At 35.6% G+C, this 72,089-nt stretch overlaps 1 long non-coding RNA gene across 1 annotated transcript; it reads left to right on the top strand.

The window, feature by feature from the left end:
* Positions 1-47,363: 47,363 nt before the first annotated feature.
* On the top strand, positions 47,364-49,819 carry LOC107852949. Its single transcript, XR_007055631.1, has 4 exons — positions 47,364-48,878; positions 48,982-49,137; positions 49,215-49,584; positions 49,665-49,819. It is a non-coding gene; the product is annotated as an uncharacterized LOC107852949 (long non-coding RNA).
* Positions 49,820-72,089: the final 22,270 nt, after the last annotated feature.

Raw genomic sequence — 72,089 nt, 5'->3', positions numbered from 1 at the left:
AAAAAGGTGATGGTGTTTGAGTTTAGTGGTGATGGTACTTTATGGTGTTTGAGAGCAGTGGTGATGGTCCTTTGTGGTACCAAGGAAGGCTGTGTGTCCCTGATGTTGATGGGTTGTGACAAAGAGTTTTGGCTGAGGTGCATGATTCGTGTTATGTTGTATATCCTGGCTCAACAAAGATGTATCATGATCTCAAGGAGATCTATTAGTGGAATGGCATAAAGAGGAAAGTGGTTGCTTTTGTGGCCATATGTATGGTGTGTTAATATGTTATAGTTGAGCACATGAGACCTGGTGGGTTATATCAGGAAATAGATTTTCAAATGGATTTTGATACCAATCTTCCTCGATCTCGAAACCAATTTGATTCGATTTGGGTCATCGTGGATAGGATGATGAAGTCCGCTTACTTTTTTCTATTGAGGACTATTATTTCATTGGAGATTATGTGAAGTTGTATCTTTAGGAGATTGTGAAGCCGCATGAGGTACCTATTTTGTTTGTTTCTGATCGTGGTACGCAGTTTACATCTCACTTTTGGAGATCTTTCCAGAAACGGTTAGGGACTAAGGTTAGTCTGAGTACTGCTTTTCATTCATAGACGAATGGGTAATGAGAGAGGACCATTCAGACTTTAGAAGATATACTTCGAGCATGCGTGATTGATTATGGTGGCAATTGGGTTGAGCATCTACCTCTGGTAGATTTTGCTTATAGCACTAGCTATCATTCTCGTATTAGAATGGACCCTTTGAGGCATTGTATGGTAGGAGGTTTAGATATCCTACTAGGTGGTTTAAGCTTGGTAAGGCAGATATGTTTGGTTCATATTTGGTTTATCAGGATATAGAGAAAGCAAAGGTGATTTGAAATAGGATTAAGGATTCCTAAAGTCGCCAAAAGTCCTATATAGATGAAACGCGCAGGGACTTGGAGTTTGAGGTTAAAGATAAGGTCTTTCTAAAGGTATCTCCTATGAAGGGAGAAATGTGATTTGGAAAAAAGGGGAAGCTCAGTCCTCGGTTCATTAGTCCTTATGAGGTCTTGAAGAAGGTTGGTAATGTTTTTAATGAATTGGAGTTGTCTATTAGTTTGGTCTTGGTTCATCCAGTCTTTCATTTTTTCATGTTGAGAAAGTGCATTGGAGATCTTTCTTTGATTGATCCTTTAGAGGGATTGCGTATCTTAGATTCTCTATCTTATGAAGAGGTCATGGTTGAGTTATTGGATAGGTAGGTTCATCGGTTTTAGACCAAAGATATGGCTTCAGTTAAGGTTCTATGGCGGAACCACAAGGTGAAAGAGGCTACATGGGAAGTGGAGGAGGACATGAAGTCCAAGTATCCACTCTTGTTTTCTACTATTGGGATTCGTCTAGAAGGTATGTGTTCTTGAACACACATTATTTTTTGAGTTTGTTAAAGGAAAGGTTGAATCTCTAATATCTTTGTTTTTCTCTTAAAGGTAGGAGCAGAAACATCAAAAGGTTGGATTAAAGTTTGATAATGCAAATGACTCGTGTTTGCATCTAATTTATCTTGTCCATCATTCAGGGACAAATGTTCCAAGTGGGGGAGACTATAACACACTGGGTTACTCGATTGACAGTACCCAAGCGCACACTCAAGTGTACGTTGTCTTTTTCAAGTAGTAAAGTGGCCTTCAAGAAGCCAAGTGTCGATCCCACGGAGACTTGATTTAGCAATAGTTCTATTTCAGTTCATAATTTAGATTCAATTAATGCGATAGTAACAAAAAGAGAGAATTGAATGTGTAAATTTCAAGTAAAGTAAATAATGTGTAAAGTAAGGATCTTGTAACAATCAATAGGAGAAAACCCAGGGTTAAACCACTTTGATAATTATACTATGTCTTGAATTTCATTCATTAACTCGCTTATCTTGGTTGTAGATTCGTAGGGTTAATTGCATGATTATGGTTTCCCAAGCTCTAATCATTTACCTAAGTTGAGCCTTACAACTACATCATTGATTGGGGATGTAGTGATCCAATTAGGTTATTTAAGCTATCTTCCTACGTTTGAATCAAGTACGTCTCCTAAGCACACCCCTGTCCTAGGTGCTAAGTTCAATTCTTTATTTTATAAAAGAATAAAACCCATACTTTGTTCATCTCCATGTTCTATCCCCTATTCCCTCTCCCAAGATTAAAAGATAGACAATGGATATATTCTAAGGGTAGCGAATCCTCAAAATAGTTAAATCAAATATGAACACGCAACCAATAATGATAAGCAAAATTAATGAACTTAATTCAAAACAAAAGTAATCATGTCTTTGGCTTTAACCCCAAAAAAGGACGTTTAGCCACGCATAGTCATAATTGTAATCACAAAATAGTAATTAATGACTAAAAAAATGAATGAACTAAATAAAAATAATAAAAACCTAATGAAGAAGTTGTAGTAGCCCTTTGCTCTCCAAAATATGCTAAAAGATGTGTAAAACGTGATAAAACATGTATTTATAGTAAAGGAGTAAGCCCTTTCCATGTTGGACCAGAAAAGCTTCAGATGTTGAGCCTGTAAATGGGTGGGGAGTCGCCCTGAATTCATCCCAGCTACATATGGGGTGGCGCCCTGGCTAAAGCCCCGGTCTAGGTGGGGCAGTGCCTCAATATCGCCCAGAGCTACTGGAATTTGCTCTCCGAAATTTGGTTTAAGTGTTGAGTCTCCCCTCTTAATTCTTTGTCTTGAGGCATCTTTCCCATGAATTCCAAGCTTCTTTAACATCAAATTATCATCATATTCATCTCCAAGGTCCCCCTACATCATCACACCAAACTAATTAAGAGAGAAACCCAACACAACACCCATAACAACGAATCAAAACAAGAGCTAAACATAGCTAGTTAGCATTGATCTTTCACTTATTTTTCAGTTGTAGACTCATTAAAATGTAAATTTTCTAATTACCAAAAAGTTATTCCACTCATAATAACACATAAAAATCATTAGGAACACTTTAAACACAATATAACCCATCGGAATCAACTAGACAAGCACCTAGCTCAAGCTAGTAATGCTATTTTTTCGGGTTGAACTCTAAATGAATCTTTTAGGTACAAACATGTTTTGAACTCACTCTTAATACCATAAACTCATGGTTTAACTCTGTGATACACATTTATCTCATTATCAACCTATATAGCACACAAATCATCCTCAAAATAAGGCTAAAAAGGTTCGAATAGTGATGTTAGAATGCATAAATACACCTAACATCACCACCCCGCTTAAAGCCTTGTTCATCCTCGAACAACTCTTTACTATGAATCTCATGAGATGAAGACTCTATAGTTCTACTCCATGTAAGACACTCAAGTTAGTACTTTAATGACTACACAGAATACAAGTTACTATACTAAGCATGTTACAAATACAATTGAAAGTTTATTACCACTACTCCAAAACATCCTAGACTCAAGAATTAACTCACTAAGTTGAAAAACTCATGCACATCATTCACTCAAAGACATCATACAAATCACCCATATTCTTCAAACATCTGCCCTCACAATAAGAGAGTTACCCATAATCTCTCACAATTAAGCAATTCATAACATGATGGGTACAAGAATCAAATTACGCTCACTGTCACAAGGAATTGGCAAGTTACACGCAATGAACCATAGGATTTCACTTAGTGTAATGCTCCACTAATAGTCGAATGTAAAGTTTAGAATTAATTATGTTTTTTCAGGTTGTAATGTAGGGTAAGGGACGGGTAGAAACTATTTTGGAATAGTTACTAACCTCTCTAAATGCTTTAATACACTACATTAAACATGTAGAACCAATCTCTAACCACCAAAGTACAATTTTTTCATCCACCCATATCTTTTATTTTACCCCATTTCTTTTAAGCATTTTCACAAACACATGGTGGGCGTATTGTTTATTCCTTCAAGATTCAATTTTTTCATTCTCCACAACTATGGGAATATTTCTAACACCATCTATATCATTCCCAACCACCACACATAAATTATACACACCAATAACTATTACCTTGGGGCATCAATTTCACCTTTCTCTTCTTCAATTTCCCAAACTCCCTTTTTTCATATTAATGTTCCATTAAAGCACATCGGAGCTTTTTGGATTAAATTATGGTCTATCAATGAAGAGGATTGGGCTACATATAAGGCTACCAAAGGATAAAGTCTCTATAGGGGTTAACTAGAATAATGCACAAAGGGTAGGCCAAATAGAAGGTATAAAACAAGGCTATCAAAGAAATGCCTAAATCATCTCCTAAACCTACACTCTTTATTTTTCTTCACACACACACCGGGCAAGTTCTAGACATCACATGTAACAAGGAATATATAAAAAACTCTCACACACACATGGCATATGCTCAACTCATATGAGATCATTATAAACTCCCAACCAAACAATAGCATAAATTCAATTTTAAGCCAACAAGTACAAGAGTCATAAACATAAGTCTAGGATTTTCAAAAAACAGTAATTCATTCAATCAACATGCTTTTACAAACAAATCCACTTGTATCATGTAATCAAAAAATAGCACCAACTAGAATATCTCACTTATTCCGAACCTAAAATGTTTTAAATTAAGCCAAAATTTGAGAATTTTCCCACCCTACACTTAAAAATCTACTTTGTCCTCAAAGTGAACTTAAAACTAAAAAGACAGAAATACTCATTGAGGCCTCTAGGCCTAGCTAGCAGCATCTTTCATATTCATGGGATCCATGGGAACCCACACTTCATCTTTTTTATGTTTCAAGCTCATATTTATTGTACTTAAACTTCCCATTAACCTGTGACTCAACCAAAAACAAAAACTACGTGAAATAAAAACTAAAAACTGAAAAGAAAACATACCTAATTAACTTGGGTTGCCTCCCAAGCAGTGCCTAATTTAGTTTCGCGGCACGACCCAACTCAACTCAACCATATTTCTTCACCCACTTACTCTCTTTTGGGAGCCATTTTTTCATTCGTTTCTAACCTCTTGAGTTTTCACTCTCAAGGTCAACATCTTTCTTCACTTCAACCTTCATCATATTGGACAATAGTTATTTTGGCTTAGATCGCTCAATCAGATATTGCAAAGGGGTCTTTGGTGGATTAGCCACCCCACACTTTTCCCCTTCAATAACATTTATCAAGCATAAATCTTTATATTGGGAACTTTCAATGGGTACTTTGTAAATATCAAATACCAACTCTTCTTTATTTACCTTTATTTTGAGTGTGCCTTCTCTAACATTAATTAAGGCCCCTTCGGTTGCTAAGAATGGATTTCCCAATATGATTGGTACCTGTTCATCTGTGTCAAAATCAGTAACAATAAAGTCAGTAGGTATAATAAATTTACCAACCTTTATGAGGACATGCTCAATTATTTCATTTGGATATGTAAATGTCCTATTTGCCAGCTCTAATACAACAGTGTAAGGTTTTGATTCTCCCTAGCCTAATGTTTTAAACGGCAATAGGGTTATCAAATTTATGCTTTCCTCTAAGTCACTCAGTGCATGGGCTTATTTTCTCCCAATATGAATACAGATAGCAAACCTCTCCTGATCTCTCAATTTTTTAGGCATTTTCTATGTCATCACACCGCTACACTCTTCAATGAGTGTTATAGCTCCCACATCCTACAATTTTACCATATTCATAACCACATCCCTTAAGTACTTTGCATACTTGGGCATACTCTACAAAATATCTAAAAGAGAAAACTTAATATGAAGCTCTTTGAATATATCAATGAACTTTTTGAACATGGCATCCTCCTTTGCTTTTATGTGCCTTTAAGGGAAGGGTAGTAGCAGTGTCTTTTTCACTTTTGATTCAACAAATTTTTCTTTCAAGTACTTAGACTTCCTTGAATTTTCAACAACTCTATCACTTACCTGTTGGGTCACCATATCAGCATCTACCTCCTTTTTTGCCTTGGGAGGTTCTCCTTAAAGCTTTTTACCACTTCTTAAGGTGATTACCATAACCTTCTTCGGATTTTATGTATCTGCTGGCAACCCACCTTGTGGTCTTGTATTTAATATATGTGATAATTGGACCACTTGTAACTCTAAACTTCTTGTGGACGCTTGCTAATTCTGTAAATCTGCCTTTTGACTTTTCATATCTGCAAACAATAGTGCTTGACTAACTAAGAGTTGTTTCAACATCTCTTCCATGTTTCTCGTTGACTGATTTGATTGGTTCTGTGGTTGTGGAGCATTCCATGGCTAATTTTGGTGGTTGAGTTTGCCACTTCATGTTATAGGCATTTCCATAATTCGACCTTTAAGCATTACCTACATACGTCATAGATTCCTAATTTGAAGCACACATGGTCATTACATGACCACTATTTCTACATACCTCACATCAACCTACAGCTTGTTGGATGGCATTGACTGTGGCTGTAGGTTGTGCTGCTCCCAACTTTATTCTGCTGAAATGAGTGTTGATTAAATTTCGTAAGGCAGATACCTGTGCTGATAAGGCTGTGAAACAGTCCACCTCTATTACACCCGTAATTCTTTTTGTGTCACTTCTAGAATCTGAATGCCACTCTAGATTTCCTTATGCTATATAGTTCAATAATATGTATAGCTCATTATAAGTCAACTCCATCGCTTGATGACCTGCAGCTGAATCTAGTAGAATCTTTGTATTATGATCAAGAGATTCTATAAAAGTATGAGCAAGTATCTCATTAGACTGTTGGTGGTGTGGAAATTCCCAGAGAAGAGCCTTGAAATATTCCCAAGAATGATAGAGATTTTCATCAGGCTTTTGTTTGAAGCTCACTATCTCACTGCAATGTATCGCATTCTTGCCTAATGGAAAGAATCTAATGATGAACTTTTTGGCTAAGTCATCCCATGATGTTATTAAGTTGGTCGGCTCCGCATTCAACCATCCTTTAGCTTTTCTCCAAAAGTGAATGGGGAAACAGTGTCAGCCTCACATAATATGGAGTTACCCAAGTTAGAGTGAATGTATCCGTAAGCTCAATGAAGATCTGCAAGTGGACTTGTGGATCCTCGTATGAAAGCCCTGCAAACTATCCACTTCTAATAAGAAGCTACAATATATTATGTTTCAACTCAAAATCCCCCCCAGCTGCCATCTTTGAATTGGGGAAGTCAAGTTCATTGGAAGTGGGACTGCCACTTCCCTAACTGTCCTTCGGGATGATTGTTCTTCAGTCATTGGAGCAGTAGTTTCTTGGTCTTCTTGGATTTAAGGAATTCTAGGAGAAGGATTGCTTCTCTCCTGCGTTGGTGAAGGCTTGCTCGGGTTCGGAGCTTGGTCTACTAACTCCCTTTCCCTTGCTAGATTAACAACCTAAGAACTTGTTTCCTACAATAACAAAACCAAGACCAAACATAACAACACCAAATAAATTTAAAAACAAAACAAAAATAAGCAAATTGCCAAAATATAAGTCCCCGGCAACGACGTCAAAAACTTGACAGTGCCCAAGCACACACGTAAGTGTACGTCGTCTTATCAGGTAGTAAAGTGGACTTCAATAAGCCAAGTATCTATCCCACAGAGACTTTATTAACTAATAATTCTATTTCAGTTCACAATTTAGATTCAATTGATGCGAGAGTAACTAAAAGAGAGAATTAAGTTTGTAAATTGCAAGTAATGTAAATAATGCGTAAAGTAAGGATCTTGTAACAATCAATAGGATAAAACCCAGGGTTATAGCACTTCGAAACTCTTACTATGTCTTGAATTTCATTCATTAACTCACTTATCTTGGTTGTAGATTTGTAGGGTTAATTGTATGATTACGGTTTCCCAACCTCTAATCCTTTACCTAAGTTGAAGCTTACAACTACATCATTGATCGGGGATGTAATGATCCAATTAGGTTATTTAAGTAATCACCCTATGTTTGAATTAAGTATATCCCCTAAGTACATCCCTGTCCTAGGTGCTACATTCAATTCCTTATTTTATAAAAGAATAAAACCCATACTTTGTTCATCTCTATGTTATATCCCCTATTCCCTCTCCTGAGAACAAAAGGTAGACAATTGATATATTCTAAGGGTCATGAATCCTCAAAATAGTTGAATCAAAGATGAACACACAACCAATAATGATAAGCAAAATTATTAAACTTAATTCAAAACAAAAACAATCATGTCTTTTGCTTTAACCTCGGAAAAGGCGCTTAGCCACGCATTGTCATAATCGTAATCACAAAATAGTAATTAATGACTAAAAATATAAATGAACAAAATAAAAATAATAAAAACCTAATGAAGAAGTTTTAGCAGCCCTTTTCTGTCCAAAATATGCTAAAACATGTATTTATAGTATAGGAGTAAGCACTTTATGTGTTGGACAAGAAAAGCTTCAGATATTTATCCTGGAAGTGGGTGAGGTGGCACCCTGGGTTCATCCCAGATGCAGGTGGGTTAGATCCCTGGCTATAGCCCCGGTCCAGGTAGGGTGGCGCCTCAATATCACCTAGAGATACTGGAATTTGCTCTCCGAAATTTGGTTAAGTGTTGAGTCTCCCCTCTTGATCCCTTGTCTTGTGGAATCTTTACCATGAATTCCAAGCTTATTTAACATCAAAATATCCGCATATTAAGCTCCAAAATCCCCGCACATCATCACACCAAACGAATTAAGAGAGAAACACAACACAACACCCATAATGATGAATCAAAACAAGAGCTAAACATAGCTAGTTAGCATTGATCTTTAACTTATTGTTAAGCTGTAGACTCATTCAAATTGAATTTTTCTCATTAAAAATAAGTTATTCCACTCATAATAACACATAAAAATCATTAGGAAAAATTTAAACATGATAGAATCCATCGGAATCAACTAGACAAGCACCTAGCTCAAGCTAGTAATGCTAGTTTTTTGGGTTGAACTCTAAATGAATCTTTTGGGTAAAAACTTGTTTGGAACACACTCTTAATACCATAAACACATTATTTAACTCTTTTATACACATTTATCTCATTATCAACCTATATAGCACACGAATCATCCTCAAAACAAGGTTAAAAAGGTTAGAATAGTGATGCTAGAATGCATAAATACAACCAAAATCATGGACCTTAGGAAATTTCTGAGAATTTTGTTCTCTTGACCCAGTATGAATTATGAATATGAGTCATATGTTGGAGTATGTACAAAGTGGTCCTATTATATGCTGACCAATGTTGGCTGGTAAAATGGATTTTAGTTACTAGAATAGGAATAACTTGGTGGTATGAGTCGTATAGTTTGATACGGATCATTTGGGTTGGGTTTTTCCTTCTATTAATCTTAGACTTGGTAACTTAAGTTGGGTTTGAGTACAAGTCGATCACTATGAGTCGTAAGTCAGGTACAAATCTTACTAGGTACTCGTATGGTGGACAGTATCTAAATCTTCCTTTAGGTCTATTCAGTTAGGGGTATGAGTTGAAGGTACAGATCGTATGATATGGATATGAATTGTGTTTAGGTGTGTCGTACCATGGACAGTGTTGGGTCCAAGGGGGATTCAAAAGGTATGAGAGGTAGGTACCATTCATATAGGTTAGGTATAACTCATAAGGGCCAATCGTACCCTATGACAGGATTTTTGTACAATTAAGTGAGGGTAATCTGCATATTTCCCCACTTACCTAATAAGGCCTCATGACCTTTAACTCTCTTAAAAGTTTATTTGCCCTATTATTTTATTTATTAATACTTAGAAACCCTTTCAAAATACTCTATAATTCTCTTAAGAGCTTTTGGGGCAAGAAAGCTAGGGTTTCAACTAGAGGACTAATTTAGGGATCTTGTTGGTGATTTCTCTCCATATACTTTGTCAACTAAGGCATGTTCTCTTCCCTCATTGTTACTTCTAACTAAATGTGTGGCTTTATATAATGTTTTCATGGTTTCATTATTATATGATTTTGGTTTGAAAATATGATTTGGGGGTTTTGGTCATAAATAATTAGTTATGGTTTTCTCATGTTTTAATATTCTTTTATATTCATTAATGGTGGTTTTGGATACTTGTATGCATGGGAAAGGTTTAATGGTAATTGGAATTGGTTTTTGTTATGTTATGCCCTCAAGGTGTTTGACGAAATGCTTATGAGAATGTCTTCATTGCATTAATGCATTTTAATGGAACTCTTGCTTGTTTTAACTTGGTAAGGGAGCTCAAATAGTTTAAAGTCTTTGAAAGGTTAAAGGATAAATGGTAATTCATATGTGGTACACACGAGTCCCCCAACTGGTTTAATATGGTAAATGGAAGGGTACACGGGAATCCCTTAATCTATACATGGTTAGCTATGGACAATACTTGCAAGTTTATCCTATATGACAATAACACTATTAAAGTCCTTCTTTAATAAATGGATAATATTTTGATTGGTTGGAATTAGTTTTAATTGAGCTTAAAGGGGAGGTTTAGCAAATCATAGAAGGTTGAGGTCCCGGCTGGATTAAAACTGGAAACTCATATTTGCCGATGTGAGGTTTGGTCTTAATGATCGTGTGCATGATGACACACTCTATATTGGGGGATGTACTAGTCATCCCAGGTTATTTTATCTGATCATGCGACTTCACGCACTAGGCCCTTTCACAAAGGGGAGCTGAACCCACATAGCTCGTGGGTGGTTTAGGACAGCAAAGCTACACAACCCAGGTAAAGGTTTTCAAAGTGCTTGCTAAACCTGGTTCCCTTTCTCAACAAGGTTATATACATATATATGTATGGTTGTATGCATTATGGATGGCTTTACTTGGTTTTATAAATGGGGTTATTTTATCCTTATCCTGATTTCATGTAAGCAATCATTTGTGAACCCGTCTTCAGATAGCTATATACCCACGCTATGCAGGAACCAGCCATTCCACTCCTCCTGTTTAGCATTTGGACTTTGATATCAGTATTTGGATTGAAGTTTTGAGATTTCGACCTTCTGGAAGGCTCCATTTCTTTTTATGGATACCTTTACAAACTTTGATTTTATTTTGAATATTGGTTTTGGCTATGGTTGGGGCATGTCCCAATAGGATATTCTTACTCTTTTGGTTAGAGGGTTAGTGGTACTACTATGGGTTGGTATGGGAAGGATCGGTATGGGTGTCAACCTTAGCATTGGCATTAGTGTAGTGGCTTACACCCTTTTACGATATTGTTGGTTGTACTATCATATTTTATTTTGGGATTGATTATATTACATTTTGATACTCATTTGATTATAGCATGATTTAAGGCCCTTGGTTTTGGTTTGGGTTGGTATGGTTGGACAGTTGGTATGGGATGGTTGGACTTGGTCAGTTTGGAGAAGTTCGTGATCCTATCCCAGATTCTTTACATGATCTATTACGCTATCTTGTTAAATATTCAAAATTTAGCCGACTCAAGATATGCGTAGGTTGGTCAGGTAGGGTAACAGGGGGTGGTGTCCGGTCCTGGTTGGACTTAGGATGCCCATTATGACTAGGCCCTAGTTCAGGTCTTGTCGCAACAATTAAACTAAGGAGTCTTTATTTTGTCAATTACTAATTTGATATCTTCATACCAATTATGCTTAAAAGCTAATTTTGTTATGCCATAACTAGTTTTTTTAACCATTAGACTCCCAAGTTCCATTTTAATCCAAAAGCATGGCCACCAAGGCCTTTCAAACCATGCAATAATCCATGTTCAAAACCAACTATGCAAGTGGGTATAGGTTAATGCCATTACCAACCGAAAATTCCATCAATTTGGGAGAACTCATGTCCCCCTTTCCAAACCATACCAAAATTCTCCAATTCATGCCCAAAAATACATTAATTAAGCAAGAATAATTCATTTAAAACATAGGAAAACAATTCAACCAATAACCATCAAAATTCCTTACCCCAATTTCAAACCCAAAAATTAAAATCACATGGACAATGATTAAATATATTCCATAACATAAAATTCAAATTAGGGATGAGAGACATGCCTGAAATACCAAGGAATATTGAAGGAATTCTGAAGTTGGGATCTTGGGGAATGATTTCCTTATGAAACCCTAGTTTTCTCTTGCTTTGGGGAGTTAAAGATGAAGAGAGCATGTTTGATTTTGATAACTGGTGTTAAAAAGGGTATTGGAGTGTTTTTATGTCATGGGGGGAATAAGTGTAAAGAGAGGAAAGACCAAAAAGTTCCTAATTAAAACGTGTGGGAAAATAGCATCCAGTCGTCACAGGTTAGGTAAAAACTTGTAAGGTCTAAACACGAGTTATTTTCTGGACTCGTGACCTGAGTGTTAAGGACCTGGTACCACACTGTTATGACAACTAGTCCCCCATGATGACTCGTTACTTATCATGACGAGTCATCGTGAGGAGTCGTAGTCTGTGGAGACTCCTTGCAAAACTTCATTGATATAATTATAAATCATTCATCACAACTCGTGACCTGACCTAACAACTCGTGATGAGGAGTCGTGACCAAAGCAGACTCCTGAGTAAATCTTACTATTCTGAAAACGAGTGATACCTAACACCTCATTGTGTAACATCATGACTCGTACCATGGACTCATTATCAATGGACCACAACCTGAGCCACTCACTAGTAAGACCACGAGTCCCACCCCATGACTCTTGATAAGTGATACTGACTCATAACCTGAGTCATTTTCAGGGTAGTATTATTAATACTCAAGAAATTTCAAAGTCTAAAACCTGTAGTCTTACATTACCCCCCCCCCCCTTCTTCCCCGAGGATCATTCGTCCCCGAATAAGAAGTTAGGAGTACCCTTAGCACGATACAAGATTGAATGCAAACAGAAACCAAGGACAAATTCAAAAAGCAATAAGAACAAAAAAGAACTCATGCCTCTAACATTTTCATCCAACAGGGGGAACAAAAATATGTATCTGTCCTTCATATCTTCCTCAGCTTCCCATGTAGCTTTTTCTACCTTTTGATTTCTCCAAATCATCTTTATCAAAGCCACATACTTAGTCCTCAATCTATGGACTTGCCTATCCAATATCTTAACTGAAATCTCCTCATAAGATAATGAATTAGTAATATTAACATCCTCTACAGGCACGATCAAAGAAGGATCACCACTCAATTTTTCAATATGGACACGTGGAAAACGAGATGAATCTAAGCCTAACTCGCGGGCAAAACTAACTCATAAACAACCTTACCAATCCTGCTTGAAACTTGATACAGACCAATGAAATAGGTACTGAGCTTCCCCTTCTTCCCAAACCTCATGACTCCTTTCATAGGAGAAAACTTCAATAACGCCCAATCACCAACTCCCATCGCCTCACATCCGCATAAGACTTTTGGCGACTTTGGGTAGTATTAAGCCGTTATATAATTATCTTTACCATCTTCATGGCTTAGTGAACTAAGTTAGGTCCAAAAAACCTAGTCTCACTACCTCAAACCACCCCATAGGAGACCTGCACCTCCTACCATAAAGAGCCTCGAAATATGCCATTTGGATGCTAGAATGATAAGTAATATTTTAAGATAACTCAATAAGAGGAAAGTAATCAACCCAAATTCACTTAAAATCAATCACACAGGCCCTTAACATATCTTCCAAAGTCTGACTAGTCTGCTTTATTTGTCCATCCATTTGAGGGTGGAAAGAGGTGTTAAGGTTCACTTGAGTACCTAAATCATTTTGAAAAGAATGCCAGAAGTGAAAAGAGGACTATGTACCTTCATCTTAAATGATGGACACAGATGCACCATGCAACAAGAAAATCTCCTGAATAAACAATTTGGCGTAATCCTCTCCCGAGTAGTTAGTCCTCACAGGCATGAAATAGAAACTTGATCATTTGATCCATGACGACCCAAATAGATTCTATCTGATTGTGAAACCGTGGAAGACCCATACAAATCCATATTGATTATCTCCCACTTCCACATGGGCAATTCTATCACTTAAGATATGCCACCAGGCCTTAGGTGTTCTACCTTGACTTGCTGACAAACCATACACTTACACACAAATATTGCTACATCCCTCCTCATGTTATTCCACTAACAGATTTCCTTCAAGTCATGATACATTTTAGTTGAACCCAGATAAACCGTATACCTAGACTCATGAGCCTCAGTCAAGATACTTTCTCATAGCCCATCAATATTAGGAACACATAATCTCTATTGATACCTTAATATGCCATCTCTCCCAAACTCGAAAGCCATAATCTTTTGCTGACCCACATCATCCTATATCTACATAAATATAGGATCCAAAACTTGTTTCTCCTTTATCTCAGCACTAAGAGATGATTTAACCACTTCCTGAAAAATTACTCCTCCATCCGTAGAGTCCAAAGGACGAACTCCTAAGTAAGCCAACCTATAAATATCCTTCACCAACCCTCTTCTCTCCACCTCCACATGAGATAAGCTTCCCCAGGACAACCTGCTAAGAGCATCAGCAATAATATTAGCTTTACCAAGATGGTAGTGAAGGATCATGTCGTAATCCTTAAGTAGTGCAAGCTACCTCCTCTGCCTGAGGTTCAATTTCTTCTAAGTAAACACTTACTGTAAGTTATTATGGTCAGAGTAAATGTCTACATGCACCCCATAAAAATAATAACGCCAAATCATCAAAGCAAAAACCATACCCACTAACTCTAGATCATGAATCGAATAATTATTCTAATGGACCTTAAGATCTTTAGAAGCATAGGATACAACATTACCATGATACATCAACATACAACCCAATACCATATGAAACACATCACAATACATAACAAACCCCTCAGTTCTCTCGGGCAGGGTCAAAACTGGTGCAGAAGTCAACTTATCCTTCAACTTCTCAAAACTACCCTCACAAGCATCGAACCATAAGAACTTAATTTTAATCTGAGTCAACTTCATCAGCAGAGCAGAAATAGATGAAAAACTCTCTGCAAACCTCCTATAATACCAAGCCAAGCCTATGAAGTTCCTAATGTCAGTTTGAGTTAAGGATCTAGGACACTTCTTAACCGCATCCACTTTTTGTGGATCTACCTTAGTATCCTTACTAGAAACAACATGCCTAAGAAAACTCACAACATTCAGCCAAAACTCCCACTTAGAAAATTTTATATACAACTGCTGATCTTTAAGAGTCTGCAACATAATTCGAAGGTGATTGGCATGATCCTCCTTACTCTTAGAGTACACTAAGATGTCATTTATAAAGACAACAAAGAAAAAATCTAGAAACTACCTGAAAACCCAATTCATAAGACCCATGAAAGCAGTCGGCGCATTAGTCAACCCAAAGGACATAACCAAGAACTCATAATGGTCATACTGGGTTTGAAAAGCAATCTGAGGAATATCAACCTCCCTAATGTTCAATTGATGGTAACCCTAATGAAGAATAATCTTAGAGAAATACCTATCAACCTAAACCTAATCTAATAGGTCATCAATCCTAGGAAGAGGATACTTATTTTTCACTATAACCTTATTCAGCTAATGCTAATGTAAACAAATCCAAGGAGATCCATCTTTTTTCACATGAAAAGTACAGGTGCACTCCACGGAGAAACACTAATATAAATAAAGCTCTTATCAAGAAGATCATTTAACTATTTCTTTAACTCTTTAAGTTCAACTAAAGCCATGCTATCAGAATGAGTGAAATAAGATGGGTATCCAGTAGAAGATCGATCCTAAAGTCTATTTAGTTGTTGGGAGGAATTCAAGCAAGATCATCGAGAAATACTTCAGAAAATTCATTGACCGCATAGACAAATTGTAATGAGGGACTCTCAGATACAGAATCCTTAACTTAAGCTAGATGATACAGACATCTATTGGAAATTAACTTTCAATCTCTAAGATAGGAAATAAATCTCCCTTTGGGTACTTAGGAACTTCTCTCCCATTCAATCACTGATTCATTACAAAAATGGAAATTAACCTTTTTGGTCCTATAATCCAAAGCCAATCCATCCCCAAGATAACATCAAAATCTACCATATTCAGCTCTATCAGATCCATCAATATTTCTCCATGAAAGATAGACACCACATAACTCCGATAGATTTTTCTAGGGACTATAGAATCATCTACCGAAGTAGACACGGAGAAGGGATTGAAAATGTTTTTAGAAAAAAAAAACAAAATGTATATCCATATAAGAGGTCACATAAGAGAGGGTAGAACTTGGGTCAAGCAAGCAATCAACACCATGAGAAAAGAGTTGTAACATACCAATAACAACATCTAGGGACGCCTCAGATTCCTAACAAGTAGAAAATGCATAGAGATTATTTTGGCCAGTGCCCATACCTAAAGTAGCACTCTTAGGTACAAGAGCTAAGGAAGTAGAAATATGAATCTTATTAGCTCCAGTGGCAACTTTAGCTACCAGACAATGTCATTGCATATGACCAGAATGAGCACAATCAAAACACATGTTCCTTCTCTCCTCATAATAAGCACGATAAAGTAGCCTACAAAAATGACAAAGAGAGTAAGGTAGGGTTGACTGAGCTCCACTATCCTGAGACTGGGCACCTGGTGCCTTAGGAACACTACTATTTTAAAAATGATGATCACCCAAAGTCTTAGTATAACGAGCACTAGCCGACAAATAAAAATTAGAACTTCCCCAATTCTTTTTTCTTAGTATACTATTTACTATCTCTCCCACTATTCTGCTAATTTGCACAGTGCTCCAAATACTTTAATTTCTTACTCTGGTTCTCTCCCATCTCTATCTTCTTCTTGGTTTATCCTCAACCTACTTCATATAAACCAAATCCTTGACATATCTATATCATTATTCAACATCGTAGCCTTACACTCCAATACCAAGTCATGAGACAAACTAGAAGCAAACTTTCTCATTCTCACCCTTATACTACTTTCTCATTCTCACCCTTATACTAGACACCAATTTTGGAGCCTAATGAGATAACTGATGGAACTTTAGGGTCTGTATTCTACGAACAAAGCAAACCCCTCTATATTTTCCTCCGATTAGAGTAAGGTTCTGACAGAGTCTCTATAACCATCAAATCTTTTAGGAGGCATGATCTGAAACGTGCGTAAGTGAGGAGTTAGAGAAAATTCAAGAAAGTAGACTCTACAACCCAAAATAGAACACAAGAAAAGAAAATATTCCTAAATGTCTTGTAGCCTCTTCTTATAAGTGTGGAATGCTACACAACCATAAAAATGAGTCTACTTGATACGTCCTTGTGAAAATCTAAAGACCCTGAACCGTGCTCTGATACCAAGTTGTAATGACCCAAACAAGGGCCTAGTCATGAAGGGTATCTTAAGCCTACCATGAATTGGAGACCACCTTCTTAACCTAATGTTCAAAGCATAATTAAAGAATACAGTGGAAGCCAACCAAACATAACAATAGAGATGATGATAAGCCAAATATAAGTTCCAAGAATCAAAAACAACTAACCAACCCACACTTGTCCACAGAAGCCTCTAAAACTATAACACAAAATAAAGACAAGACATGCCCCTGACTGTAGCTAAAGGAATCCAAAATGAGACACTAAGATATAAATTAAACCAAGATAATAAAATGTCGGCCTTCCGAGAGATTGTGGCTCACCACTTCAAAGCTAACTAGCGAACGATCCAATCCACCTAATGTTACATAGAAGTAACAGAAAACCCTTCAAACCCTACATGATGAAAAAATATAGCATCCAGGGATGGCTAGTAGGGCGAGCAGTGGCATGTAACACTAAAAATAGGATAAAATAATCTCGATAATCCCATGCACAACCATGATATATATTAACCTGATATCATGGTTAATATTAACCTGATATTGAGATAGGGATAAGGGCCAATTTACATGATAGTTTAAAATATTAACCTGAACTGTGTAGATCACTCCATCCAAAATTCACCTATGGGCTATATAGGTTTGGCTTTCCCAATCGTAAGGGCCCTAATATTTGTAGCCACACGAACCGAGGAAATTTGGGGAAGGGATAAAGCCACCAAGGTGTTAACTATTCCAAAATATATATAAAATGTATACTATGCACACGATCATATTAACCCCTACACCGGCAAACGTGGTTTCCAGTGGTTGTCACCCAAGACCTTCCACCTTTATGTTGAGTTACACAATTCCCTTTAATCCCATATTAAAATGATTTGTGCGTAATCCCCACCATTAAACCAAGAATTCTTTATTAAGACAATTACCAATATGGTATGTTCATACCAATTATACTTGCAATTTAATTCCATTATGCCATAACCAATCCATTTAACCATTACACTCCTAAGTTACATTTTAATCAAAAAACATGGCCACTAAGGCCTTTCAAAATCATTTTTATCCATTTAACCTTTAATTCAATGCAATAGTTTAGAAAGGAGAGTTAAAACCATACAATAATCTATGTTTAAAACTAATTATGCAAGTGGGTTGAGGTTAATGTCATTACCAAGCCAAAATTCCATCAATTTTGGGGAACCCATGTTTTCCTTTCCAAACCACACCAAAATTCCCTAATTCATCACCAAAAATCCATTTTAAAGATTGAGTAATTCATATAAACCATGGGAAATCAATTCAAGCAATTACCATCAAAATCCCTTAAACCAATTTCAAATCTAACAATTAAAATCACATAGACAATGATTAAATATATGCTATAGCATAAAATTTATGTTAAGGATGAGAGACATACATTAAATACCAAGGAGTATTATAGGAAATCTATAGTTGGGAGCCCGGGAAATGAATTCCTTATAAAACCCTAGTTTCCTCTTGCTTTAGGGAGTTAAAAATGAAGAGAGCACATTTGATCTAGATAACTAGTGTTAAAGAGTCTATTGGAGTGTTTTTATGTCATAAATAATAATTGTAAAGGGAGGAAAGACCAAAAAGTCCCCAATTAAAACATGTAGGAAAATATGTCTCCAACCGTCACGGGTTAGGCAACAGCTTATGAGATCTGACCCTGATTTGTTACCTAGACTCGTGACCTGAGTTTCAAAAACCTAGTACCACAATGTTATGACCATGAGTGCCCCATGATGACTCATTACCTATCATGACAAGTCATCACGAGAAATTATAGACTGAACAGACTCCTTGGGCAACATCACTGATATGACTATGAGACACTCATAATTACTCATGACCTTACATAACGACTCATAATGAGGTGTCTTGACCAAAGAAAACTCTTGGGTAAATCTTACTATTGAGACAACAGTGACACCTAATGACTAGTTATGTGACATCACGACTCGTACCATGGACTCATTATCAAGGAACCGCAACCTGAGCCACTCACTAGTGGTACCACGAGTCCCATCCTACGAATTATGATGAGTGAAAACCACTTGTCACCTGAGTTGTTGTCTGGCAATATCTTTAATACTTTAGAAATGTTAGAGCCCAAAACCTGGGGTATTACAACACCTTTGGTTTGTATCTCTCAATTAGCATCGCAAGCATTGATAGATCATTTATGGTCCAACCAATTATGGTTTGAGGTCGTAAAGGATTCTTGTTTGAAATTAAAAATAAAACTCAAAAACAAACTATCATACTTGAATCAAGAAGGTTCAACAAAATCAAAAGATAAAAGCACACTAGAATGAACAAGAATGGAATCGGACTCAAGAACTAATTAATCGAATAATAGATCAATTATTAGTGTTATTTAGTGTTTAAGAATCAAAAGATGAATTTATAATGATTGAAACTTGCAAAAAGTGAGTTGGAAGGCTTCATATCCACTTGGAATAAGCTGTAGCGGATCGGGAGCCGACCCTGCACACCTCTAGAGTAGGTAAGACATAGGAGCTACTATTTATGCTGCCTTGGACGTATTTTATCCGGTCAGGCACAGTTCCCAGTCAACTCATGTTCAGGTTAGTCGAACCAGCCTCTTGAATGAGCGAAAATACCCCTTTGTGGTCTATCTTTTGTCCTCTTCCCTTGGATATTCCTTGGTAATTTGGATAAGCATTGTACCAGCATTTTTACACACCTTTCCCTTGTTTTTCTTAGATTAAACAACCTTTTTATGAAGATTCAACATGAATATGTGAATCTTCTCAAGAATACCAAGAACAATTTTGAAAATCCAAATGCACAACTTCTTCGTTTAGCTTGAAATTTCGTAAAATTTAACCGTAGTCTCCCGTAAACATAAGGATCATATTAAAACAATCTTTAGCCCTCAAAACATCACCAAAATTTCCATATTTTCAAACCCACTTGTATTTTCTTCAACTTTTAAAACCGTAAAAATGGTGAATTTTTCAAACCTCTCCAAATGGCACCATCTTTTAACCCTAAGCTTCTCTCAACATTGGGAACACTTTTTCAACTTCTTCAACCTCAAATTTCAAGAAAAAATGGTGGGATATTCTCAAATGCAAACAATCAGGCCACAAATCTTAATGTTCTGACCCTAATAACACTAGAGGGAACAAATCTAGTGCAGAAACAACAAAAAGGACTCAAAAACACAAATTTTTAGGGGGTTTCTTAAAAATATTTTTTTACATTTTTTCTTTATTTTTGAGTTAAAAAACCCAAGATTGACATCGTGGGAATGAAATCAAGCTCAACTCTGATACCAAATGATACAAAAGAGAAAGTACAAAAATAAAAACTTAACTATGATACAAAAATAAAATATAAAAATAGAACAGAAAGGTAATAAGATAGACACAATGAAAAAAATTAATAGAAAATAAAGAGTATATCAAACGCTAAACCCTCAATTAATATACCAAACAAATCACCTAAATCTTATGTAGACCTCAAGGGAATTGGATTCCCAGAAACCCACATTTCTAAACAAAGTTTCATCACAAGTGATTCCACGCTTGTCTCACACTCTTAAAAGAGTATACATTAATAATTCTTCAAAAGATAAGGAAATGAAATGTATCAGGCACCTAATTATAGTAGTTTCCTTTGCACAAACATCCTATTAATAAAATAGCCCAAAAGTAGCTATTTTGAAAATAACCCACAACGGCTCTTTTTATTCCTCGCACCATGGATTTCCTCAGCTCCAAGCTATATTTCAAACACAACATTGTTTAATTAGGAGATTAAAGGAGGTCGTCCAAGAGAATTCCTGAATCCTTAGGGTGATCATGAGTTAGACCTCCTTGTGTTGGCCTTGAGTTGTTTGGTCAAAAGCGTTGACGCCCATTTGACTTGTATCATATAGTGGCCTTTAAAAGTCAAGTAATGATCCCATAGGGATTTGTGTTAAACAATATCTAATTTTAAATTCACTCTGAAGATTAAACAAGTGCTAAAGTAACCAAAAGCATTTGAAAGTTAAAACTAAAAGTAAACTTAAACAATGTGGTAAAGTAAAGGTCTTAGACAATAATAGGAAGAAACCGGGGTTATGGCACTGTGAAAAGCACTACTTAGCTATGTAATCTCATTGGTTTAGTTAATTACCTTAGTTGTTGGTTCACGGGTTGATAACATGATTATGGTCTTCCGAGCCTCTAATCAACTATCTAACTTAGCCTCACAACTACATCGTTGAGCTGGGGTGCAAGAACTATGATAAACATATCATATTTCTTCCTATCTATAAACCCAATAGGCGAATTAGGTATATTCCTATCCTAAACGCAAATCACAACTTCAATTCAATGAACAATTACGATCCTATCCTGCATTCTATCCTATCATTCCTCCTTCTGGGCTCCTGCTAGATTTATGCATTTATCCTAAGGATCTCAAATCTATAGAATAGTTAAAAACAAGGATATATGAACAATCAATAATGATAATAAGCACAAAACAACTCAATTAATATAAAACATAATAATGTTCTTCACCTTAATCCCGGATAAGGGTGTTTAGCCACTCATAGGATTACAAAGAATCATAGTTATAGAATCCATGTAATAATCCACAAATAAAGTAAATTAAAAGATTAAAAACCCTAAATGAATCCTCATCAAGTGTATTCTATCATCCACAAGTCCTCCAAGATGTTTACAATAGAGTTGGAGTTCCTATTTACACTAGGAACAAGTTGGACAAAATTGTCTTTCCACCATGGCACACCCCTATAGCGGTTCCTAGGCAGCATGGCATATTGACATCATGCAGGGACACTGAAAACAACATTTTACTTTACAACCAAGGGTGTGTCATTCCCTTAAAGCAGTGGCTAGCAGCATGGCATGCCCCTAAGCCCTAAAATTCCAACTTTGGTCCTTGTTTACTCTATTTGTTTGGCCTTTCATTCCTTTCTTTTGTGGTGGCTTTTCCTCTTCAAAAATTTCTTTTAAATCATCCATTATCAACTTCGTCAAGTCATAAAACTTAATATATCATCAAAAACCACGAATTAGAGTCACAACACACTAGAATCCAACACGGCAAATTAGAATAGCACATAACTCAAGCTAAGAGTACTAGTCGTCTTATTTAAACTCTAACTGAACATTTTGCTTCCAAACTTGTTTTAAACAACCCTTAAACATTGTCAACTCATAACTTCACAATTAGATGATCATTTATATAAATATTAACTTATTACACACATGAGAAGTCCTCAAAACCAAGCTAAAATAGCAGAGATAACAACACTTAGGTTATGAATCCACCTAAGATTATCACCCCACACTTAAGGCCTTGTTCGCCCTCGAACAAATCTTTACCTAAAGAACTATAATCAGTGAAAACTCCAACATTATTACTACCTGTAAGTCATTCAAGATAGTACTACAGTGACTACATAATTTACAACTTTTACACTAAGCATGTTATATACACTTGAACACTCAAGAACACTACTTCACCAATTTGGAAAACTCATCCATATTACTTAATATAGAGATCATATAAGTCACCCAACTATCATCAACCATGTGCCCTCGCCACAAGAGTGTTTCCCATATTAACTCACATAGATGCAATTTATCACAAGAATGGGTATAAGAATCAAATTACGGTCACTCTCACAAAGAACTTGCAAGTCACACGACATGAACCATAGTCTTGCCCTTAGTTTAGTGTTCCACCAATATCAGAATGTTAAGGCTTAAGATCAAATAGGACTTTAAAGGTTGTAATGTATGTTAAGGGGGGAGTAGAAACTATTTTGGCCAGTAATAGTAGCTATCTTCCCTAAGCATTTAATACGTCACACTTATCAATTAAACTATTTTCTTAAGAACTAACTTTCACCACCTCTACATTTACACATCTCTTTTGTTTTTCCCCATCTCATTTAGATATTTAACATTTATAATGGAGAGAGTATTCTTGATCAACTCATGATTAAATTTTACATAATTTTTCTCTCTTTTCATTACATAATTCCCACCCACAATATAAAAACTTTTTCACACCAATAGCTACTACTTTAGGGGTTTCACTTTCACCTCTTTCCTTCTTCTTTTCACACTCTTTAACCTCACTAATTTTTTAACTAAATCACTTATGGGCATTGGATCAAATTATGGTCAATCAAAGAATAGGCTAAACATTCAATAGGCTAAACATTCAATAGGTAATAGGCTACAAATGAGGCTACCAAAGATTAGGTTAAACATTCAATAGGGCTAACTAGGATTATGCACAAGGGTAGATAGAAGAGGGGGTATGAAATCTGGCTACCAAAGAAATGCCTATATCATCTCCTAAACCCATTCACTTTTGACACACACCAGACAAGTTCTATATATCAATGTACAACTAGGAATAGAACAAAAACCTCACATCACACATGGCACACATTCAATTCAAGTGAAATCACTATTGACTCTCAACCAAGCAATAGCACAATTCCCAATTAAGCCAATAATGTACAAGAGTCATAAACATGAGCCTATTAGTCTCAACACTAATCATTAAATACAATCAACATAATTTTACATACAAAATCACTTGCATCATGTAACATACATAGCAACCAGGAAGAACATCTTATTTTCCTAACACAAAAATTTAAAATTACTCCTAAAAATAAAAAAGGGATACAGGGTTCAAAGGGTACCCCCGCAGAAAAAAACTGAAAAGAATAATCACGGGGAGGATAAAGTGTCCACCGACTAGACTAACACCAACAAACTAAAAACTAACAAAAGGCATTTTGTTGTAATTTTTCAAATTTAACTAAAAACAAAGAAAATAACTAAGAATTCAAATCTTATAGCATCACGTCATCAAAAACTATGGGAAGATTCCCTACCCCACACTTAAAAACGCACTTTGTCCCTAAAGTATACTCAAAACCAAGTATAAAAATACTTGCAGAGTCCTTTAGGCCTAGCTAGTAGCATCTTTATCATATATAGGATCTGGTGAACCCCACACCCAGTCTTTGCCATGCTCTTTAGCTCAAGTCTACTATACTCAGACTTCCCATCAACCCATGACTCAACAAAAATAAAAACTACATGAAGCAAAAACTAAGATGCAAAAATAAATACCTACCTTAACTTGGGTTGCCTCTCAAGCAGTGCCTGATTTAGTGACATGGCATGACCCGTATCACTACATCTCACTAATTTTCCTTCATCCTCTTCCTCCTAATTGGAGGCCATCTTCTCACTCTTTTTAGACCTCTTGAGAGAGTACTCTCAAGGTTTTCCTTTTTTTCAACAATAGCCTTTTTAGGTTCCTTCTCTAAGTTTTCAACTCTAGGCTTAAATGTTGGACTGGAAAACTACATGAGATAGTCCAAAGAGGTCATTGGTGGTTTGGTACACTCATCCACTTCCATCACCATAATCATGCACAAATATTTATATTGTGAAGGTGGATTGAGTAGTTTGTAAACTTTAAAGACCATCTCCTGTTCATAATCTAATTTTATCTTGAGAATGCCCTCTCTCACATCTATCATCGCTCATTTTGTCACAAATAATTAATGTCCCAAGATGATTAGTACTCTGTCATCTTCCTTATAATTAATAATAATAAAGTAAATAGGAAAAATAAACTTACCAACCTTAATGAGAACATCTTCTATGTTTTTTTCAAGATAGACTCTAGTTTTGTCTACTATATGGAGCACCACAGAGCATGGTCTCAGCTTTCCTAAACCCAAAGTATTAAACACTGGTAGTTCCATTAAGTTTATACTTTTCCTTAAGTCACTCGGAGCATGGACCATACTATTATCACCAATTTGTATGGAAAGGGTGAAACTCCTTGGATCATTATATTTTTGGGGCATTTTCTTTATCACCACCAAACTGCATTCCTTAGTAAGTTCCACCATCTTAATATGCTTCAACTTTATCTTATTAGTCACCACATCCTTCATGTACTTATTGTGCTTTGGCATACCCTACAAAATATCTAACAAAGGAAGATTAATGTAAAGTTCTTTAAATATGTCAAAGAACTTGTAACCCCTATATTTTTGCACTAGAATTCTAATCGTCATTCCTACATGTGCAACCTTTAATCCAAATGATTTCCAAGTAAATATAAGTTTCATGATCTTTATCCTAGTTTATGATGTGCTTTTGAGGTGAAAGATGTTCATAGAAAGCACTTACAACAAAGTGGAGATAAGAGCCTTTCATTCGTTCAAAGTTTAGTATTTGATTCTACAAGTATCTAATATAAATGAGTATAACTTTTTAAATACATAGACTTTTATAGCTCAAGACCCTCCAAATTATAGATAATTGAATATATCTTTCCAACGATACATATTTTGCCTTAATCCAATACCCGAGCAAAAAGTTATAGCAATTTATGTAAGAGAGGCGGTGAGGTCGCATGATTAGCCCGTGATGCGGGCTCCATCGCCCTCCCTAAATTTTTAGCTTCTATTTTTTTATTTTAAGGGTAAGTATGTCTTTTTCTCTACCCTAACTCATCCATAACAGATAATTGAATCCCCAAGGAGCATTATTTGCCCCTATATCTATAGTTTATCTCCAAGACTCCCTCAAGAACAAACCCTAATCTCCACCTAAGAACATCAAGACTCCATAACAATCTCTTCAAGAAAAACCAAGAATTTAGTTTTCTAATCCAAGAATCTTAAGAAAAGCTTTCAAGATCATCTCCAAAGGCTTCAAAGTCAAGTTTTATACATCAAATCAAACCTATTAAGGTATGTAGTGTTATAAACAATGATAATATTTCATCCTTGTGCCAAAAACTAGTTTTAAAGTTGAATTTATGTAAATTACAATTAGGGTTCATACTCAACCTATCTTGTTTTGACTTTATGGATATAAGTGTTAATATGAATGCTTGTTCTCATCTATTTATGCTTTGATTTAAAGATTTTCAATTGAGATTTAAGAATGATATTATATTGCAAGTTATATGAAAGAAGGCATGAGATTTAAAGGATTTAAGTGCATCAAGATTACACATGCTTGTGTTTTGATACATAAGATTCATATTGTGATTTTCATTTCATTATCTTGACTGAAATTATTAAATTATTTCAAGAAGATTATTGATGAAGAAGTATTATTTTCATTTGACATAAATTTAGAGCATGCGCTATTAAGCCCTAGTTTGAATATTGATATCTCAAAAATATTATGCTTCTAAGCACCCTATGATTAGTTTACATTTAGATTTTGACAAAAAATTGACCTTTTGATCCTTAGCTAAGATATCGAATCAATTTTACAGTTTTGTTAAATTTAGGGTGTCTGTAAAGCTATGTCTAATAGAGTCTTGCGGAATGGTACAGAGATGTCTGTACTTTTCTTTGAGAGGCTACAAGGCGTTTAAGAAAAGTTTTCTTTCTTTCATACTTTAGATCATGCTGTAACGTTGTTCCTTCAAAAACTTCTATTGATTCGTGTGTTGATCCATACTTCTCCATCTATGTATCATTCTTTAGATAATATAATTAGTAAGTTCCAATTCCTCCTAAGATGATGCTCTAAAGTTTACTATCAGTAACTTCAAAATTCACACAAGGGGTTTGAGAGGAGCTCGCTAATGTGTTATAAGTCCCTTAAGTTGAAAGATTATGTCCTCATTTGTATGAGTTGTTTAGTTAAGGTAGAGTAAGATATGTATTCAGATTCCCTATTAACCCTTCCATTCAGATAGTGCTCATGAGAGGAGATAGTGTGAACCTAGATTGTTAAATATAGTTTACATTTGAGGGATATTGCAATTAGAGTGTTACGATTCATGAGTAGCAGAACCTCCTTATAGTTAGAAGTATAGGTGTAGAATTCTAGTGACATGAAAGCGGGAATGATGATTAATAGAAAGTATAGAGATAAACTTATGCATGTTAGAGATTTTATTTTATAGTGATATGGCCTTATGTGTTAGTTTTGTGGAAGGTAGGGCAAGAGTTATTAGTTAAGGTGGTTTGTGGTTCCTTGAAGTATGAAAGGAGTTATTGATGGTATTTATTTTGTAAGAAAATTATAGGTATGTAATGAAAGTACTGGGTGGTTGAGTATTGTTAATTTAGACTTCCCTTGAAGTTGCAAAAAAGAGTTTAGTTAAATTTTAGAGAGCTATGAAAGTAATTCTGGTGTATAAATGGGTAAATAGTCACAATGTGTTTAAGGAGGAGGTGCTAATGTATTATAATGAGATAGACCATGCGATCATGATCAATTATTGTTATTATGAGGCTTTAGTGGACAAGTGCTTCTTGATGTCTTATTTTATAGCTTTTGAGTGAGAATAGTATGTGAGGTCATTTTGTTCATCATGCCTACCACTAGACACTAAGTTTGAACAGTGGGTGGTCATCGATATGGATATAATAATTGCTTGGTTAGTGATTCTAGTCATAATAAGGTGAACCAATAGGCCTAAAATAGTGAGTGCAAGAATTTAAGTTTATTTATTTGATATTAGATATGATGTTGTAGGTATGATGTAGAGGTGTGCCCAAGGTGACATGGGGTTGTATTATTTTCTAAGGTTATTAAGTATTGTATATGGTTAGAAGTACCCTTGAGTTTCTAAGTGGAAGAAGGCTAGTTATATAGTGCATGACATTCTTAATAGCTAAGGTAAGTAGTAATAGATAGATGGTGCTTAGTCTTTTAAGTATGATTTTGGTTCTTATAATTTGGGAAAAATATAATTATAAATGTGTGATCTTGGTAGGCTATGGTTATGTGTTTAGTGAGTTAAGTTATAGAAATATGAAATATATCCATAAGTTTAGGAGGGTGGCTTTAACCTAAGGGGGAGATATTGTGAGACCCTAGATCATTTCAGTCCCCTATGCAATTAAAGGTGTCCAAGGCTTAGAAAATTTCACTAAGTGTTGGGACTTAACCATTTCTAAAGGTCCTAGACCTTGATGATTTTATTTTCAACCTTCCTGACCTTGAAACATTAATTTTTAAGTTGATTCATGATCAGGATTGATGATAGTACACCCCGAGTAAGTTTCAGAATTTTTGGTCCAGCGTAGAGGCATGTTTGGACTAACAAAATAGTAGCATCCCATGATATAGCCCGCAACGCGTGCCTTATATCATGCTCTCTTATTTTTCCATCTTTTATTTTAGCATATTTAAGGGCCAATGCTTATACACTTCATGCGTATTCAAGTTTATTCTTAGCTTCCAAAAAGTAAGTAACAACTTCAATATGTGTTTTGAGTCATCCCCCATAAATCTATGAACTCTAGTCTTATGTTGAATAGCTTATGATAAGTATGAATTCATGTTTCAGAGTATGATCAATTCTCAGAACTCATGATCCTAGTGAAATTCATTTTATGTCATGTATGCACCCAGTTTAGATCTCCTTGGTGAACCTAGGATGTTGATACTCTATTCCTCAGGCCTCAGTAAAGTGTCCAATTATGCTTAGTATCCCTCCATGCTTCAGGACCTTATACGTTAGCCCTTCAATGACCTCTCCTTATGTTAAGATAGTAGTAATGATAATGTATAAGCAATGGTTTAGATGAGAGGGAGTTGATGACCCTCATTAAGAAAGATTATTTATGTTTTTTTATCTAAGGCTCAAGGATGAAGGAATATTAAGGTAAATATTTGGTACATGTCATAGCTAGTTGAGAATTCTTGGTATGTCTTCTTAAGAACAGTGAAAGAAAGTTGTTATTGATAGAGGTTTAGAGAATGTGAGAAGTAGGCCTTTATGCATGCTTTCCATGAAGTTCATATGTGGATATAATGATAGGCTCGAATGTAATGTTCAGATGTAAGTGGAGGAATGCATTATGCACTAGTGAATCCATAGTAAGAATTTCGAGTTAGTAATTGAAGTAGTAAGGAAAGTTATGCTTAGGTTGTGAGCTCTAAAAGAGACATAGAAGATTGAAGCATGTGGTTTAAACTAGTATTATGTGGTAGCGTGTTATATCTTGTGATTTCGAGTTAGGCTTGATTATAGTAAGAAAATTTAGTTCAGTTTAGAGTTTAGTAGAGGGATTTATCAATGCCCATGTAAGAATTATAGGTTGAATCAAATGAGTATGGTATTTAAGGGAAATATTATAGTTGAGGGAGTATTTGAGAAGTGGTTCTAAGCTTGAAGGTAAGAAGTTCTATTTCCTAAAGCCTAGTAGTTTTGCACTAGTTTATGATTTATATGTCTATGTTCCAAGCTATAGAGTTTATTCAATGTTGTGATTTCTTTGCTCCCTAATGTTATTCGTATTTCCTAGAGGATTTTTGAAGAAATACTCTATTTGAGTATGAGAAGTCAGTATGATCCAGTCCATGTAGACTGCAATCCAGTTTAACAATCAAACAGATAATATCCTATAGATTTCCAACTTTCCATCTAGTCTTACTATCCAAAGTTTCATGAGTATGGATATTCCATGAGCTAAAATGTTTGCATTCATGTAAATTACGAATTCAGTTCAGTCCATCCACTAGGCATCAGTTTTAGATTCAACTATTTAGTCACAATTCAGTTCATAAGTGTTCAGTGAATTATCTTAGTTTTCCAAGTATTCCATCTCAGACAGTGTAATACCCATTGTATGGTCTTAGTCTCATTATCTTATGATTAGAGCCTGCATAATTTTTTACTTCGCAGTTCTATATGTATGATTGTATCATGAACACTTCAAGTGATTTCTAAACTCTCAGCATGAATCAGCTCCCTATAGTAAGTAAAGGTAAGTCAGCTCAAAAATTAGTTTCATGATAGAAGGTTTTAATGTTTCAGCTTAGTTATATCCTTTATTAGAAGACATATCATTTCTACATTATTTCATACCTCTAAGGCTTCAACAGGTTCCTATCCATCATTCGAGCATGAATGATTCCAAGGGGGAGATAATGTAACACCCTGTAGTTTCATGCTAGAATTCTAACCGTCATTCCTACATGTGTAAACTTTAATCCAACTTATTTCCAAGTAAATATAAGTTTCATTATCATTATACTAGTTTATGAAGTGCTTTCAAGGTGAAAGATGTACATAGAAAGCACTTAGAACAAAGTGGAGCTAAGAGTCTTTCATTCGTTCAAAGTTTAGTATTTGATTTTACAAGGGTCAACTTTAAACATGTAAAACTTTTGATATACATAGAATTTTGTAGCTCAATACCCACTAAATTGTAGATAATTGAATTAGCTTTTCAAAAATACCAATTTTGCCTTAATCTAACACCTGAGCGAAAAGTTAGTCATTTATGTAAGAAAGGCAGTGAGGTCGTGCGATTAGCCTGCGACGTGGGCTCCATCGCCCTCCCCAAATTTTTAGCTTCTGTTTTCGCATTTTTAAGGGAAAATGTGTCTTTTCCTCCACCTTAACTCGTCCATAACAGATAATTAAAGACCCAAGGAGCATTTTTTGCCCCTATATCCATAGTTTCTCTCAAAAACTCCCTCAAGAACAAACCCTAATCTCTATTCAAGAATATCAAGACTCCATAACAATCTACTCAAGAAAAACCAAGAATTTTGTTTCTTAATCAAGGAATCTCAAGAAAAGCTTTCAAGATCATCTCCAAGGGTTTCAAAGTCAAGTTTTGTACATCAAATCAAACCTATTAAGGTATATGGGGTTATGAACAAGGATACTCTTTGATCCTTGTGCCCAAAACTAATTTTAAAGTTGAATTTACATAAATTGTAATTAGGGTTCATACCCAACCTATCTTGTTTTGACTTTATGGATTTAAGTGTTAATGTGCATGCGTGTTCTTATCTATTTATGCTTTGATTTAAATATTTTGAATTGAGATTTATGAATGATATTATGTTGCAAGTTATATGAAAGAAGGCATGAGATTTAAAGGCTTTAAGTGCATCAAGATTATGCATGCTCATGTTTTGATCCATAAGATTCATATTGTGATTTTAATTTTATTATCTTGACTGAAATTGTTAAAGTATTTCAAGAATATTATTGAGCATGAAGTATTATTTTTATTTGACATGATTTTATAGCATGGGTTATTAAGACCTAGTTTGAATATTGAAATCTCAAGAAGATTATGCTTTTAAGCACCCTATGATTAGTTTACATTCAAATTTTGAACAAAATTTGACCTTTTGATCCATAGCTAAGATATGAAATCCACTTTACAATTATATTACAATTTACAGAAAACAGATTAGTTTTTATTACAGTTTAAAATGTATACCTAGTTTTCAGTATAAATCCTTATGCAAATTTTAAAGTGGATATCCTATAGAATGAGCATACAGATTAAAGGGAGTAGTATTTAGCACCAAGTTGGGTATGTTTACATGCCCCAAATCTACGAGCCAATGTAGGTATAGATTTAGATTATTCCCAATTATATGGAAGACAGATACAGATTGTGATCACATAGCTCAGGTTATACTCCTTGGCAGGAGTTTGAAACCCCTCCCCAACGTAAGGTTTTCCCATTAGGGGAACTAGATGTTGGACTCCATGATAGCTCACATGGTTTATGTCAGTTAGAAGAACCTCTCTAATAATAAAGAATAACTAAAAAGCTTTTAGAAACTAAGTGTAAAGGCTAACAATTTTATCAGATATTGTTTTACATAAGTCCTTAGCTATGAGATTTCATCTTTTAGTTTACAGATACAAAGGTTAGTCTTTTTACACTTAGCCTACATGATTTGAAAATAGACTTAACTTCAATTCTACTTATTCCACTAGCAGAAAGAGTAAAAATACAGCTTCTAGAACTAAGTGTTATGACGTGCAAGATTTATACAGTATGCTTTATCATTCATGATGTATGATTTTCAGCTTTCAGTTACGCAGGCCAATGTGAGCCATTTACACTTAGCATGCATTCTTTACAAGTTATATGTGAAATTAGTTATAGTTTTTACTTATGCATTGACCTTCACATGCTCAGTACTTTCCAAAAACTGATACACATATATGTCTATGTGCTACATTGTTTAATAATGTAGGTTCTAGTTTAGTTGTAGTCCATATGTTACGATCAGACAGTTGCAGATTCCAGCCAGCAGATGATGAGTCCTCTTTCTTAACTTCAGTTAGATTTTATTTATGTACTTTACTTTCTTACTCATATGTATAGATTAGTGGTAGTTGGAGTCACGTTCCACCTATCTATAGTCAGTATAGTAAAGGCTTCGCAGATGTCAGTCAGAGTGAGTCTTGTAATTTTAGTTCCACTCTTCAGTTTTATCAAAATGTAAAATTATATTAGCACTATAATTTTTTCTAGATTTCATCATGATTATGTTTCTGCATAGTAAACTCAGTTAGTTTTTACACATTTGAATCAGTTGCTTAACAATATGCTAGTAAAAGGGTGATATTGGGATCACTTGTGGTCCTAAGCACCGTGTGACGTCTTGGGACCCATATTTGGGGCATTACAAAACTTCTTGAAGCACGCATTCTCCTTGGACTTTTTGATCCTTTAAGGCAATAATGGTGGTGGTCTTTTATTTACTTGCTCTGTAGCCTTTTCTTTCGGGTAATCAGACTTTCTCAAATTTTTTGCATCCACTACTAGAAATGACCCCTATGGCAACAGACTTTTTGGTAACGGTTAACAAATTGTTCCAATAGTTAGTCTATTGTAATGGTTTCAAGAGTTGTCAAAAATAATTATTTTATTAGCTATGATTTAACATTATAACCATTGCTTTTGACGATTAAACATTGCAATAGATATATGTATATGAATGGTTGTTGAAACTGTTGCCATAAAATCATCTATTGCAACACTTAATGGGTACAAAATGTAATGCTCCAAGACTACCCCCTAGACGTCACACAGTGCTTAGGACCACAAGTGATCCCAAGCTAACCCTTATACTGGCATAGCTCATGAGCAACTAAATAGATACATTACTCTAAAAGAAACAAGCAAAAAAGATGTCTTTGCTAAACATGTTCAAATCCAAAACTATTAAAACTGATTACAATTTTGTCATAAAAAGCAAAATTGAAATTAAATACATCAACTATACTGACTGTCTATGAAGCCTCTACTAATATTGACTATAGGTAGCTGGGACATGACCCCCGTTATCTCTAATCAATAAAAGTGAATAAAAGAAAGAATACTGAAACTATAGTTGACTCGAGTCCTTAAATCAAAAGAACTTATCACCTCCTGGCTGGAAGCTATGACTTGTTTGACTATGATGTGCTACAACTGGTACCTACATTATGAGACAATATAGCACATAGATATATATATATGGATCAGTAATTCTGGAATGTACTGAGTATGTGGGGGTGAATGCATAAGTAAAACAATAATTGCATGTACACATAGACTTTAAAATAATCCAAGCTAAATGTAGATGACTAACCTTGAGGTTGAATAAAATGAAATCTATAAAATCATAAACATTAGTAATGAAGTATAAGGATACACTTTGTGAGCCATAACACTTAGTTCTAATAGCTTTACTTTTACTCTTTCTTTTGGAAGGTTCTTCTAACCGATATAAACCATTTGAGCTATCTTGGAGTCCAATGTCTCACCCACGTTGGGGAGAGCTGTTCTACCCTTGCCATCAGAATAGAACCTTAACTTAAGTGATCACTATTTTTAACTTCATCCATATTGGGAATAAGCTTAACCTACGTTGGCTCGTAGTTCTGGGGCATGCGACCTTGGACTCATACCCAACTCGGTGCTAAATTCTACTCCCATATTACTTATATGCTCATACTTTAGGAAATCCACCTTAAAATATCCCAAGAGGTTATAGAATGAAAACTAGTTATGCTTCTTTTTTCTTTAATTCAAACTCAGTATGAACAAATGTGGATTCCATATCTTAGCTTAGGATCAAAAGATCACTTCTTTCTTTAAATCTTGGTATAAACTTATCAAAGAAGAACTTAAGCATATAATTCTCTTGAAATCTCAACACTTAAACTTAGGGCTTGAAATTCATGCTTAAAAATCATGGTGATTCATAACAATACTTCATGCTCAATAACAATTTTAAAATATTTCAACAATATCAAATCAAGATAATACAATCTCATTCATAATATAAATCTTATAAGTTAAAACATAAACATAAGCAATTCTTGATATACTCAAACCTTTAAATCTCATGATAATCATGTGGTTCAAGAATATAGAAACTTGGGTAAGAACCCTAATTCAAAATAAGTAAATTGAATCTTAAAATCATGCAATTTGGGCACAAGGGTGAAAGGATACCCTTGTTCATAACCCAACATACTTTGATAGGCTTGACTTAGTGTAGAAAGCTTTACTTTCAAAGCTTTGAAGATGATCTTGGAAGCGTTCTTTAACTTTTTAGATTAGGAATCTTAAATTCTTTTTTATCTTAAATAGAAAGTAATGAAGATTTGAAGTTCTTGGAAGGAGGTTAGGGTTTTTTTTGGGAGAAAATTGAAGGAGAATGGGAAATAATGCCTTAACTGATGTTTAATCTTGTGTTTTTGCAACTTGGGTGATGGAAAAATACCTAACTGCCCCTCATGAGATTAATTTCATATTTGGAATCCTGATTGAAGGCCTAGTGCGATGCGATAATGAGTCTATCGCTATACACGACGCGATCCGATGTAATCACGTTGAGCTGCTGGAATTAAAATTGAAACATGGCTCAAACCTCATCCAAAAATTCTAAATTTCCCTGAGACATGCTCCTTACACCCCTGATCATGAATTAACTCAAAAGACATCATCTCGGAGTTTGGACGGCCAACTTAAAAATCCTCAAAGTTAGGAGGTCTCAAAATGGCTAAATCCCCAACACTTAGCTAAATTTTCAAGATTTAAACTCTTATGCATGCACTAGGAGCTCAACCAAGATAAGTCTAATACGTGGTATTACACAAAAATATCTATTGCATTGCTTTATTTTATTCCCTCCATTTTCATGAGAATTCACTAAGTTCTCCAAAAAAATTCATTTTAACAAAACATTTCTGATCTCTTAAACCTATAATCTTAAAAAACATTCCAAAATATCAATCTTGTGGAGACATACGGAGAGACACTATAATATCTGCGATTAGGTGAGCTGGTGGTGGTGAGCTGCCAGTGCCAGCGGTATTCTCTCTGGGAAAAGAAGAAAAGAGGAAATAACATAACTGCAATTAGGTGAACTACATCAACGTGATTGATAAACAACATATCTACGATTAGGTGAGCTGCATCAACATGATAGATAAACCATATTTGCGATTAGGGCTAATTTTGCACTTCAATTTCTCTCAAATTTGCATTTTAATTGCTTCAATTTGGGGATTTTAAGGTTAGTATATTCTTCTACGACTTTGACCTATGGGTTAGTCCTGTATTTTCTCATTTTAGTTGTAGTAGGAAGTTATTCCCTTGTTTTCAGTTGGGTGGTTAATCCACCGATGTTGTATTTAGTATTGTTCTGAATTTAGTAAGAGGATAGTCAAAAAATTATCAATTTCTTTGTCGAAATGCACTGGGTATGTTGTTGTATACATAGAGTTTCACAAACATTACTAGACTTGAGTGTTGAGCATTGAGAAAATTATTTCCATGTTGCGACATAATGTTTGCTTATGAGAAAAGTCAAACTTAATATTGCTTTGTTGTCTAGCTCTTTAACAGATTCAATTCCTTTCCTTACTCCTGTATTCTTGTGAGATATATATCAGTTTCTATGTGAGATATGTATGTTTGTGTATATGTGAGATATGTATGTTTGTGTATATTGACCATGACCTACATATTATATGTGAGACTTGTGTATGTAGTTTTCAATAGATTACAAATTAAAGGAAAATGATTTAGCAGAAAGACTTATCTCCATTTGTGGATATTTTGAACATTGGATATTCTAAACCTAGTTTTTTCTTTTCGAAATAATCTTTCGTCAACAATATTAAACCATCATAATATGATTAATGGAGTAATAAGAATAAGAATAATAATAACAATTATAAAAATCCATCATTATATATATTCAAAGGGAAGTCCTTAATACAATGTTTTGCCTTCTGCTTTTTCTCCTATTCCAATAATTAATAATAACTAAGTAGCTTTTCTTGAAAGTGACTACACCTTGTGTTCTCAAAAGTAGTGCTTGCGCATTAACTTGTACATAGATTTTGTAGTTTCTTCTGTACCTTCTTTCTGTTAACTAGTATTCTGAGTCATCTCTTAACATGATGAACCTCTACTTAAAATCTAAATGTCACACACACTATAGTATCAGTGTTGTCTTCTAATTCAGTTTCACTGACTGAGTTGTGAGACTGAAACCAAAGGGAAAGATGGTATCGTAATGGCGATCCCCGACGTTCATAGGAAACTGATTAACTGACTTGAACCAAGTCCTAGCAAGTTTACCGATGAAACCATAGTCACCAAATATAACACCTATAACACCTTGCCCTTCAGTCCCTAGAAGCCAAGTAGCTCTAAGTGTATCTATTTTACCAACGTAAGGCTGTAGCACAAGTGAACAACCAGACATGATAACTACAACACATTTCACAACAACACAGAATAGTGCTAGGACCAAGTTTTGTTATTGTAAGATTTGTGCTGTCACCAAATATCTCTGCATATGGGACCACCTACTACAACAATGGCGTAGTCGAATTCATTAGACTTCAAAAAATTTTACATCAGGATTCTGTTGGTACACTACTTGTGTAGAAGGATCCACAGTTTTCTTGATAGCCTCAAACTGGCGGTTCCTGTCAACTATGGAAATCCATCATTTCTCTCCATAATGCTAGCTACTAGAGTTTAACTTCCACACACTGACGTGTAGTTGAAGTTTTCATAGTATCATGTTCTATCTATGTGTGTGGTTAATTCTAGTTGAAATTTGCTGAAGTTTGTGAAAGAATACTGATATTTAAGAAACTTGGGGCAATTAAACTTAGAGATTTAGGCCAGTAAGTCTCATTGGTGGAGTTTATAAGATTTTTGCCAAGCTTCTAGTAGAAAGGTTGAAGAGGGTAATTAGCAAGCTAGTCAACAAAAGTTGCAGGGTTACAGGAGAAAGGAGGGAAAAAAAGTTGTTTAGACTCGCTAAGTCTAGGGAGAGAAAGGGTCGTGACCTCGATCAGGTGAAGTGCATTAAGGGGAAGAATGGTACAATGTTGGTGAAGGGCGGCCACATTAAGAATAGATTACAGTCGTATTTTCATAGGCTCTTGAATGAAGAAGGGGATAGAGCTATTGTGTTAGGGGAGTTGGAGCACTCAGAGAAGTGTTGGGATTTAGTTATTATAGACGTTTTAAGGTAGAGGAGGTTAGAGAGGTTGTTCACAGAATGCAAAGGGGTAGGGCGACGGGGCCTGATGAGATACCTGTGGATTTTTGAAAGTTTTCTGGCGAGGTAGGTTTAAGGTGGTTGACGGGAATATTTAACGAAATTTTCAAGATAGCAAAATGCCCGAGGCTTGGAGATGGAGTACTATGATGCCTCTTTATAAGAATAAGGGTGACATTCAGAGTTGCAATAACTATAGGGGTATTAAGTTATTGAGTCACTCTATGAAAATTTGGGAAAAAATGGTCGAGGTAAGGCTGAGATGGATAGTGTCTATTTTGGATAACCAGTTTGGATTTATGCCTAGCCGCTCGATGAAGGAGGCAATTCACCTGGTACGGAGGCTGGTGGAATAGTATAGGGAAAGGAAGAAGAACCTGCACATGGTGTTTATCGACTTGGAGAAGGCATATGACAAAGTCCCCAGGGAGGTGCTTTGGAGATGCTTGGAGGTGAGTGGAGTCCTGGTGGCATATATCAGAGCAATTAAGGACATGTATGATGGAGTTAAAACTCAGGTGAAGACGACGGGAGGAGACTCAGAGCATTTCACTGTCTTGACAAGATTGCATCAGGGATCTACTCTTAGTCCCTTTTTGTTTGCTTTGGTGATGGATGTGTTGACGCAGCGTATTCAAGGAGAGGTGCCTTGGTGTATGCTTTTTGCAGATGATGTAGTTTTGATTGATGAGACGCGGGGGGGGGGGGGTGTGAATGATAAATTAGAGGTATGGAGACAAACTCTTGAGTCTAAAGGGTTCAGGTTGAGTAGGATCAAGATAGAGTATTTGTAATGCAAGTTTAATTACGTGAGACTGGAGAATGAGGTGGTAGTAAAGATGGAATCACAGGTGGTATGTAGGAAGGATAGTTTCAAGTATCTCAGGTCCGTGATTCAGGGTAACGGTGAGATTGACAAGGATGTCTTACACCATATTGGGGTGGGATGGATGAAGTGGAAGCTCGTTTTGGGGGTGTTATGTGATAAGAAGGTGTCGCCCAAGCTTAAAGGCAAATTGTATAGGGTGGCAGTCCGTTCGGCCATGTTGTGTGGAGCGAAGTGTTGGCCAGTTAAGAACTCTCACATTCAAAAAATGAAGGTGGCGGAAATACAGATGTTGCGTTGGATGTGTGGGCTGACTAGGAGGGATAGAGTTCAGAATAAGACTCTCAGGGAGAAGGTTGGTGTGACTCCAGTGGAGAATAAGATACGGGAAGTCCGATTGAGATGGTTCGGACACGTGATGAGGAGGGACATGGATGCCCCAATTCATAGGTGTGAGAGGCTAGCTTTGGATGGTTTTAGACGGGGTAGGGGTAGGTAGAAGAAGTTTTGGAGAGAGGTGATTAGGCAGGACATGGAGCAGTTACAGCTCACTGAGGACATGACCCTAGATAGAAAGATCTGGAAGACGCGAATTAGGGTAGAAGGCTAGGGTCAGTTTGGGTCGCTAGTGTAGGGAATTACTTGGTGGGGGTATTATTCTTGTTATGATACCTTTTTTCATGCTTTATTACGAATCTTTTTACTTTTCTCTATTTACTACTACTTTTGGGTGTCGTATTTATGTTATGCCATCTTGTTTCATGCTTTATTATGAATTTGTTTAGTATTCTGTGTCTCGAGCCGGGGGTCTATCAGAAATAGCCTTTCTAATTCCTTAGAGGTAGAGATATGGACTGCATACATCTTACCATCCCCAGACCTCACTATGTGGGAATACACTGGGTTTGTTGTTGTTTTAGTCAACAAACATCAAATGGATTACACTGGAAGTGTTGTTGTTGTTTTACATAAACATGTAAAATTGTTATCTGGATCATGTTTAGATTTTAGAATGCGTAATTCTTAAAGTGATGGTTAACTTCAGTTGGATGCATTCTTTTTCCTTTCTAATTGATTTTTTTATAGTTCAACAATTGATCAGATTCTTGGAAGTTCAGATTTTGGGAAACCTATTCATAAAGCATTGGCAGCTATCTGATCAGCGATCCAACATAATCAGATAGATTTGGTTCCATAACACTGACTACTGTGTCATATATTTTGCCTGTGGCCTAGCAGTACTGCGTAATGTAAAAGCTATGGGATAAAATAAGACAAAATCGAGCAGTGATTTCTTGATGTCATGCTTACTAACTTCTTACTGAGTTATGCCTCACTTCAAGCTAGTTTGGGTGATTCTATGAATCTTCATTATCTTGCTTCATTTAAGCCCAACTCATCATGCTTTATGATGTTAAACTTTTCAATGTCAAGATTACTAACACATGTTATGATTCTGTTGTACCCATCATGTACCAATAATCTCTTAAATAACTAGGAACTCAAGATAAGGTTTGATAACATGTACGGTGTATTTCCACGAGTGGAGTTTAAGGTAGAGTGTACGTAGATCTTCTCTCGATTTCGTGGAGATAGAGAGGTTCTTTCCTTCATTTCACTTAAGTTTGAACCCATATATTAAACATTTTGTTGATTATTTTCTTTTATTATAGTGGTGAGTCACCAGCCTTATTACAAAAGTAGAAGATAAGAATTGGTGAAGTTTTGTTCAGTTTTCTCACTAGTTTTGTGGTGTGATTGTGATAATGACCAAATTTTGTTACTAAAATACTCTTACCTTGTATTATAATGTTTTTATGAATTCAAACGCATGGATACAACTAGAGAGGACAATTAGTTGTATAATCCATTTGCAAATTACTATTTTTATTGTATTTTTTACAAAAGATCAGTGTTGCACAAAAGTAGAAACGTCAAAATGCTTAGTCACTCTTTAGTTACATGAATTAGGGGTTATCTTTGAATAATGATTGGGATTTAATTTCTATAGTGCTTGGCCTTGAGTATTAGCTAAAACCATGATGAAATTTATATCAAAATCTTGGGATTATGATTTTGGTGCCAAAGAGGTGGAATCCCCTGATAAGTATAGGTCTGAGGTTAACGATAGTGATGAAGAGGAGAAAGATGATGATTGAAGTAATATTGGTAATAGTGGATAATGTGAAGTAGATGGATGTAAGATCTCAAAAAGTAGTTGGCCTTTTAGTGTTTTTTTCCTAAAAAAATAGATGAGCTACCTTAGGATGTCGAGTTGGTGCTTAATGATAATTCAACTAGGATGGTCTGCCAGCAAATTAACATTGTGTCCTTAGTATGATGATGGTATGAAATGAGCTTAACTGAAGTAAGTTGGCACTCCTGGACGGAGAAGGCTTTACAAGTCTTTGCTTCTAAGATCAAAAAGAGAAATAAAGACGACGAGCCTCAAATATACTTGATATGGTTGTGTTTGACAAATTAAAACCAATAATAGTGATGCTTCCCTACTGGCATGTTGTTAAAACTGAGATTAAAAAGAATAATCCTGCTAGTAAATCATGGATCTTGTTTATACACGTTATTAAATTGCTAGGCCAGGGATTTGCGTTTCATTAAGATGTTACCTCCTTATTTATGGGAATCATTTTAGATGTGATAGGCAGATTAAATGCACCTCTTTTACGTTTAGCCTTAGTGGATGCTGGTGGTACTTGAATGCCTTCTGCTTCAATTTTTTGCCTGCAATCCAACCTGTTCCCAGTGTGATTGAGCCTCTGTGAGCTTCCCAGGCATGAACCATGAAATACTTCTAATGTTTAAAAACAATCTCCGTAGCTGTCTTGTTATCTTGCAGTGAATAGATGGTTTACCATCTCTGCTTCTTCACCACACCAGAAACACCTCAGACATAAAATTATTCCCCTCTTAACTCTCGTTGAGTATTGCCTCCTTTGCCAAAGCCCATATAAAACAAGCCTCTTTGTATGCAATCAAGGAATAAGTGTAATAGCCTGCCATTTTTCTAGTCTGGATTTGCCAATTTATTAGGATATATACAATAGAATGATGAAAGCTATAACACTTCTGAATATCCGAGGAACCCATGCCTGACTAGCTAGTCTAGCAATGAAAGGTTTTTAGTTTTTCTTTGTTATTTTCACCAGTTTGACATTACGTTTTTGCTCTTGATCTTATAGAGACTTGAAGAATCATGAATTAACACGGGAAGTGTTTTGAAAAGCGAGAGGCGAAAAAAAGCGACGAGGGCTCGCTTCACAAAAGCAAAGCGCACACTTTTCTCCATTAAAACGCTATTTAGTACAAAATTTAAAAATATTAAACATGCATAAATAAATAACCAAGAGCTCAATAAATAACATAATCTTTCAATACTCAAATTAAAAAGAGAATAGATAGTCATAACAAGCATTCAAAGCAAACTACTAAAATACTAAAAATCAGTTTTGCGTCTTAATCAACCAATTCAAATAGAGAAACCAACAATCAGCAAAAATTTTAGAACTTATATTCTACATCCTATTCCTCAACCAACTTCTATTTTCACCAGCTAGACATTAAATTTTTGTTCTTGATCTTATAGAGACTTGAAGAATCATGAATCAACACGGGCAGTGTTTTGAAAAGCGAGAGGCGAAAAAAAGCGATGAGGGCTCGCTTTACAGAAGCGAGAAGCGTGAAGCGAAGCGCACACTTTTTTCCATTAAAGTGCTATTTAGTACAAAATTTAAAAATATTAAACATGCATAAATAAATAACCAAGAGCTCAATAAATAACATAATCTTTCAATACTCAAATTAAAAAGAGAATAGATAGTCATAACAAGCATTCAAAGCAAACTACTAAAATACTAAAAATCAGTCTTGCGTCTTAATCAACCAACACAAATAGAGAAACCAACAATCACAGAAAAGTTAAGAACTTCTATTCTACATTCTATTCCTCAAAAAGGATATACTGATAAAGAAAATTCAGATTACATTCAGTAAAAAGTTTAGAACTTCTATTCTAAAAATATATACTGATAAAAAGAATTCATATTATATATAGAAAAAAATTAAAAAAAAGAAAAACAAAGCTGAAAGTCATATTACATACAACCAAAAAAAAAGAAAAAAGAAAAAAATAAAATTGGAAGTCAGATTACATACAACCAAAAGAAAAAAGGAAAACAGAACTAGAAAATAGAGAAGAAGAGAAAAAAAAAAGATGAAAAAGAGTAATAGAGAAGAAGGAAAAAAACTAGAAAACCCTAATAGGAGAAGAAGAAGAGGAGAAATAGAGAAGAAGAAGTCATATACCTTCAGCAGTTGTTCCAGAAAAGTTAAGCAGCAGCAATGCAGTCGTATAGTCACTTAAGGGTTTTAACTAAAATAAATTAAATAAAGCAATAAAATCCTAAAAAAAAAAAACCTTAAATATCCATTTAAGCGAGCTTTTCTGCGCTTTTTTTGCTTCAGCTCTTCTTGCTTTTGGAACTAAAGCGAGAGCTTTTTTCTCGCCCCAACGCTTCAAGTGTAAAAAGCGACCCACTGTCGCTTCGCTTTGCTTCATGCTTAAAGAGAGCGCTTCCGCACTTTTCATAATACTGAACACACGGGTGTTTGAGAAATCATCAGAAAGTTAAAAATATTCTTTCAGCTGGATCACTAGTAGCTCTACAAAACAAACAAGCATTAGAACATAAGAAGAAAAATATAGGCTACATAAATGCAAAAGAAAAGAATCAAAAGCAGAAAGAGAAGTCAAACAATATACCACCTATATCTCAAGTACCAAAACAAGTGCAACAAGTTCTAGCTATATCTCAAGTACCAGAACAAGTGCAACAGGTGTCTACAGATTCCACCTCTCTTGCAACACCAATAGAGGAGCAAGTGCGACAAGAATTTCCAGACTCCATCATTCACACATCATGACCCACAGTTAAACGAGTGCAGTAAGTTCAGTAACAAATTCCTAATTTACAAGCAAATGAACAATCTGAAAAAGGCAAGAATATATATATTTTAGTTCATACTATTCCAAAAGTTGTCTATATTTCAATAATTTTATTGTTTATATTATTGTAGGCCCTTCAACTAATAAAATTAAAAGAGGCGCTACACAAATGCAAGTAGTATATGGATGGAGTAACAGTCAACTGATAGTGCTAAATGAGTTGAACCAACCTATTGGTCCTACTAAAGCAACGGTCACTGAATTTTTTGGCTTTCTTGGCACATTGGCAAGGAATGGGACATTTTGTCCTCTTAATGTTAGTTTGACAAAGTTGTAGACATACGATGATATGTGGAGCTATATCCAGGTTCTAAGTTCTCAATATTTTAATTTCTACTTGAAAGATTTTCACAGTTTTTACACTAACCCAATTCAACCAAATTGTAGAAGAAATATGACATTTCCAATAATAGGAAAGATTAGGCTATGAGTTTAATTGATGATGCATTTAGAGGGTATAAGCCCTGACTTCAGAAAAATCACTTTTGTGCCCACACCAATGATGAAATTCAAAGAGCAAAAACGCCTAGCACTGTTTCAGAACCTATATTTGATAATCTCCTTAAGTATGGGAATTCTGAAGAAGCTGAGGTATGATATCAATGTGGAAAATTGTTATATTATTGTTAGCATGCATTTATCATTGAATTCATCACGGCTAACCTTCCTTTGTTCTTTATTTTGATATAAGGCATCAAATTTTGTGTGTTTAACCCTTCACTGCCTTGATGTTGTTATTAAGAACTTATTCGTAAATATTTTCTTGCAGGATATGTCAAATACTAACAAAGAAAATAGGAAAAAGTTTAAGTATTTGCACCCTGTGGGCAAAATAAGTTTTGCTCTAATTCGCGAGGGTTTGGTGTTTTCTCATATTGTTACTATGAACTTGTTGACTTTACTTCATAATATTTTAATGTTGGCTTGCATGTAACTAGGAAAAAAGAAGGAAAATTTTGGTACTTTTTCAAATAAGAAATTCTTTATGGCTACTAGAAGATGGAAACCTGACCGGGTATATAAGGACACATCTGAAGAGATTACAAACAAAATAGTATGAAATTTTCTAATTCAAAATTGATCAAGATCATTTTTTCCTTAAATATTGAATCAACTAAATTTACTTGCTCTTGAATCTTATGTATAGGTTGAAATAGAGAGAGTAGAGACTCAACAAAGTGAAGATGGTACTCAATCAACTAATGCATTCACAATATTTATGGAGACTGATCATCCTAATCGAGTAAGACTATTCGAATATAGGGTTACCAAGTCTATTTTGAAAAAGAAAGTAAGTGATTCTAGATCCTCTACAAATATTGTTGATGAACTGGTGGAGAAGAGATTGGATAAGCTAGAAGAGAGGATATAACAAAGAATGCAGGAAAAATTTAAAGCTAAAATAGATGTCATTGAGTGAGATGTTACAATGAACATCATTGCACAACTTCAGCATCTAAATCCAAGATTAACATTTGATCCTAATATGTTAGGATTCAATGTTTATTCATCAGGAGAAGCGGTTGCTATTCATCCAATAAATCATTCATCTGTTAGAAGTAACAATCAAGGTCAGTCTCCATTTCTTAATATGTTGGTAGTAACAATCTGTTGATAAAACTTCTCTTGCTTTGGGTGTGTACCTGCTGCTGATTAGTTGTGAATGTTTTCATTCTAGGTCTTAGTTGTATTGGGTCCATCACGAAGACTTAGCATAGTTACTATTCCTCTTTGGAAAAACACTTTTCTTAGAACAACATTTTCCTAGTTGTTTAAATGTATTATGGTCATTCCGTGCTTCTTTTTTTCCATTTACCCTTTACTGCAATGATAATGCTAGCTTGCTCAATTTTGATGAATTCCTATTAGTCTCTTTTCCTTTAAATATATGGTGGACTATATATAGCACTACTAGATGGTACAACTTTTAGTTGTTATGGTGTTGTAATTGTTGTAAAGTCATGTTGTATTATCAGGTCAACAAAGAAAAGAATAAAAATTGTTGAGCCTGCAAAGTAGGAGAAAGTCTTCCAACTAAAAGTTCACTTATATGTTTGTTTATCTCAGTGGATATGCATTTTCGTATAATCCATAGACAACTTTCAGCAATTAATTAATGGAGCTATTGACGTGATTTATTGTTCAATGTTAATTAAGATTCAACTGTCCAGCCTTCATCTATCAATTTTGTTTGCTCTACCTTCTAAATATGACTAGCAAATGGAGGTTAACTTCAAAGTCTAGCTAATGTTTACATTGTCTAAACACAAAAATTTGAGTTTGACTTCCTCCTCTCGACTTACTATATTCCAACAACTTAGTTTGTCTTCGATCCAGTGTTATCCTCTTCACATATTTTTGCCAAGCCAAAGTTTGATATCTTTAGATTCATGTCCTTGTCTAGTAGAATGTTGTTAGCTTTTAGGTCTCTGTGAATTATTCTCAATTGAGAATCTTGATGCATATAAATAAATCCCCAATCTATACTATTGATGAATCTCTTAGGCTAGTCTAGTACCTTGTTTTGTGTATCATCTGCCAAAATTTTGTTTGGTCATTAACAAAATATCTGGAATAAGATTAGTGAAGTGTACTAATATAGGCATCAATTCAGTGTGACAATAGTATATAATCTGAAAATTATTGGATTGAGAGTAGTACCAAAGATAAAAAAATCAAGACTTTCGTTTGGCAAGTACTCATAAATTAATATTTTTTCTTCCCATTCAATGCAGCAGCCAATTATCTTCACCAAATTCCTATGCTGAAGTTTTGCAATATATAAAACTTTATTTTTGAACTCATTTTCTCCTTGTGTGGAAGTCCCAGATAGCCGCTTGACATCAATTTATCCTTATGACTTATCCAATGTGGTTCTGGTCTCCTAGGAAAATGCCTTGTATATCAATAGTTATTGACTAATATATGAAGTATCATCAGCAGCAGTATTAAACCCAAGTTGTGTATTATGGTTTATAAGAATGATACCAATTAACCCTAATTATATTAAGAGTATGTCTTGGTCATTTTGGGATAAAAGAGAAGTTCAATTTTGTTATAAATAGAAATATGTTGTCATTTAAGTGCTAATTTATATCATTTGTTGTAATGCCTCGAGTCTGGTACCCTGGACATTACACGGTGCTTGTAATTTCGAAGAACCACAAGCTAACCCTTAACTGATACTTGTAACTGAGCACAGCATAATATACAATAAAAATATGGAAAACTGGCAGAAACTTTCCATAAGGTTCAAAACAAAAATACAACTAAATAAAGTTTAACAGTATCAAAACTAAAATATCTGTCTAAACAACTAGTCTGAAAAATACTGTAGTCTGAAAGCCTCTAAACTGTCTGAATAAGGAGTTGATCTGACAATCCCCCAACTAACTCCGTCTACCAAAATACTAAATCTGATGCAATAAAGAAATAAGGGACATCCTCGAATGATAAGGACTCACTGCTAAGTTTGTTGCGGCTAGTTGAATTTGAACTGCTAAGGGTGCTCTGGATCTCATACTTCTGAACCTATGGCTGAGGTTTTATGCGGTATTTTTAACAGATTTTTTTGTCGATCACGGTGTTAAATTTTGAAACTTTTGTTTGGGAGTGTTTCTTTAGTTCTAGTTTTTTTAGCAACGAAGTTTTGAATGGTGATATAATTGTTACTCCCCTGTTTCAAAAAGAATGATCTACTTTGACTTGGTACAAAGTTTAAGAAAATAAAGAAGACTTTTGAATCTTGTGGCCTTAAATTAAAGTTGTGTCAAACGTACCAAAATGTCCTTTAATCTTGTGATCCTAAACATGCCATGTGGAAAGTTGAAATTAAAGTATTGCCAAAAAAAAGGGGGTCATTCTTTTTTAAATGGACTAAAAAGGAAAGTAGGTCATTCTTTTTTAAATGGAGGGAGTATTTGTAGAGTTATTTTGGTATTTTGATTCGAATAGTGACCTGTCTCTATCCGTAGAGCCGTGATCTATCCATAGACCCGTGGTCTATGAAATGAGAATGCCTTAGATTGAAATCAATTTTAAGACGTAAATTCTTTTAAAATATGATTGCTAAAATAGTGAAAATTTAAAGATTAATAGCGAATTAGTTTGATTAGGTGCATTACTTTGATTTCTAGCAATTGTTGTGTTTTGATACTGCATGTTGGATTTTGGTTCAGGTATTGTATGTTTGTGTAGTAAGCTATTTAATGGTGGGGTATTTCTTAATAAATTTTTTTTTTTAGTGGGGGGGGGGGGGGGATTATTTGAGCATTGGGTTATTTCTGTTGATAGATTTATGTTCTATGAACTGAAAATGGTAGATTTGTTAGCGTAGATTGTGTTAAAAATGGCTAAAAAAGCATCCTTTCTAAACGGAAAGACGGTACTGCTTCTAATTCTACTGGTAGCAGTAGAAAAAGAAAAGCTGAGGTAGTTGAAAATGTCTCAAAAAAGAAGAAAATTGAAGAGGCAATATCCAAATTAGATTTGGAGTTAAAGGAGATAAGCAACTACGTTGATTCTGGTGAAGATGTTGCCAAGAGTGGTGTTAGTGGCGAAAGTAAAGGGAGCGAGCAAAGTGGGAGAAATGGTGATAATAGGGATAATGATCCCTTGTCCATGCCATCTCTTTCAAGGTTCATTTTCATGGAGCGGTATGACCTTCAAATGATAATAGACGAGGTCGAATCTTTTCTGACAAAGATATCGGTCAGATCAAGAATGACTGCTTATCGAGAATTTAAGCAAGTTCTTATCGGCCAGGAATTAAAGAAAAGATTCATGCGGTCCTATTTTGGACCCTTGAAAAACCTACCGGAACATCTCAAGTTCATAGGCAGTTGGTCCATTATTTGTTGTTGTGATGCATCAAAAATGATAAGATGCATCATGAGATATAATTCTACGTTAATAACAAGCCTGCCTGATTTGGATTGAAAGATTTTTATTTGATCACGGGGATGAACTGCTCGTTATACCCCAGTGAATCAAAAATAAAGAAAGTGTTAGCAAAGCGGGAGAATGTTTGCTTTAAGGTGATGAAAAATAAAAACATTATGACAGCCAACTTGTTACACCTGATTAGAGGTAATAAGCTGAACGAGGACCAGAAATTTAAGTGTTATTTATTATGGTTCTTGCACACCTTGTTTCTTGTAAAATATATAACGAAGGTTGTCAACACAAAACTGATTCGAATGGTGAATTCTTTGAGTTTCATCGAGAATTATCCATGGGGAAAAGAGACATTTCAACTGACCATGAACTATTTGAAGAAGGAAAGTAACCTAAAGAAGCAGAAGGAAGTATTTGATGAGAACCAGAAGGCATCCATGCTTTATTCAGATTTTCCTGGGCTTTCATGGTATCTATCATAAATCCTTTAGTGAGTTTATCGTAGATTCTCATTTAATTTATACTCTATCATATACTCTAAGTTCTTTTTTTCACTGTTGTATTGCTTACAGATTTGGATCTATGAGGCCTTTCCTCATCTTGGAAAATTTACTGGAAAATTAATACATTAGCCCTTTCCCATTCCCCGCATCCTTAGATAGCACACTACAAAAAGTGACAAGATAATCGAAGGCGACCTATTCAAGTATAAAGAAAAAGTTACCGAGGTATGAACTTATTTTTATTATGCAATAATACTATTGTTGTATTGAATGTTATGTAATTGTTAATTGATATTTTGTAGAACGTGCACCCGTACATCATCCCCACTGTTCGTGAGACAAAGATGGATTATATGATTACGTTTAAGCAATATACGGATGAGGTAAAGAATAGCATCCTCGGTGGCTTGAAGAAAGAGTTAGAAGGGGTGATTGTCCTTACTTCAAATGAGGGCAGTGATGATTATGGGGATTTGGGTGGTAACCCCATTGAGGTATGGATTGGTGATGATGCTTCTTCGAGTACCTCCAAAGATGCAGCGGGTAGCTTATACCCTTCGGATCTTCATAAGCATGTTGTTGTGCTTAAGGAAGCGTTGTTGGATATTGCTGTCTATATTTGAGTGAAAAGACTGAATAAAAAGGAAAAGAATGAGCGACAACACGAGCGAGGTAACTTTATTCAATAATTGATGTTGTTAATGAATTCTCAGCTTTAAATATTAGTAACACTTTGTAATATAATGATACAGTGCATGTGGACCTTCGTGAATCAGAGAGGAATGATGAAGGAGAAAAAAAAAGCAAAATGGATGAGTTGGCCACTACTATGGCAGAAGAGAAACAAGAAGAAGAATAAAAGGAGGACGAATAAAAAATGGAAGAAGATAAGAGCCAAGAAGAAAGTAGAAAAGAAGCAGCTGTAGAAGATGAAGAAGAAGCTAAAAAAGAAGCAGCAGATGAAGAAAAAGGCAAGGAAAAAGAAAAAGTTGATGAAGAAGAAGAAGAAGAACAACAACAACAACAACAAACCCAGTGTATTCCCACCTAGTGGGGTCTGGGGAGGGGGGGGTAAGATGTACGCAGTCCATACCTCTACCTCTGATGAAGTAGAAAGGTTGTTTCCGAAAGACCCCCAGCTCAAGGCACGAGATACCGCACAAACACATAGTAAAGCACAAAAGCAGATTACATAACATAAATACGGCACCCATAAGTATTATAAAAGAAGAAGAAGAAGAAGAAGCTAAAAAAGAAGCAGCAGATGAAGAAAAAGGCAAGGAAAAAAGAAAAAGTTGATGAAGAAGAAGAAGAAGAAGAAGAAGCTGAGAAAGAAGCAGCAGGTGAAGAAAAAGAAAAACCTGAGAACTAAAAGGAAGCTGAGGAAGAAACAGCTATTGCAGGTGAAGAAAAAAAAGAAGTTAAGGAAGAAAAGGAAGCTGAAGAAGCAGCAGCTGCTGCAGATGCTGAAAAAGAAGGAGAACAAGGTGAGAATAACGTAGCAGCTGGAGCTATTGAGAAAAAAAGAGATCAAGCTGAAGATGGAAAGAAAGAAATAGTAGACAAAGAAGAAGGAGAACAGAAAGAAGAAAAATAAGAAGCAGACTAAAAAGATGTGGTTATGGATATCGTTGATGAAATCAACAGTAACATTTGTGTTGATGAGGAACATATGGAAAAATACATTTGAATGTTAATATTGTTAATGTGTTGTTGAATGATGAGTTGTTAGGATATGACATTTTTTTTTATCTCACAAATATGAAGGTTGAAGGATCTAGTGATAGGATATGACAAACATTCTTTTATTTTATGAAATTTGTTATGATTCTGCACTGCATCTGCTTGTATCAAATTGTATTATTGCATGGAATTTGAATATGCATTGTGTTGTCATAATTTCTAGTGTTTATACTTCACATCATAGAGTGCATATTTATTCTATTGTATAATCCTTTCATAGTCTATCATTACTATGCTACTCGATTTTAAGTTGATGTGTTGTTTGATCAACTATGTTCTATGAAAATAGTATTAACATTAAAAATAGAAGTATTTTTATTTATTCAGTATCACTACATCCATGTTACACTCTTCGAAAGAATGAATACTAGCATTATAGCACATAACATCATTTTTAGGCCATTCTCCCTTTCTTTGGCCAAAAAAAATTTTTGTTTTAGTTCATACCTCTCTATTTGAGTGTCATGTAGCAATACTTTCAAGTGATCCCTCTATTCTTCAGCTTCTTTGAATAAATGATGCGAGTACGACCACGAAGGTAGACATATGTGAGATGTATTGAACCCGAGACTTGGAGTGTTCAAATGAAGTATAAAGGATGGCCTAAATAGGCTCCAAAAATAGTCCACATTCTATACTCCAAGGGAGCCTAAAGTGAAGCATTTGACTAAGGGGCCTTTTGGATATTTCACACTATTTTTGTAGCCTATTATAGAATATGTTAGGTCATTTACTACTTAGTTTTTGTTGAATAATGAAGGTGTAACTCTTAGAAACATTTCTCTTGAGAGAAAGGCCCCCATGAACGAAACTTATAACTAGGATGCTTGAGAGATCGAGGTCACTCTTGTACCAAGTAAGAGATAGGTCTTTGTTGTGTGTATTGTTAAGGGTCGAAGAGTGGAATAGGCTTTTAGGTTCTTAATATTATACCAACCATTGGTCTATCTATTTATCCCTTTTCTTTTATTGTAATCTTCTGGTGTTTCCTCTTGTTTAGTGCAAGCCATTTATTGTTGTTATTGTTCTTATCATATTGTTGTCTAGCTTTTTGTGTTCATCATGTATTGATGGTTTTTATGGTGTCAAAAACACCCTTGTATTCTTGTATTTTTGTATTCTTCTTGTTGTAGTTAATCCGAGAGTGGTCTCCAAAAGGTCCTCAGATCCTTAAGATTTGTGGACTATTTAGGAGTGTGTTTTGTGCCTTCCGTGGATTGTTTTGTATCATTTGGTATCAGAGCTATCTTTGATTTTGTTCTAACATGATCAATCTTGGGCTTGAGAGTTAAAAAATAAAATAAAAAAAGTTGAAAAATGAAAATTCCAAAAAAGAGAGCAATCTTTCCATTTTGTGTTCTTGGCCAAAAAATGTGTTTTTGTAGTGCTTGGCCGAGATTTTTAATTGTCTTTGTTATCTGTGAGTGTTAGTTTTGTTCCTCACTAACACATTGAGTCTATTTCTTGATTTGAGCTTGTATTTTTATGTTGTTGTTGTGAACATAAGCTTGGCCCATTGTTGTTGAACATTGTTGTGGTGGACTGTTTTGGCCGTGTGGTTTCTCCTTGATGTTCTAAGCTTGACCACATGATATTATTGTTAATTGGTGGCTTGAGAACCATTTTGTTGAAGTTGTAGTTGTCTTGGCTAAGTGTTGGAGATATTGTTATTGTGGAATTTGGGAGTGGCCATGTGAAAATTGTTGGTGTTCTTAAATATTATTGTTATAGTTCTTGGTGTTGTTGTTGTTGTTCTTGATGTTCATCATCACCTTCATATATTGTTGTATATAAAGTGAATGCTAAATCCAAAAAGTTGAAGGAAAAGGGTGTATTATTTGTTAGTCTTGAAAGACACTACAACCAACAAAGACTTATCAATCAAGTCTCAACCACTTTCCTACACTTTTTCATGATTTTTTAAGGAGAAGTACAAGAAAGTCAAGTCTTCAAAACTTGAACTTGAAAAGGGCTCCAAGACTTGTTTGAATTTCCCTCCTTAAACAAATTTCACCAAAGTCCAAAGTGAAAAATTGACCAAGACTTAAAATTGGACAACAAAAGTTGTGTGGGATCGAGACCAATACGTGGCTGCCACATCATTATGTTTTACTGTTCACGCAACATATTTAAGCTAAAAATTCAGATTTCTTAGTTTTCTTTTGTTGTTCCTTATTTTTAATTTTGTTGGTTCCAATACTAATTGGCAAACTAGTACTCATCTACTAGATTGTTAGTTTGTCTTTGTGTTCGTTCATTCATGTTAAGCGTTTGTTGTGTGCTTTTCTCTTTTGTGAATTCATTGTATCTTGTTGGTTCAAGTCTATAAACAAATTTCCTTTGATTAAACTCAAACAAAAATCTATTCCGGGTAAGAGTAGAGTCGACCCTCAGTCACTCGCGAAGTACAACCCTACTTTCAATACTTGTGAAACCAAGTGTGAGGTAAAAATCGAGAGTGAGAGTATGGTGAGGCATATTTGAGCTAACAAGTTTGTTTCTTTTATTGTTCGTTGTTGTATTTTATTTTAGGTATCATGGCTGCCACCAATCTTGATGCCACATTTGACTGATGGATACAATTCAAAATCTGAGGACTGATGGATGGTGTATGGCCATTACGACTAAGAGCGGTAAGATGTTATCTAGTCTAGGATTGGGAGTATCCTCTCATACTGATGCGGTCAAAATAGATTGGGAGATGGTTGATGAATCTTTAGTGGTGCCTATGGAGTTGGGAGGTTTCAAAAAGAAGAGTGCGGAAGTGGAACAACCACCTAAGCCAAAGCATGTTTGTGATGTGGAGAAAGGCATAAAAAAGGAGGTAAAAGTTGCTCCAGCAAAAATCCCAAGGCCACCACCCCTATTTCCACAACGATTAAAGAAGAAAGGAGATGAAGGGAAGTTTAACAAATTCATTGCTAAGTCGAAGCAATTGATAATGAACGTGCCTTTAGTTGAAGGATTGGAACAAATGCCCAGATATGCTAAGTTTATGAAAGATCTTGTGATGAAGAAAAGAGTGGTAAGCTATGATCCGGTGGATAATCTCCATCATTGTAGTATTATTTCTACAAGGTCACTGGTGCATAAGAAGGTAGACCTAGGAGCATTCACCATCCCTTGTACGATAGGGTTTCTGGATTTTGCGAAGGCCTTATGTGACCTAGGATCTAGCATCAATCTGATGCCTCTAGCTATTTATAAGAAGTTGGGTTAGGGATACCCCACACCCAGAAACATGCGACTTGTAATGGCGAATAGATCGGTGAAAAGACCGGTTGAAATTCTACATGATGTACTTGTAAAGGTGGATGATTTTATATTTTCTGCCGACTTTGTAATTCTTGATTGCAAAGTGGACTTTGAAGTACCCATAATTTTTGGCCAGCCATTCTTAGCAACCGGGAGAGTGTTAGTTGACCTAGAGTTAAATGAGCTGAAATTTAGGCTCAACGGGAAAGAGGTTAGTTTTGAAGTGTGTAAATCCATGAAAAAATAAAAAAAGATGAGTGTCTTTTCAATTGTTGATGTATTCTATGAAGATGAGCGAGATGTACCAGTTAAGGATAGGCCTGTTGTGGAGATCATAGCTGGTTTGGTTGAACTTGCAAGCAAGGATATGAATGACTTCAAAGTGACTAGACTTGGAATAAAGCATTTTCTTGATCCAACAAATGAGGTACAAATAGTATCATCGATGTATCTTGACAAAGTCTAAGTAGTCAAGATAATCGAGTCATGCCCAATGTTAAATCAGGCACTACATGGGAGGCAACCCATGATTTTATTTTCATTTTATCATGTTAAATAAAAATACAAAAATAAAAGTCGAGCCACGACTAAAACTACGTCTCTTGGTCGGAGGCAACCCATCCTTCTAATCATTTTTAGTTGTTTTTGATTAAGTGTAGGTGCATGAAGTACTAAGGAGGTGATTGGTACCAGATTTCGTTTGGAATTAAGCCATATCAAATGTGATAAGTTTAGGAGTAATGGGAACATTATAGGTAAGTTGGAGTGGTCAATTGTTAAGGCTCGAGTCATGATTTGTATTAGAGTTGTTCTCGGAATTATGTTAATCCGACCACAAAGCTTCGCGGTGAGACTTAATTTTTGTGATTTTCAATGAGATCTGTGGGGGTAGAGTAGGGATCGAACCGATAGGCCCGATCTCGGAGCCCACCACTGACCTTGATGGGGTTACAGGGGCGAAGTCCCCGTGGTACAGACCTTTCCCAATGCTTTATATGAAGAATAGGGTGCATGGCATCCAAGTATACTATAGGGTGCGTGGTGTCTATGTTTACATAGTCCATGGCAAACGTGTCACCTAAGACATATCCTAAGCCCACTACCTTAAGTAGGCATCACCATGTGCGGCGCACACCTTAACTTGTGCAACACCTTATGTGGCGCACACCTTAATGTTGGTAATAGCTTATGCGTCGCACACCCAACTGCACTCCCTCACTGTTTCACTTGTGCAGCACACACTTAAACTTGTGCAATAGTATATGCACCGCATACTTACCTTTGTGCGATAACATATGCGTCACATACCATACCACGTAGGCTTACTATTTCATATGTGCGATAACCAATGCGGTGTGATAATGCTCAAACTACACCTCTTAATGAGAATGTAAACGATCGTTGTCATTATAAAACCCAACTAGGTTGGGGTCGAATCCCATAGGGAATATGGTGTGAACGTAAGTCGTTTGCAAATTTATCAACTGATAGTTGGATGTTTCCAGAAATGCGGGGTTTTTAGTTTAACAAGCAATTTTGGTTACGTTAGTTTCAGTGTTCGTAATCAAGAGTTTTTGAAAAAGCAGAATTATTTTCACTAGGGATTTTGGTACTTGACAAATGCTACTAGTGGTTCAGGATTCTCACAATAGGTAGGACAACAAGTTATCTTTATCGAAGTTATGCTTAAATGTCTCTTAACCTACTTAAGCATTTAATTACCCAATACTCTCGGACTTAGATAATTTATATTCACTTCCCAGATTTTACCTCAGGTTAACCAACCTTGTTACAACGCTGATTATTAATTGGAGTATTTCTAAGTCCCTGTTGATAATTCAATTCCTACTATATTTGATTTATTTATCAAGCTAATCAAAGTAGGTTTTATCTATTGATTGCATTCAACAGACATTAATTAAAACCTCATAATTATCAAGAATTCCTACCACCTTTTGAATCCTGATCACTCAGCACCTTGTCAAGACCTAACCCTATATCCCATAATTTAGGTTAAAGGAATTTAGCCACTCATGATATAAAAATAGAAGTATCTGGATGAATTCATGCTTTGAAAGATAAACTTACCACAAGATAAATAGAAACTAGAGATTCCCAGATTAAATCACAAAGGAAATCCCAAAATAATGAATATAATATTTTCAAAGCAATTGCTTTCTCAAGCCAAAAGTAGAGAGAGAAAATATCAAAGTATATTGCTTAAAATTCAATGTGCCAAATTTCTAAGAAAACCCTAAACAAGGCTTTAAATAGTTCACCCTAATTATGGAAACAAAATAATAGAATTCAGAAATCCCTTGGATTAGGTGACAACATTTGTGATAGCCTATCAGGAGGCTGACGACTTATCACAAATGTCATCAGCTTCCTTTATGCTTTTGGTCACTTACTGCTTAACGCTGACGACAATCTTGATGATTTATCAGCTCCTTGACGACCTATCATAAAATGTCATCAAGGCTCTGCTTTAGTTCTTATGTGCTTCCTTAGGCTGACGGCATTCTTGACACCTTATCAGCTCCGTGATGGCCTATCACAAAATATCATTACAGCTTTCAACTTTGGCCAATCCTTTACCTTCGGCTGACGATGAACTTGATAGCTTATCATAGGTCTGATGACTTATCATAAATATCGTCAGCCATACTTTGCCTCCATTTTCTTCTGATTTCAACTCCTTTGCTTCCATTCTTGTTGGTTCTCTATCATATTAGCTTCTACTGCAAAACCAAACACAAAAAAATCTAAAACAACAAAAGTTGCTTAAGAATTTGCAATTATTCTTAGTTAAAAGCCTCAAATGTGTTAGCATTAGCGCACACATCAATACCCTCAACTTAAAACAATTGCTTGTCCTCAAGTAAATCAATACAACTAAGAGAATACAAGGCATATTTGGCAGTCACTCATCCACATTACCTCAAAACACTTTCACCATCTCCAAGGTCTCTCAATTCAAGAACAATGAAGAACACCAATGCAAAACACAGGACTCAAGATACGACATCAATTCAGTTATAACAACCATGCATAGACCAGTATTACACTACCCGAACAAGTCAGTAACTAGCAATGTAACCAGTGTCCCCTCACAGCAAAGAAATCCCCCTTATCTCATATCAAGAATTGTACATGTAACCATGGGGACAATCAAAACACTCACTCTCAGAATGAAGTTCCAATCAGTGTATGCCAAGTACCATAGGCTTGCCCTTATATTCATTACCCAGATCTTTAGATAGGTCAGCTAGGATCACTATAGAACTTCTCTTAGGCTTGTAATATAAGATAGAGGCTAGTATGATTCTCGATGGTATTTAAAGTTACTAAACCTCCTTGACACTACAATAGCTTTTTGGGGTTTCACTCATTGCCTTTTCCGCTCATCTCTTTTCTTGATCCCCCTTATTTAGGATGGGTGCAGTCTTATCTCAATTACTTAATATTTTTCACAATTTTTTTTCTTTCTCTTTTCCTATGCACCTAGTTTTTTATTCTTTTCTTTTATGCTACCTTTTTTCATACTGATTCTATATCACGGACCCCTATAATAGCCACCCTCAACTTAGGCCATTTGCTTAAGTCAAGGTGCATAGTGTCCAAGGAGGACCAGGGGAAAAACAGGTTCATTGTGATCTAAATAGGAAGATGACAGGTGTCAAGGGATATTATACACATGGGGAAGGTCATTTAGGATAAAGTGAGCTAACATCAAAACAACCCTATGATCCTTTCCTAACCCCTATCCTTCAACCTAGGTAAGACTAATTGGGCGAGTTCTGCCTTCAGCATACAAAGGGAACTAAGTAGTTGCTCACATACACATGGCACACACGTATATCACAAGCTACCACTCATTCAATTTATGCAGCTGTTTAGCAATGATTATTATGTTACTAGAACTAATGCCATACAAAGATGTACATTGGTCACACTTGAATGCAAATCACACAGTTAAAGGAGTAGACCACTTGAAGAGGTGTACAAAAATTATAAAATAATTCAACTGCCTCAAGTACAAGTATTTCTCCTAATCGGCTACAAAAATTTACAACAACAATTTAATCTACACCCTAAACTTAAAATCAAAGAAAATCTAACCTAAGGGTTAGAGTATACTTGGAATGGATCAATCCTGAGGGTCATGGGTTGCCTCCCATGCAGCTCCTGATTTATCATCGCGGCACAACTCAGGTATCTCAATTACTTCAGACTTCATTGAGACAGATAGTACTGATGATTTTTATTGATTCTTTCAAACCAATGTAAAGATTGACTCATTGCCCATTCACCTTGAAGGTGCTGCCATCTTCATTTTCAAGTTCTACTACTCCAGATGAATAGACTTGACTAACTCTAAATGGGCCTGGCCGTTTCAATTGAAGCTTGCCTGGGAACAATTTAAGTCTGAAATTGAACAGAAGCACAAAGTCACCCAATTGGAAATCTCATTTATCTATCCTCCAATCATGGTACTTTTTCATTTTTTTCTTTATATAGATTCGCTCATTCATATGCCCTGAGATAGAATTCATCCATCTCATTCAGTTGTTCTAGTCTCAGCTCTGCTGCCTCCTTTCAACTCAAATTCAGCCTTTTGAGTGCCCACAAGGCCTTGTGCTCCAACTCTATTGGTAGCTGGCAAGCTTTTCCATAGACCAGCTAAAATGGTGACATGCCAATAGGTGTCTTGAAAGCATTCTGATATGCCCACAAGGCATTATATAGTTTTTGAGACCAATCTTTCCGACTAGCATTCACCATTATGGCTAGGATGGCTTTAATCTCTCAATTTGACACTTCTATTTGCCCACTAGTTTGTGAGTGATATGTAGTGTCTACTCAATGTTGTTTTACCCCATATTTTTCCAAAGCTGCTCGAAACACTTTGTTGTAAAAATGAGATCCTCCATTGCTTATAATAGTCCGTGTTAATCCAAAGCGAGTGAAGATATTCTTTTTGAGAAAAGCAACAACTCTCTTTCCTTCATTATTAGACAAGGCAATAGCTTCAACCCATTTCAATACATAGTCAACGGTAACTAAAATATACTTCATCCCATACGAGCTTACAAAAGGGCCCATGAAATTGATGCCCCATACATCAAATAATTCCACTTTAAGCATCTTAGTCAAAGAAATCTCATGTCTTTTGGAGGTTGACCCTTTCCTCTGACATTGGTAACATTTCAGCAAAAACTCATGGCCATCCTTGAACAATGCTGGCCAATAGTAAGCACTCTGCAACACCTTCCTAGCCATTCGATCACCTGCATGGTAACCTCCAACTGGGGAAACATGACATGCTTCCAATATGAATAATACATCTACTTTCGGGATGCATCTCCTTATAATATTGCCCGTATCACCGAAAAAGATACGGCTCATCCCAGAAGTAATATGTCACATTATGCAAGAATTTCTTTCTTTGATGGAAAGAAAGATTTTCTGGGATGACCTCACTCACAATATAATTTTCATAATCAGCATACCAAGGCAATTATTCCACAACAGCCGCAAAGATCTCCTCATCAGGGAATGCATCATGTATTTCCATTTCATCACTAATTGACTATTCACATTCCATTCTAGACAAATGATCTACAACCTAGCTTTCACAATCTTTCCAATCTTTGACCTGAAAGGCAAATTCTTGTAGCAGCAACACACATCTAATCAGCCTTGGTTTTGCATCCTTCTTCGCCATCAAGTACCTCAAGGCTTCATGGTCAATGTGGACCACCACTTTGGTCCCAAGCAGATAAGCCCTGAACTTCTCAAAAGTATACATTTCAGCTACAAGTTCCTACTCAGTGACAGTGTAATTCTTTTGCGTTCCATTCAGTGCTTTGCTAAAATAATATATCGGACGAAATAGTTGTCCCTCTTTTTTCCTAATTCAACTCCAAGGGAAACACTATTTGCATCACACATGATCTCAAATTGTTTTGACCAATCTGGTGCAACAACAATAGGGGCCTCAACTAGTTTCTTTTTAAGGCATTCGAATGCCTTCAAGCAATCATAATCAAAGAAAAACTTCACTTCTTTGTCCAAAAGTTTGCAAAGTGGACTTGCAACCTTCGAGAAGTCTTTTATAAACCTCAGATAAAAGCCAGCATGTCCAAGAAAACTATGCACTCCCTTCACTGAAATGGGAGGTGGCAGTTTCTTAATAACTTCCACTTTTTCTTGATCAACTTTTATCCTTTTTTTTTAAATTTTGAGGTCGAGAATAATGCCCTATTTTACCATAAAATGGTATTTTTCCCAGTTAAGCACCAAATTAAATTCAACACATCGTTGCAAGGATATACTCAGGTTCGCCAAACACATTTCAAATGAATCACCCACCACAGACAAATCATCCATGAACACCTCTATGGTGTCCTCCGCTATATCTATAAAGATAGACATTATACACCAATGAAAAGTGGTGGGTGCATTGCATAGCCTAAATGACATCCTCTTAAATGCAAAGTTTCCATATGGACATATGAACGTAGTCTTCCCCTGATCTTCAGGAGCAATACAGATTTGGTTGTATCTATAATAACCATCTAAAAAGCAATATTCCATGCAAAGTGTCCACCAAATCACAGGCCTAATTAGAATCACCACATTCCTTTATTTGCAACCATAATCATGCCCCTTTTTTTGGACACGCATTAAACTGGGCTCAACCATTTGCTGTCAGAAATAGGATAAACCACTCCTGCATCCAACCACTTAATAATCTCCTTCTTAACCACCTCTTGAATTAGTGGGTTAAGATGGTGCTAATGCTCCATGGTTGGAATACAATCTTACTCAAGCTGAATTTTATGCGTGCAGATGCCAGGGAAAATGCTAATAATATCTGTGATGGTCTATTTTATAGCTCTCTTGTGCCTCTAAAATACTGAAATAAGTGAGTTTACCTATTGCTCACCCAAATCAGCCATAATAATAATAGGTGGCGTGTTCCCATTGCCCAAAAACACGTACCGTAAGTGCCCGAGCAGTTATTTCAATTCCAACATCGGTGTCTCCTCAATAGATAGATTGGCTGGTGGTTTTGGTTGATTAGCAAGGTCAAGGTCTAGATTTTTAGGAGTATAAGGATATGAACCCCTTCCTGCCAAAGCAAAAACAGTCTCTTCATACTCCCTGATGTCTTTACTATCAAAATTCATCATAACCGCAGCCAAAGGCTCGACAACAAGTTGCTCAGTTATTGACACCTTCTATTTGTCTTCATAATACACATCAACTACTGAGAATACACTCACTTCTTTATGCTGCTTCATTGATTTACATATATCAAACCGTACCACTTCATCATTTATCTTGAATAAAAGCTCATTCGCTCTCAAATCAATCAAAACACTTCTGGTTGTGAGGAAAGGTCGACCTAAGATTATGGGCACCTCAAAGTCTACCTTACAATCCAAAATGATGAAGACTACAGGAAATATAAATTTGGACACCTTCACCAACACATCATACAAAATGCCAATAGGTCGCTTTACTGACCTATCCGCCATCACGAGTCGCATGTTGGTGGGTATGGGATTTCCCAGACCCAACTTTCTATAAAAATCCAGTGACATCAAATTTATGCTTTATCCCAGATCACATAATGCCTTAGAGAATTCCATAGTCCCAATTTTGTAGGGAATAGTAAACGCGCCTCGTCTGGCTTCTTCTGCACCAAGGTCCTTGTAGAAATAATGCTACAATGATGAAGATTACCCTCCTATTCATAGCTCACCGCTCTTTTCTTATTCACAATATCCTTCATGAATTTCATGTATCCTAGCATTTGCTCAAGTGCTTCATGCAAAGGCATATTTATTATCAATTTCTAGAGCATTACCATGAATTCGCTGAATTTTGCATCATCAACTTTCTTCTTCAACTGCAGAGGAAAGGGAGGTGGTGGTATTGGGATATTTTTTAGCACTACCTCCTTCTCCTTTTCTTCACCTTTCTCTGGAACATCATTAGAATTATCCAGCTTCTCAGACTTTACTAGACCTCCTTCTTCCAATTCATCAACAACTACCTCATCAACTATAGGTTTGCCCACAGAAGGGACATGTAATATCTTACCACTTCTAGTGGTAATAGCCTTTCATAAGCCATCATTACACGGATTCTAGACCATATTGCTTGGTAACATTCTGATCTTCCTCTGGTTGAATGGTGGGGAGAGTTGACTCATCTGCTGCTCCAACTATTTGATTGTGATAGAGTGTGAGTGCACCAACTGGCTGATGGATGTCAGATCAGTCTTCATAGTGGTCACACTAGAGTTGGTAGCCTCCACTCTCTTCAACAACTTAGCCATCATGTCCTCTATGGATATTTTTTCAAAACTTATTAAAGCAACCTCACAATTTCCAGGAGGAACATAAAGCCCTCTCCTGTCATTGTTATTCCTCCAATTTCCCTGCTCCCTATCTTTATAACCAGGTTTATAATAAAAGTTCTAACCTTGATTTCCTTGGCTATTTCCTCAGAAACCCCCTTGATTATTAACATATTTAGCCTCTTCATCTACATCAGCCTCAATCCTATCCTAAGATCCTATATCTTTCACCTTTTCAATCTTGCTTGAAGCAAGTGCTTGGTTAGCAAGTTCATCTGTGTTTTAAGGTGAGCCATGTCTGGGTCACACTCCTCTTCTCTTCTACTTTGTTCCGCAGTAATACCCATAGAAGCAGTGAGGCTGGCCACTACAGAGTCTTTGATATGCCATGCCCGACTCTGTTTGATCATTCTGTACAGTATCTCTAAAACCTCTAGGAATGTAAGATCAACAAACAAACCACCAGCAACATTGTGTAAAATTGGCTTTGTAACAGAGTTAAGAATACTGTACAAAGTCTCCATCAAATGTATGTCTGTCATGTTGTGGTTCGGACACTGTGTCAGCTTCTTCTTGAATCTTTCCTAAGTAGAAAAAACCTTTCTAGGAAAGATCTTTTCAATTGCCTCCAGTTGGTTATAGAATCAAGCTTCAACTCATTTAGCTACAAAGGTTCCTTCCCAGACAAAGACAATATGAATAATCTCAACCGGATAGCATTTTGGCCCACTCCTGAGTTATCAAAAGATTTACAGATAGTGACAAAATTCATCAGATACAGGTTCGATTCATACTCTTGAAGACCACCGAACAAGCCCTTCAGATTGAGGAGTTAGATCATAGTACTAGTAATGTTGAATTTAGCTCTAGTTGCCAACGGTGGAGGAATGATTGCACCCGTTGCACCTTCTCCATCTATTCCATCATCATCATCATTAAGACCATACTGGACTGGCTGGTACTCTTGTCTTTCTCAAAACGGATGGTCCCTATAAACATTACACCGTACTGATGCATCTATCTGCTCTACACGCATTAGGTTACCAGGATTCAACAACTCCTCGGCTCCTTAATATTCATCCTTAGGATTTTGATATCGTGCTTGTTGACCAAAATTCTATACATTCACCTGAGCTCTAGCTAAGGCTGCTAATCTGTCAACCTCTTACAGTTCTGCCATTCTTCGAATTCATTGTTGTTCCGGATTAGGTGGTAATAATGGTTCACCAAAACTTATGGTTCTTGGCATACACTATAAAGATCCTGCAATAAAAAAACAACAAATAAACATAAAAATAGGAAACTTAACAAATAGTCAATTTGCGCACACTAACTTCAAATTACAACTGTATTACGTGGCAACGGCGCCATTTTTTATAATGCTCAAACTAAATATCTCAATAAGAATGTAAGTGATCATTGTCAATATAAAACCCAAATAGGTTGGGTATGAATCCCACAGGGAATATGGTGTGAACGTAAGTCGTTTGTAAATTAATCAACTAATAGTTGGATGTTTCCAGAAATAGGGGTTTTTTCATTTAATAAGCAATTTTTGGTTACCTTAGTTTCAGTGTTCGTAATCAAGAGTGTATGAAAAACCAAAATTATGTTCACTAAGGATTTTGGTACTTGACAGATGCTACTAGTGGTTCAGGATTATCACGGTAGGTAGGACAACAAGTTATCTTTATCGAAGTTATGTTTAAATGTCTCTCGACCTACTTAAGCATTTAATTACCTAATCCTCTCGGACTAAGGGAATTTATATTCACTTCCCAGATTTTACCTTAGGTTAACCAACCTTGTTACAGCGCTGATTATTAAACAGAGTATTTCTAAATCCCTGTTGATAATTCACTTCCTACTATATTTGATTTCTTTCTCAAGCAAATCAAAGTAGGTTTTATCTATTATTTGCAACCAACAGACGTTAATTAAAACCTCAGAATTATAAATAAGTCCTATCACCTTTCGAATCCTGATCACTCAGCACCTTATCAAGACCTAACCCTAGATCCCATAATTCAGGTTAAAGGAATTTAGCCACTCATTACATAAAAATCAAAGCAACTAGATGAATTTATGCTTCGAACGATAAACTTACCACAGCATGAATAGAAACTAGAGATTCTCAGATTAAATCACAAATGAAATCCCAAAATAAAAAATATAATATCTTCAAACTAATTGCTTTCTCAAGCCTAAAGTAGAGAGAGAAAATATCAAAGTATATTGGTCAAAACTCAATGTACCAAACTCCTAAGAAAACCCTAAACAAGGCTTTAAATAGTTCACCCTAATTATGGAAACAAAATAATAGAATTCAAAAATCCCTCGGATTATGTGATGACATTTGTGATAGCCTATCAAGAGGCTAACGACTTATCATAAATATCGTCAGTTTCCTTTATGCTTTTGGTAACTTGCTACTTAATGCTGATGACAATATTAATGATTTATAAGCTCCTTGATGACTTATCACAAAATGTCATCAAGGCTCTACTTCAGTTCTCATGTGCTACCTTAGGCTGACGACATTCTTGATGCCTTATCAGCTCCGTGATGACCTATCACAAAATATCATCATAGCTTTCAACTTTTGCTAATTCTCTGTCTTCGGTTGATGATGAACTTGATATCTTCTCACAGATCTTACAACTTATCACAAATGTCATCAGCCATACTTTTCCACTATTTGCTTCTAATTTTAACCCCTTTGCTTCCATTCTTGTTGGTTCTCTATCATATTAGCTTCTACTGCAAAACCAAACACAAAACAATCAAAAACAACAAAAGTTGCTAAAGACTTTATAATTATTCTTAGTTAAAAGCCTCAAATATGTTAGCATTAGCTCACACATCACGGTGCACACTTAATATTGAGAAAATCATATGAAATTGATGGTGTTCTGTATATTTTTATATGGTTGAAGTTGTAGGGAATGATTTTGTTCAAAAAGTGCTTTATTGAAATAGAATTGGGGAAATTAAAGTGAGTGAATTATATTGCGACTAATGTTGGTGCACCATATCAAAGTGTATGTTGGCAAAGTCTGAGTACTTGATAATAAAACTTAATTAGTTTATACTAACAAATTAAGTATGGGGTGGTGACTTCACCACCTTTATATTAATTGTAGTTAGTTTCATTATGTGTGGCTGACATGGGTTAAGTGTTGAATATAGGAAAAATAGCTCCGATGATGATCTCCATGTAGGTTCTATGACTCCTAATGTGGATGAAGAGTACTACTAGCTTGGTTCTTTAGCTTGTTATTTTCACTGGGGATAGTGCCTAGATTAAGTATGGGGTGGATGGTTACTTTGTTGCTTGTTTTGTAAAAAATTAGTACCTTCTCCTTAGTATACTTCTGTGATAGGATTAGTTATATTTTTATTTTATTTCTTGTTAGATGTTTTTTTGATTTAGTCATAGTTAGGTACTTTTCTCGATGATGGAGGGATGATGACTGTCTTAAGAGAAAATTATTCATTTGTTGCATGTAAATGTTTTTGTGGATCACTTGGCATTATAGCATAAGTATGTGATGGATCATTACATTTGAAACACCTAGGCTTTAGTTGTGACACTTGTTTTGACTGTTGGTTTTTGTTGATCTCATTTAATTATTGGGTCGAGAATCTATAATTCTCCTAATTGAGTTGACCATGTGCCATGAGTGTGTAAGACTGTTGTGTATTCCTTATTACAACTGATGCTAGAACTTTCCTAGTGTGTATGCAAAGCGAAATAAAGATTGTGAGTTTAGGAGATGATTCAGGCATTTCTTTAACATTTATTGTTCATGCCTTCTTTTGAACTACCTTTCCACATTATCTTATCTAGCCCCATTGAGCCTTTAGCTTGTTCTTTTGCTAGCCTCATATGTAGCTTAACTTGTTCTTTAATAGACCATAATTTGATCCAAAAGCTCCTAAGCACTTTAATGTAAAATCAATTTGAGTTAGGAGTTTTACAATAAGAGAAAAAAGGTGAAATTCATGCCCCAAAGTCTAGTTATTGGCATGTGAAATCTATGTGGTCAGGAGTAGCAAAAATTGTTGAAAAAGTCCTAAATTTTATCCTGGACATGTTATAACGAACCTGTTTTGGCCTTGGTCCTTCTTGGACATTGTGCACCTTAACTAAGGCAAATCGCTGAAGTTTAGGATGGCTATCATAGGGGTGCGTAATCTGAAATAGGTATAAAAAAAATATTTAAAAGGGTTGAATACTCCCACAATAGTGTTGTTAATTGAGTTTTATAGGATAGGGTAAAAATAAAAGATATGGATAAATGAAAGTTGTGTAAATTGGTTGTTAGAAATTGGTATTAGTTGCATAATGTAGTGTATTAAAGCACTTAGGGAAGATAGTCACTATTTCTGGCCAAAATAGTTCCTACCCATTCTTTAGACTGCATTACAACCTGTAAAAGACCTATTTGATCCTAATCTTAGCATTTTGATATTAGTGGAGCATTACAATAGGGGCAAGCATATAGTATCAGTTGTAATTTGAGAAGTCTTTGTGAGAGTGAGCGCAACTTGATTCTTATATCCTTATTTTAGAAATTATATGATTGTGAGTGATTTGGGTAACTTTCGTATTATGAAGGCATATGGTTGATGAAGGTTGGGTAATTTATATGACTTCTTTGCTTAAACGGTATGCATGAATTTTCCAACTTAATGAGTCTATTCTTGAGAGTAGGTTGTCTCTAGTAATGATTCATGAATATACTTCTTGTTCATAATTGTTGTGTGAGCCTATTTGAGAATCCTTTTTTCCTTCGTGGGTGTTAAAACTTATGTAGTATGCATAAATGGATAAGTTGTTTGAGGATGAACAAACCTTTAAGTGTGGGGTGGTGATCTTAGGTGTATTTATACGCCTAAGTACCATAACTTACCCATATTATAGCTAAGGTTTGAGAACAAAGTGCCTAGTTTCTTATGTTTTTACCCTACTTTGATGTATTTGAGCTAACCTATGTGATTAGCATGATTTTAGGTGTTAAGGAGGTAGACAAAGACATTAAGGAACTATGGATTACGGATGACAAATCACACAAGAGAAAAGTTGCTTGTTGGACCAAATGTGGTCCATAGAACCTATGTCCATGACTAATTTATCATTTATAATTAGTTCAAGGACTTAGAAGGAAATTATGAGAGAAAATATTATTAAAAAGACTTGATGCTGAATTTTTATCAAATTTCATTATTCTATATTAGTTTTTGAAGAGGAGAAGGGTGGCTTAGCTTGGGAGAGAGAGAAAAATGTTTTTTCTCTTGTTTTCACTGTTTGCACACCAAGATCATTTTCTAGTTTTTGGTATGACGAATATTTCTATTGTGATTTCCGTTTTATTCATGAGTAGCTAAGTTTATTAGTTAGGGTTATGGAAGCCTTGTAGCATACAATCTATTACTTTGGGTTTTTCAATTCATCATGTATTGATCTTCTTACAACATACTCTCTTGATTTATCTTGAATTCTCGTGGTTGCAAACATAGAGGATGCGCCTTAAAACTCAACTTGTTCGGTAGAAAGGTTGAGGTTTGGAAAAGACAGTAGTGACAAGAAAATAGGATTTCCAACCCCTATTTCATATGTTAATGCCTTAACAGGATTAACTACTTGGAGATTTTGTATTGTTTTTGTAAACACTTTTGATTCAAGAGAACTAAAGTGAATTAGTCCTTGATGGTTGCAAAACACTAGGATTATGTTATTAAATATAATATGTTTATCTATAAGCCTGATACATGTATGAATTCGTAAAGCCCATAGTTAGAAAGTATTGAAAACTACAAGGTGGGCATAACCCTAGCTTGTTATTTCTCTAAAGTCGAATACTACTACACATACCTCATCTTGCTAAACTAAAACCATTAATTTATGAACTGAATCAAACTCCCCCTTTTTGTTTTATGAAAACGAATGATTAAAAGTTAACCAATCTGCATACAACTTAATTAGCACCATATTCCCTGTGGAATTCGACCCCAACCTAGTTGGGTTATATATTTGACAACGACTGCTTACACTCTTGTAAGAGATTTGTAATTTGGGTGTATTAGTGAACCTGTGAGCCTATGTTGTTGTAAATATTCTATTTTTTGCTTGGCTCTTAGGGTTAATCATGTGCTTGACATATCTTTGAAATTTGATAATGATTTCTTAGAGATTAAAAGTTCCAAATCTATCCATGGGTTAGATCATTTACTCTTTAGGTACAATATCTTGTTTGGAGATAGTATAATCACTCCTAATGAACCTAGTAGTGCAAGTGAAGTTGACAGCATGGCTTGTCTTGGAAGCTATGGCTTATACATTAACCCACTATGGTGTGACAACATTCCTCCTCAAGATGGAAATCTCTTCTTGAAAGATGAGAGCACTCTTAAGGGTAGGGAATGTGTATTCTTGGAAAGGAATAGTCAATCGGGTGAAGATGACCATGGTTTGCTTGATTACTTGGGAAACCCAAATTGTGATTATTCCTTGCAAAATAATTTTGTTTGTACTCCTTTGCATGACACACCACCTGTGCTTGACAAATATGGTGACTTGAATTGTGATCCCTTTGATATTAATGGTGGTTTGTGTCTACTCGAGGACTCTAGGGAAAATGTGTCATTGTCTCTTTAGGGTGTTGCTCATATCTGTGCATCCATGTTTGACACACTTGTACTGAAGTTATGTGAACCACAAATTGGGGATGTCAAGTTGTATTTTTTTTTGTGGAAGGGTCCAAGGATGTTAAAGGCTTTTTGTCACCTTTATGGGGTTGGACAAATTGAAGTATCTTGTGGGACTCTTGGGAGCATTCTTAATATCATTTGCAGAGGGAAACCGAGTTCTTGGGAAAACTACTTGTTTATGATTGGATTGTTGCATGGTAGTTTCCCTATTCTCCCTATTGGTATGATTCCCTTGATGGAATGACTTCCCTCGGGAAGTGGTTAGAAAAAGAGAGGTCCTACGTTCTTCCAATGTCCCTTTGTCTCTTTGTCTATTCCTACTTGTGAATACATCTTGATGAGAATTGTGTATTAGGTGCCTTTCTTCACTACCTATATGCATATGATGATATTCATGGTGTTGTTGGATATATATCATATGAGAGGCGTAGTTTCGATTTTTGTTCCTTATTTCTTGATGCTCATCCGAGCCCTTTTCTTTTTGATGTCATACAAAGGCTTTTCATAATTAACACAAAGGGTCCTTAGTTGTACTTCAAGTGTGTACCACCATGGCACGATAATGCAAATTATTTATTTTTCTAACTCTAACCCTCATGCTATGAGGATATGTTCTTGTTTGTTTCCTCTTTAATTTTGCAAGGTATAAATTCGAGGTCGAATCCTTTTCAAGAAGGAGAGGATAACATGAGACAACCACAAAAGTGGACATATGTGAGATTTATTGAACCCGAGCCTTGGAGTGTTTAAATGAAGTGCAAAGGAAGGCCTAAATAGGCTCAAAAAATAGTCCACATTCTACCTTCCAAGGGAGCCTAAAGTGAAGCATTGACTAAGAGGTCTTGTGGATATTTCACACTATTTTTTTAACCTACTATAAATAGAATGTGTTAGGTCATTTACTACTTAGTTTTTGTTGAATATTGAAGTTGTAACACTTAGAAACATCTCTCTTGAGAGAAAGGCTCCCATGACCGAAACTTGTAACTAGGGTTTTCAACATTAAGTGTGGATTCACTCGAGTTGGATCAAACTTGGAAACTTGTGATGCTTAGGAGATCGAGGTCACTCTTGTACCAACTTAAGAGATAGGTCTTTGTTGTGTGTAGTGTTAAAGGTCAAAGAGTGGAATAGGCTCTTAGGTTCTTAAGATTATACCAACCATTGGTCTATCTATCTATCCTTTTTCTTTTAATATAATTTTATGGTATGTCCTCTTGTTTAGTGCAAGCTGTTTGTTTTTGTTATTGTTCTTATCATATTGGTGTAATACCCGTGCTTTTTTTTAGCTTGAAAATCCTCTCAAGGATTTTAGAACTTGCTTTAAAATAAGAATTAATTCTTATACTCGTGGTATTTATATAATTTTCACTTTCTATCACGTGGAAAATTGAACAAGCTTTCCAATGATATATAATTCGCCCAAATGCAACACCCGGGCGAAGAGTTAGAGCCTTTTTAGTGAGACAGTGTCTGACTTGAGCCTTCAGCGCGTCGCGGAGATAGCTCAAATGACAATTGTCAAATTCATGTGTTGCTCCGTGATACTATTGTGTCGCGCCAAACTTCCAGGTCATAGAGAAGGTGGCAATGTGATAGCTCCACGCCGCGCCACCATGCAATTTCCCAATTGTCAATTTCCAGTGATGTGGCGCGATAGCACCGCGTAACTCCAAAGGCCCAACTCGGGAAATTTTAATGAAAATTTAATGACGTGTCAGGGGTTAAAAGGGTCAACTTCTTACCCTTATATAATCCCTTTAACACGTGATTCAGCCACTTTTCACCCAAAACATATTAGTTTCTCTGAAGTATATCTCAAGAACAAACTAGGGTTTCTATTGGGGATTCAAATTCAGGAAGGTTTCACCATCAATCTTCCCGAAATCACGATCTAAGGTATGCATAGTGTTCATTGATGGACTCCTTTCGTCCATGAAGTCTAAGAATCCTTTTTAACTATAAGTTATGGATTTTCTTCATGATTTCATGCTTTGTATGTTCTCTTTCATGTTGATAAATAAGGAATTGATTTCTATTCCATGATTTGATGATAAATTCCATGTGGGTTGATTAGTATAGATAAAGATTCATGAAATCTCATGACGAAAACCTTGTATGATGAAATTAGAATTGAACCATGATATTTAATTGCTATACCATGATGTTAACATGTGTTATGTCTGCCATATGTTTGATTAAATTCCTAGATGAAGGAAATTTGCCTAACTAGCATGATATCATAAAAATCCCCATAAATGTACAAGCTTATGCCTATTAGACGTTTGATGTAGTGCTTCAATAAACGTATTGTGGTGATTATCATGTATTCAAGAATACGTAGTCATGTCACTTTCCTTCCATCGAGTCTTGGGGGTACTTATACCCAAAATGTTAGTTGTGTTCCTAGAGCCATGTCATGTTTTCGTGACACTCTCAATCAAGCTATGAACTATTAGGCTTCAGATAGTCTCATAACTCAGGAAAAATCTCCATGGTCTCATGAACTCAGTCAATTATCAAATATCAGAAGTATTTCGTCAGTCAACAAAATTTAGTAAATTTAGTCCATGTTCTGTTCAGTAAATCATAATCAATGTCTATTCAGATGGGAGTAGGAATTAGCACCGAGTGAACCCAAGGATGGGAACTCACCAGTTATATAAGGGTGTGATTCTTAGAAGCAATCCTTGCATTCCAGAACTATGTAGCCAGCATTGGTTTAGACATCGTAGCCTGTTATATGAGGGTAGATGAGGTGGCTTAACCTGTTATATGAGGGTTCCCACCGTTCTCACTAGAGTTACCTGTTATATGAGGGTTACCCACATATTGTCCTTACCAGTGGCACGGTATTGAGACCCTTCCAGTCAGGGTAGATACTGGACCCCAGCTCAGCTATAATAACATATATGGGGCATGTCGATTAAATACTACTTCCTATAGTTTCATGTTATAGAATCAGGACTGTTAAGCACAGTACGGAACTCAACTTGCTCTACTAGATTCAGGACTGTCAAGTACAATCACCCATATTATCAGTATTATCAGATACAGTCTTTGTCAGTTATCAGTCATATCAGTTATCAGT

Source organism: Capsicum annuum, chromosome 5 (assembly GCF_002878395.1).
Source record: "Capsicum annuum cultivar UCD-10X-F1 chromosome 5, UCD10Xv1.1, whole genome shotgun sequence".
NCBI lineage: Eukaryota > Viridiplantae > Streptophyta > Magnoliopsida > Solanales > Solanaceae > Capsicum > Capsicum annuum.
The sequence above is the reverse complement of the archived record's forward strand: the minus strand, read 5'-3'. Positions and strand labels throughout refer to the sequence as shown.